Genomic DNA, 67,811 nt, shown 5'->3' with positions numbered 1-67,811 from the left:
CTTTTTTCTTTTCTTTTCTCTTTTTTTTTTTTTTTTTCTTTTCTTTTTTACTTTCTCAATTCAGTCAGAAACCATCCACGAGATCCTGTAAAATTCTAATCTGTTTCTCGTTTCTCACCGAGGATGTTCGGCAAAAACCAACTGGGAAATAAACATTAAACATACCCTACATTCTGCTAAATCGACTCTACATTTTTCTAAAATATCATTTTTACCTTTAAAAAGATTGAGAAGAAGAGTGTATCCGCCAAAAAAACTTTACAGAAATAGTCCTTGTGGCTGTCGTGTTGTTTGGTGTAGAGTCTCTTGATGTTTGCAGTCAGCTGAGCCGAGGTCCAGTTTTACTTATGAAGCCAATCTTTTGTAAGATAAGCTCTCTTATCTCTTAATAACTCGAGTCAACAGATCCCTTCAGCTGTGTCTCGCTGTGCAAACACAAACAGCATTCAGAAAATAAGCAATATTAAAGTAATCTAGTGCTGTTGGAACCCTAAAACAAAATACATTGAAGTAGGCCGCATAAGGATTTCAGTCCGTGTCTGTCTCAAAATTACTCGAAAATTAAAGCTTTTTGTTAATTAATCTCAGAATATGATTTCACTTAGTTCATAATTCATGTTTATTAGTCGGGCTTTGACATTGGGTTGATAAAACCCAGCGAATTATGTTCTACTATTTTTTTCCTCTTTTCTTCAAATAGTGAATTTATTTTCAAATACTATTTTAAGTATAGTGTTTGGCCTCCATCTGGAAGAAATATTGGAGAGAAAAAGACAAATCAATCCGAGAAGCTTTTGTTTTCTCAAACAATAAGAGCAATGGGAAATTAAACTCTATAGCGGCTTGTTCGTAATTAAGATCATTGTATAAACCGACTCAAAGACTATTCTCCCTAAAGACATGGATTTTCACCAGCACGCGATAATATTCAGTGCTACTGAAATTACATTGGGGATGTAAAGTCCTTTTAACTGTTAATTTATTATATTGGGGATGTAAAACGAAATTTAAAATCTAGATCCTTTCATAACTGAAAACAATAAAGTCTAAAACAACATTTAGGCTGATCCGGACTACTAACAGTATAATATGCATGGGGTGGCCTAACTTGCTTTCCGGAACTTGCTCACTAGTTTGTCTTACAGTATATATTTTTAGTTTGACTATGTATAATTTAATTCGTGTAATATAAAGTTTTAAAAAATGAACCCCGAAAAATGCTAATTAGACAAATAAACATATATTAATAATTCAATATAATAAAATATGTAATGATGAAAAGGTAAATTATACACCGTGAAAAGATGAAAAAACTTACTGACGTTTCGGACGCTAGTCCTTCGTCGGAGTACTCCGACGAAGGACTAGCGTCCGAAACGTCCGTAATTTTTTTCATCTTTTCACGGTGTATATTTACCTTTTCATCATTACTGTTTCATTAGAAACACCGACGCAGCTCGCACTAGTTTTCAGCAAGTTATATCTTCATAATAAAATATGTTTCTTTTTGGAGAGTAAAAAAATCGTTGCAGTATTTCGTTGCAATACTATTAACCATACAAGGTTGGATGAAAAACTGGATCGAGTTGGCAATGCAGTGCATTTTGGGCCTGCATTAGGGGACGAACCAGAAGCCATCTTAGATTTAATTATTCTCCCTAAAACAGCCCCACAATGCACTGCAATGCCAACTTGATCCACTTTTTCACTCAAACTCGAAATGGCTAATCAGCACAAGCACTGAAGACAGTCGTCACCAGCGTCTGCAGTGGTTCTCTAACGCCTTATAAAAGGTGAATTTAAGACAGACGAGGCGTAGGGTTTTTAATTAACCCTTGTCCTAGGATGCCTGAAGGTCTATCCTTTTAAGCTGCTCAAGCGTTGGTGTGTTGTCTTCACCAGCTTCTGCAGTGGTTCTCTTACGCCTTATACAAGGTGAAGACAGACGGGGCGTAGGGTTTTTAATTAACCCTTGTTCTAGGATGCTTGAAGGTCTATCCTTTTGCAAATGTACTGACCTGCCCAAGCGTTGGAGTGTTGTAGTTATAAGCGAAGAAAAGTGAAAATTGTACTGAATAGTGCCCAATTCCGAAATATGCTTCATTTGTCATGCCCAAGGGTTTCAATGTGATGCTTCGCGCATAACTCTCAGTGATTCTTGGCAGGAGAAAAGAAGAAATTTAGGGCGCTTTTCATTAATAAGTCGAACTGACAAGTACGAGCGTTCAGTTCTCAAATGGTACACGTCAGTTCTGAACTGGTTGACCGAGTTCTAAAAAATAATAAGAACTTTCACGTACCATTTGAGAACTGGCCCCTCAGACTGGTCGGTTCGACTTAATGAAAAGCGCCCTTAATTTCGTACGTAGCCTCGCACTGAAACCTTTGTGTGTTACAAACGAAGCATACCTCGGAAGTGAACTATTACGAAGTCAGCACCTTCTCCTTGGTCATTTTAGACCCTGGGTGTTGCTCCAGCTGTAACTGGTCGAGCCACTATACTTTCTGCACAACACTAGAAATCTAACCGCCAAATGAGCTAACCGCAGGCGGCAGTTATAACTGCAACAAATCGGTTAAAATATCCGTTCTATCTAATATTAGATCCTGTCAATTGCAATATGTAATTAATTCAATTTTCAACTAAATGTTTGGTTATAGATAGTTACTACGAGGCCCACAGTGATTTGTGAAAGTTGGTACAGTGTTCCTGCCCTCAAAAGAAAAGTTAATGAAATAAAACAAAAAGAACAACAATAAAATAATAATAAAATAAAGAGATTATTATATTGCTGGTCCCGCATATGAGGCAGCAGGCTTGTTATGTTTTGACGTCTGGCCTTGAAAGAGACGCCTGTTTTGCCACAGTTGAGCGAAATTAATTCTCGAAAAATTACTCGTATACGTATTACAATTTAAAGTGTTGGTAAAAACCTAAATTGTAAAAATAATCATAGTTCACTCATCGAATGGAAGAGCTAGTGAGTTATGTAGACGGCCTGAAAAGTATATCGATAACCTCACTTGCTTTTGGATAATATTTGCTTGTTTTATAGGCGTCTAATATAAAATTGAACTAGAGTATGGAGCGAAAAAAAAAAAAAAAAAAAAAGAAAGGACTTACATCGCTTGCCATATAAATTCTAACCGTACAACGCTTGCCATATAAATTTTAACGGTAAACGCCTGAATGCTGTCAGTAGTTTCGGTTGCACGGTCACCTATACTTTACCCGATAGACTTTTCAGCAGAGACTTGTCCTGCAGCACCTTCACGCGCAGGTTCGGAACACATTTTACAATGCCACAAAGAGTAACCCAGAAGAAAGACAGTGCTCGCTTCACATGGGTAGTGGGATCAGTTCCCAGTTGAATGCTATTCATACCTTGATCGATCCTTCAATGATCTCATGGTTTTCCTTCAGACTAAAAACTGCAAGGATTCCGTGACAGTTTTGGGAACACTTGCCCGTAGTACAGGCACCACGCAGGAGACAAAATAATACTCTTGAGCAACGTCTTTAGGATTTTAAGTTATTATTAACCCTAGTATTTATATTCTTTTATCAACCTATCGTTTTCCTTCAGACGCCATATCCTGCAGATCTGCACTTATGATATAGAATTCCAGCCAGCAATACTCTGGGAAGCCATGCTGTCATGAGCAAATACTTAAATTTTTTCTGTCATTTAATACATCCAAAGGCGAATAAATAGATTTTGTCGGCATTTGCCAAGTGCATTTTTGGCAGTTTGTTCTGGAAAAACATCCTTGTGTTAATATTTATTGGTAGTTGCCATAAAAAACATTGTTATAATAACCACATGTTAATTTTTTGAAAGGATAAATATTAAATGGGATTCAACAAATGCCAATTATGAGAAGAAATATGTTTGTAGTTCGTTTGCTAAGCTCTCCGGAAAACAAAACCATTTGCCGAAGCACAAAGCTTGTTTCCATAAAGATTTCTCTTTCTTTACCGCTTATTTTTCTGTTTTGTTTTCCTTTCCTGTTGCTTTTTGTTTCAGACAAGTTTCCTTTTCAATTTTCTCATTATTCAACCCCTGCACTTCATTGCTTTTACAACATTCTTACTGCAATGTTTTGGTTACTGAAGGCGTGAAAAATTAACCCATCAAAAAAGAAAAAAGGAACGGTAAAAATATGTATTGGCGCTTATGATAAAAATCAGACTTGATTTATAAAAAAAGTATGGTAAAAATAAGTAATGGCGCTTACGATAATAATTAGACTCGATTCATAAAAAGGAATAATGGGTGTCCACACAGACTGGAATTGGAGCCTCGAATCATGCGACAAATTATGGCAAACTAGGTTGAACCAAAACGTTTTGAATATTATATACAATACATCTAGATCTATTTGAATTATTATCATCTTAAATTTCAATCCGGACACGAATCTGGCGTTTACTCAGCACACAGTAGGCAGATTAAGATTCCCGTTTTTCCTTCCCGCAAACGGCAAACGTGACAACGTTTTCATCGTTTCTCTACATTTCACTTTACCTTTTGCAAACCTTCTCGACAAAGACAAGTATTTTTTTTTGTTTATCTACTACTTGGAGTTTTTTGCGATTCCTTTTCACTAATTTTAAAGACTTTTTTAATAGTCAATTGACGTTTCACGTTTGTCGTAAACGATAATATTAAACTCTCTAGTGTCTAGAGTTGTAAACACCCGATAGTCACCATCCTTCATCTTAATATAAGATACAATATGTTTCTTTAACACACTAGATGTGAAATTTGGCGCCATTTTAAATACATTTTACCGCTCCAAATTTATTCGTTGTAATTATTTGCCAAAATCGCCAGCAAAAGACTAATTCTACATCTGAGGTTTACCTGTTATCTTGTACTTTATAATAGAGGTGTCCCGATTTCACTTCGTAAAGATCTAGATTTACTAGTGGAGAAATATGACCATAATCTTTTTCCAACGAGACTGAATTTAAAGGGATCGAGCCTTAAATATTAGAAATATTTGAGTAGTAAGTGGTTACTTGGATATTATTCGTTCAGCGCATGGATTAATTTATGCAGATCAATGGTGGTTCGCGCAGCGGGAGGTAAATCCGACACTAGGAGTTTCGATTTTACTTTCAAATACAAATGGAAAGGAAAACAAAGGGAAATGGTTGTTATTTAAACTTGTTTTGAAAAAGGCATTTCAGGGATAGAGGGACAAACCAATGAACGAACGCACAAAATATGGATGGCAAGGCGAATAGACGAGCAAATGACCAAACGATGGTTAGACGGTCGAAGAATAGACGACATTTTGAAAGGGAGGACCTACATAGCACTCGGTTAATGTAATTTCGTCAGAAAATCGATTGTATTGTATTGTCCTTCTATCTATCGTATAGAGCAGTTTTCGTATGACTGTGAAAAGCTCAGTGCCGTAAGCGTGACGTGCCTGGACCGTGATACTTTCTAGAACTTTAATTGGCTGATTTTTTTCACGAGCAATATGAATGGTCTTAAAGTGCCGTGATCTTGGCGTGACCGTGTCCGCGCCGTGTTTATGCCGTGTTCCGGGTATTTGATTGGATGGAGAGTAAATTCTCGTGCAATGTGATTTGTCTAGCGTATCCTTGGCTGTGTCACGACCGTCTTCGTGCCGTGAACTTTTCGCAGTCAACATCAACTGCTTGCTACGTAGGCTCTCCCAATTTTGAAACGAAAGAACGAATGACAGACGGATAGATTGATAAAGCAACGAACTATAACAAATGAATGGAGGGACAAGCAAACGAATGGATGAATGGACGAACGATTAAAAGTATTGACGGCCGAACGAATTAACGACCACAATAGACACCGACATTGGAACGAAAACAAAAAATGAATAAATGAATGGATTGATGGAGGGATGGTCGTGTGAATGAATAAATCCGGCGTTGAATCAATTGATCTCTAAACCATTTTATAAAGTATATAAAATAAATTCGAGATTCAAAAATGATACTTGGTGTACTGAGAGATTGCAGTTTTTACATGGAAATACAAAAAAAAAAAAAAAAAAAAGAAGAAGAAGAAGAAGAAGAAGAAGAAGAAGAAGAAGAAGAAGAAGAAGAAGAAGAAGAAGAAGAAGAAGAAGAAAGATAATAGAATATATAAGGACAGAAGCTCATTCACATCAGTTGAGCCGCTCTTTCAATAGTCAGTTAATTAGTTCTTAAAATACCAGAGAGAGAGACAATATATTGGACATTAAACCACGATAAGCTAGCAAAAAAAACCATTGAGACTATACATTAACAAAAACCTTCTCCATTCAATAGACTCTCGGGAAAAAGACCGCTTTCTTAGTTAAACCCGAGACGGATAAGTTGAACTCCTCAGGGCAAGATAAAGCACTAGCGAGGAAATTACGGCAATAGTTATAGTGTTTGAAACTGATAAGGACCAACCGATGAGACAAGCTATATGTCCAACAAACAGGCTAAGTATGCATCGTAAAAAAGATCGCTTTTTAAGTTAATTAAACTCGAAAGGGACAAGAAGAACGTCTTAGGGCACGATAAAACACCAATGAGGTAAAGTAAAGAAAATTATAGTGTTTGAAACAAGGACCAACCAAAGGAGAAAAAACTATGCGTATTACATATTATGAGACTCAGTAAGAAGTGGGGGAAAAGACCGCTTTTCATCTCGAGAGAGACATGATGAATGCCCCAGGATACGATAAATCACCAACGAAAAGAAGGAAATTCTAAGGGTACACATGGGTTCATAAATTCATTTTGCCGACTGAAAAAAAAAGGTCTTGGTGTCTTTCGTCAACCAATATGAAACTTTCTTTGCTCTTTTGTTCTGATGGAAAGGGATGCACCCCACCAAAGAGCGTTTGAAAAAAGACCCAACGTATGTGACTATTAACAATTATAAAATAACTGTTATAAATGTCGCGCTCTGATTGGTTTGGAGCGCGTGCTTTATGAGAGCACACAGCACGCTCGTGCACTTCCAGTTTCGTCATTCCTTTAATTTGTATTTTATAAAAGAATTAAAAAACTTGCTTGCTGTGCTGTGTGGAGTTATAAAGCTCTTGGGGATTGACAGAACACTCGAGAAGTGTCTAGAAGCATTCCGCCACGTGTCGTGCTTCTCCTAACACTTCTTGAGTTTGAATTTCGGTCGCTGGTCGCAGGTCGAGGGTAAATGGTGCAGGTGCAGGTAAATGGTGCGGGTGCACATGCAAGTAACACTGTTTAGTGTTAAAAAGATAAATAAAAAGATAAAAAATAAATAAAACATATCTATTTGACCCGTTCTATTCCATATTTTGATACATTCGATTTTGACCATTGTTAATCGATCTTTTGATCCATCCAATTTTGACCCGTGTTATTCGATCTTTTGATCTGTTCGATTTTGACCCGTGTTATTCGATATTTAGATCTATTCGATTTTGACCCGTGTTATTCGATATTTAGATCTATTCGATTTTGACCCGTGTTATTCGATATTTAGATCTATTCGATTTTGACCAGTGTTATTCGATCATTTGATCTATTCGATTTTGACTCGTTCTATTCGATCTTTCCTTCTATTCGATTTTGACCCGTGTTATTCGATCTTTTGATCTATTCGATTTTGACCCGTGTTATTCGATATTTAGATCTATTCGATTTTGACCCGTGTTATTCGATCTTTTGATCTATTCGATTTTGACCCGTTCTATTCGATCTTTTGATCTATTCGATTTTGACCCGTGTTATTCGATCTTTCCTTCTATTCGATTTTGACCCGTTCTATTCGATCATTTGATCTATTCGATTTTGACTCGTGTTATTCGATCTTTCCTTCTATTCGATTTTGACCCGTGTTATTCGATCTTTTGATCTATTCGATTTTGACCAGTGTTATTCGATCATTTGATCTATTGGATTTTGACCCGTGTTATTCGATCTTTCCTTCTATTCGATTTTGACCCGTGTTATTCGATCTTTTAATGTATTGGATTTTGACCCGTGTTATTCGATCTTTTAATGTATTGGATTTTGACCCGTGTTATTCGATCTTTTGATCTATTCGATTTTGACCCGTTCTATTCGATCATTTGATCTATTCGATTTTGACCCGTTCTATTCGATCATTTGATCTATTCGATTTTGACTCGTGTTATTCGATCTTTCCTTCTATTCGATTTTGAACCGTGTTATTCGATCTTTTGATCTATTCGATTTTGACCCGTTCTATTCGATCATTTGATCTATTCGATTTTGACTCGTGTTATTCGATCTTTCCTTCTATTCGATTTTGACCCGTGTTATTCGATCTTTTGATCTATTCGATTTTGACCCGTGTTATTCGATATTTAGATCAATTCGATTTTGACCCGTGTTATTCGATCATTTGTTCTATTCGATTTTGACCCGTTCTATTCGATCTTTTGATCTATTCGATTTTGACCCGTGTTATTCGATATTTTGATCTATTCGATTTTGACCCGTGTTATTCGATATTTTGATCTATTCGTTTTTGACCCGTGTTATTCGATCTTTTGATCTATTCGATTTTGACCCGTTTTATTCGATCTTTTGATCTATTCGATTTTGACCCGTGTTATTCGATCTTTCCTTCTATTCAATTTTGACCCGTGTTATTCGATCTTTTAATGTATTGGATTTTGACCTGTGTTATTCGATCTTTTAATGTATTGGATTTTGACCCGTGTTATTCGATCTTTTAATGTATTGGATTTTGACCCGTGTTATTCGATCTTTTAATGTATTGGATTTTGACCCGTGTTATTCGATCTTTTAATGTATTGGATTTTGACCCGTGTTGTTCGATCTTTTAATGTATTGGATTTTGACCCGTGTTATTCGATCATTTGATCTATTCGATTTTGACCCGTTCTATTCGATCATTTGATCTATTCGATTTTGACCCGTGTTATTCGATCTTTCCTTCTATTCGATTTTGACCCGTGTTATTCGATCTTTTAATGTATTGGATTTTGACCCGTGTTATTCGATCTTTTAATGTATTGGATTTTGACCCGTTCTATTCGATCTTTTGATCTATTCGATTTTGACCCGATCTATTCGATCATTTGATCTATTCGATTTTGACCCGTTCTATTCGATCATTTGATCTATTCGATTTTGACTCGTGTTATTCGATCTTTACATCTATTCGATTTTGAACCGTGTTATTCGATCTTTTAATGTATTGGATTTTGACCCGTGTTATTCGGTCTTTTGATCTATTCGATTTTGACTCGTGTTATTCGATCTTTTGATCTATTCGATTTTGACCCGTGTTATTCGATCTTTTGATCTATTCGATTTTGACCCGTTCTATTCGATCATTTGATCTATTCGATTTTGACTCGTGTTATTCGATCTTTCCTTCTATTCGATTTTGACCCGTGTTATTCGATCTTTTGATCTATTCGATTTTGACCAGTGTTATTCGATCTTTCCTTCTATTCGATTTTGACCCGTGTTATTCGATCTTTCCTTCTATTCGATTTTGACCCGTGTTATTCGATCTTTTAATGTATTGGATTTTGACCCGTGTTATTCGATCTTTTAATGTATTGGATTTTGACCCGTGTTATTCGATCTTTTGATCTATTCGATTTTGACCCGTTCTATTCGATCATTTGATCTATTCGATTTTGACCCGTTCTATTCGATCATTTGATCTATTCGATTTTGACTCGTGTTATTCGATCTTTCCTTCTATTCGATTTTGAACCGTGTTATTCGATCTTTTGATCTATTCGATTTTGACCCGTTCTATTCGATCATTTGATCTATTCGATTTTGACTCGTGTTATTCGATCTTTTCTTCTATTCGATTTTGACCCGTGTTATTCGATCTTTTGATCTATTCGATTTTGACCCGTGTTATTCGATATTTAGATCAATTCGATTTTGACCCGTGTTATTCGATCATTTGTTCTATTCGATTTTGACCCGTTCTATTCGATCTTTTGATCTATTCGATTTTGACCCGTGTTATTCGATATTTAGATCTATTCGATTTTGACCCGTGTTATTCGATATTTAGATCTATTCGATTTTGACCCGTGTTATTCGATCTTTTGATCTATTGGATTTTGACCCGTTTTATTCGATCATTTGATCTATTCGATTTTGACCCGTGTTATTCGATCTTTCCTTCTATTCAATTTTGACCCGTGTTATTCGATCTTTTAATGTACTGGATTTTGACCTGTGTTATTCGATCTTTTAATGTATTGGATTTTGACCCGTGTTATTCGATCTTTTAATGTATTGGATTTTGACCCGTGTTATTCGATCTTTTAATGTATTGGATTTTGACCCGTGTTATTCGATCTTTTAATGTATTGGATTTTGACCCGTGTTGTTCGATCTTTTAATGTATTGGATTTTGACCCGTGTTATTCGATCATTTGATCTATTCGATTTTGACCCGTTATATTCGATCATTTGATCTATTCGATTTTGACCCGTGTTATTCGATCTTTCCTTCTATTCGATTTTGACCCGTGTTATTCGATCTTTTAATGTATTGGATTTTGACCCGTGTTATTCGAACTTTTAATGTATTGGATTTTGACCCGTTCTATTCGATCTTTTGATCTATTCGATTTTGACCCGATCTATTCGATCATTTGATCTATTCGATTTTGACCCGTTCTATTCGATCATTTGATCTATTCGATTTTGACTCGTGTTATTCGATCTTTCCTTCTATTCGATTTTGAACCGTGTTATTCGATCTTTTAATGTATTGGATTTTGACCCGTGTTATTCGATCTTTTGATCTATTCGATTTTGACTCGTGTTATTCGATCTTTTGATCTATTCGATTTTGACCCGTGTTATTCGATCTTTTGATCTATTCGATTTTGACCCGTTCTATTCGATCATTTGATCTATTCGATTTTGACCCGTGTTATTCGATCTTTCCTTCTATTCGATTTTGACCCGTGTTATTCGATCTTTTAATGTATTGGATTTTGACCCGTGTTATTCGATCTTTTAATGTATTGGATTTTGACCCGTGTTATTCGATCTTTTGATCTATTCGATTTTGACCCGTGTTATTCGATCATTTGATCTATTCGATTTTGACCCGTTCTATTCGATCATTTGATCTATTCGATTTTGACCCGTGATATTCGATCTTTCCTTCTATTCGATTTTGACCCGTGTTATTCGATATTTTAATGTATTGGATTTTGACCCGTGTTATTCGATCATTTGATGTATTCGATTTTGACACGAATTATTCGATCTTTTAATGTATTGTATTTTGACCCGTTCTATTCGATCATTTGATCTATTCGATTTTAACCCGTGTTATTCGATCTTTTAATGTATTGGATTTTGACGGGTGTTATTCGATCTTTTGATCTATTCGATATTGACCTGTGTTATTCGATCTTTTGATCTATTCGATTTTGACCCGTGTTATTCGATTTTTCCTTTTATTCGATTTTGACCCGTTGTATTCGATCTTTACTTCTATTCGATTTTGACCCGTGTTATTCGATCTTTTAATGTATTGGATTTTGACCCGTGTTATTCGATCTTTTAATCTATTGGATTTTGACCCGTGTTGTTCGATCTTTTAATGTATTGGATTTTGACCCGTGTTATTCGATCTTTTAATGTATTGGATTTTGACCCGTGTTATTCGATCTTTTAATGTATTGGATTTTGACCCGTGTTATTCGATCTTTTAATGTATTGGATTTTGACCCGTGTTATTCGATCTTTTAATGTATTGTATGTTGACTCGTGTTATTCGATCTTTTAATGTATTGGATTTTGACCCGTGTTATTCGATCTTTTAATGTATTGGATTTTGACCCGTGTTATTCGATCTTTTAATGTATTGGATTTTGACCCGTGTTATTCGATCTTTTAATGTATTGGATTTTGACCCGTGTTATTCGATCATTTGATCTATTCGATTTTGACCAGTGTTATTCGATCTTTCCTTCTATTCGATTTTGACCCGTGTTATTCGATCATTTGATCTATTCGATTTTGACCAGTGTTATTCTAACTTGGTTTTTTTTTTTTATGTTACCCTTTTTATTTCTTTGAATTTTTATTTTTGTATCGCTTTCTTTTAATTCACAAATCTAATAAATATTCTACAATCTCAAAATAAATGTTCTTTATGACCTTTATTGTTTTTCAAATTAATTTTTTTTCTTAAATTCATTAGGATTTATTTATTATTATATTGTACGGTATTTGTATAAAAAATTAATGACCTACAATAAGACTATTATATAGCTCCACAACTACCATTCCACTTGCAGGATCCTTTATATAAAGAGGCACTCTTTTACCACTAATAAGGATTGGTCATCATAAACTTGTCGAATTACTTACGACCCCATATCTCTCAAAATTGTCTAACTACAATATTCTTGCAAAACTTTCATAAGTCGTAGGTTCTGTATTTTGCCAGTGAATTTTTGAAAATGGAGTATTATTATTTAATTGACAGATAAATGTGTGTGTGTGTGTCAGGGGTGTGTGTGGGTGTGTGTGTGTGTGTGCGCGCGCCCGCGCGTGCGTGTGTGTGTGTAGGGATATACATTTGTATAACTGTAGTCACCCTATTCAATTTTATACTTTTAAGCTTCACTATCTGCAACTGCGAAGATCAGTACCGGATTTTCCCAAGGTTGATATAGCAAAAATAGTCTCAAAGGGAATAGACAGCAATGAAATTCGTTGATATACTCTTATCATCGCAAGCATATATAGTAAAAGAATATATTCTTTGTCGTTGTCATTTGCCATTAGCCTATTTTCAGCTCCATCCAGGCTTGCAGACAACGTTAGTAATACGATGATGCCAAAAGGGACGTTTTTATGATAGCAATAATGATTTCACAAAACGGGAACTTTTGCAAAGTATTCATTTATGATGATCTCATCCTCATGTTAAGGCCCATCTCGAGCTTTTTTGTTATTTTCGTTTTGTTTTAGTCGTGCATTAACCGTTCACAAAATATTCGTGCTTTTTATTGCTTTTTATTGTTGCAATTTTTCATTATCCCAACCCCCTAGATTTTTGCTGCTTTTGTTATAAATTTGAAGCAGGTTTATCGTGACTTTTTCTTTTTTATATGAGTGAAGCGCTCGTGGCTAACAGGATTTAGATATTGATAATATGATAAGATATTTGGATAGATTGATAAAGATTTACATAGATTTCATTGAGTCTGTTCTCTCTTTTCGTTTAAAAATATCAGACATTTTCGGTCTGGGGGAAGCATCCATTAGTTTGTTGAATCCGCTCATGAAGGTATTCTTCAAGTCACGTCCAATGTTGGAGTGCCCTGCTGATGGCATACTAATAAAAGAACCAATACACTTAACCATGGATTTTAAAACACAAAGCAAACAAACAAACAAACAATAAAACGAACAGACAAACAAACAAAAAAAAACAACAAACAACACAAACGAACCTAAACAAACAAAAAAACAACAAATGAAAATAAAAAGCGTTTGTTTTAGGAGGGAAGCACTTTGACAACACTTAGTCCAACAACACTGTGGTCCTCGTTCCATGATCGAATCGAAATTTAGAAGTTGATTAAAATAGAGGGGGAAAAAACACACAATTGGTGATGGTCTGGTAAAATTATAGGCAGTATTAGAGGCGAGAGTAACAAGAAAATCAGGACTACAGGAAGTAGGAATAGTAGTAAGAAAATAAGGAAGACTGGAGTGGGGTGGGGTGTAGGGGGGGGGGGAGGGCAGAGAAAATAATGGGAGCAGGAGGGTCAGGGGGGAGCAAGTGAAGCTGAGCAATTTTGAATGTGAGTTGGAATAGCATGGATATTAGTGATAATTCAATCCACTAAACTTACTGTGCATAGGTTTTTTCCTCTAGTTTTGTTTCACATTCTTGAAGAAGTAAATTTACAGTTTCCTTGAAGAGGCAAAAAATGGAACAGGTCTCATTACGTATCCCTGGCAAGACATTTAAATAAACCCATATTTTCTTATAATTTACCAACTTCCCTCCCTTTCTCTACCCCAGCTCTGCCCTCTCCTGTCCTGCCCTGTTTAGCCCTGCTCTGCCGTTTCCTACTCTACTCCGCCCTTCCGTGCCCTGTTCCCCTACTCTGCCTTGTTCTGCCCTACTCAAATCTGCCCTGCCCTGTTCTGCTCTGCCCTGTTTAGCCCTGCTCTGCTCTGCTGTTCCCTACTCTACTCCGCCCTTCCCTGCCCTGTTCCCCTACTCTGCCTTGTTCTGCCCTGCTCAAATCTGCCCTGCCCTGCCCTGCTTTGCTCTTTTCTCTGCACTCTTCTCTTCTTCTCTCCTCTCCCTTGGATTTTTGTGCCTAAATACTTTGACATTTTTATATGTTGTGCAACTTACTTCATATTCAGGAGCTAGTTCCAAAACATCATCTTGGACTAAGCGTAGTCCAGGCATAATGTGATCGTTAAAAATTTCAATGGGGATAACTTTACGTTAGGTCAAAGAATTATTAACAAAATAATTAATATTTTTACACTCAAAATGAGGTGTATTAGAAAGGCGTGACTAAACGAAGCAATTTTCTCTGCAACTTGCCTCGCAACGGCGTTGCGACGCAAGTTGCAAGAGTGTTCACACGTTTCAACGAAGGTGACGCAATCGTTGAAAAAAGTAGAAACGAATTCTACATTTCAAAGAATCGCGCTTTAAGTTACACGCTGTTGCACAGAGAAAAAAAATGCGCTTTAGGTTACATGCTATTGCAATAAAAAAACAAAAAAAAAAAAAAAAAAAAAAAGAAAAAAGATTTCAAGTCAAAAGCGGCACACTTTTGGCTTATTTTGACTTCCGTGCATGAGAGTTTAGACTTTTCGGGGGAAAACTTTTGAACGAAGCAAATCCCTAATATTTGGACGTTGTGGAGATCGCCCAAATAAAAAAATAAAATAATTTAATTTCAACGAGCTACTTCATCGATACGGCGGCCATCTTGCCAGGGGGCAAAAAAGCATTCTTTTAAAGGTAAAGGTGATCGATGTGCCGTCTTAATTTATCTATCGACGTCATTGATGTAATAAAGCTTGGTTTGCCCCCTAGACGCCCCATAATGCCTTGCGATTAAAGATGGCCGCCGTATCGTTGAAGTAGTCCATTGTTCTTTTGTCAACGACTCTGTTATGTAAAAGAAGCCAGAGGAAACTCGGGTAGAAGCAGAAAAAAAACACATCGGATGGATTTCAAGGATACAACAACATGTGAGAGATGCGTAAGCCTCAAGGAGTTCCAGTGCGATCTCTCGACGCAGCATTTCATTTTCACAGTCATTGTTGATGGAAGCCATGGCTGTTAATCTTGGAAGAATGACTGTAACGACAAAAGAAGGCATTTGATGTTTGACAGATCTATAAACCTCAACGAGCACGGTGACCTTTTATTTCATACACTTCCAGAACCACTTTGCGTAGTTTTATTTTTTTTTATCTTTTGTAGTTTTTAAAATTATTTTTTGTTGCTTTGTTAAGGTAATTTTCATATATCTACTACAATCCTCATAGACCCTTGCACCGAGTCCAGAGAGGAATTGTTCTGGGGGATAAAACATTTTTTTTTTGGATAAGAAATTGAAACGGCCTATTGTTTTGTTCCCCAGAACAATTCCTCTAGGAAATCAATGCAAGGGGTCTATTCTATTCTATTCGTCTAGATCTACTAACTTACCTTTATCTCTAAAAAGCGGCTCTGCATGAGGTCCAACTTTACCAAACGTCTTAATCATGGTTCGTTGCAGATCGTGTTGATTTCTGTACTGTGGGTCTTCTATGAATGACTTGAACTGCATATAAACCTTATCGAGTATCTATTATTATAGACAAGCAATATTAGGACTGTTTTTTAATGATTTTTCGTTTTTCTTTTTAGTTTCAATCGTGTTTTCCAAGTGCAATCTTTTTATTGATTTTCTTGACAATTTTGCACTATTTTTTTCATATGAAACGATATGGATGCTCCGTGCCGTGCCGCGGCAAAATGCAATTAATAGACCGATCCCGGCTATATGCTCGAGTTTCCACCAATGCAAAAAATGGGTACTTTTTCCAATACAGAATATAGAATGTCCGACCAACAAACTCGAATTCATAAATTTTAAAAATAGTTATCAATTTTCAGCTATCGTAGTCAGTTTCATGCTGTATTTAGAAAAAATATATTAGCTTGTCCGACGTAGCAACAGTAATTAGGAAGGTAGAAAAATAAATGTGGGATCGGTGCATTCCGAGCGAGCGGTTATTAGTTCAGTTCCTGAACATTTTTGTTTTAAGACATTATTTCTGTCTTTTTTACGAGAAACATGAAGTATCAGTTTAATAATAACATAATAACCATAGTGCAGTTTTCGTATGACTGTGAAAAGTTCACGGCACGAACACGGTCGTGACAGAGCAAGGGATACGCCAGACAAATCACATTGCACGAGAATTTACTCTCCATCCAATCAAATACCCTAAACAAGGCATAAACACGGCGCGGACACGGTTACGCCAAGATCACGGCACTTTTAGACCAATCATATTCCGCGTGAAAAAGATCAGCCAATTAAAGTTCGGGAAAGTATCACGGTCACGGCACGTCACGCTTACGGCACTGAGCTTTTCACAGTCATACGAAGACTGCACTAACATGATACATACGACTTTATCGGTAACGCTCTCTAGGATAGAACCGAAGGCAGGGATCGATGCTGTTCGAACTGACCTGCAATGAAATAATTATTATATTAATATTACAAATTCTTAACTGGTCATCTTAACGTTTGAAAACTTACATATGTGAGTCAGAAGCTAACGTAACCAGAGCTGGTATAACATGTCTGCTTATGGTGTCTACATCAACACCTTTAATAAGAACCTGGAAAAAAATATGTTAATGCGGTTACCATGGCAATACTATATGAATATTATATAATGAATATAACATAAACTCTTCGGTGGAGCATCAGAGCAGGAGGACCTGATATACTACTGTCATCCCTACCTTACTTACTATAAAAAGCTCTCCAGCCGAACATCGTATGACGGGGTCTTAATATACTGTCCCTTACTCTACCATCCACCCCTCCCTTCAAAAAAGAGACTCTGTCCTACTAACCATAAAAAAGCTTCCCAGCGGAGAATCGTAAGACGAGGCCTTGTTATACAGTCCCTTACTCTACCATCCACCCCTCCCGTCAAAAGAGACTCTGTCCTACTAACCATAAAAAGCTCTCCAGCCGAGCATCGTATGACGGGGTCTTGATATACTGTCCCTTACTCTACCATCCACCCCTCCCGTCAAAAAAAGAAAAGAGACTGTCCTACTCACAGTAAAAAGCTCTCCAGCCGAGCATCGTATAACATGGTCTTGTTGTACAGTCCCTTACTCTACCATCCACCCCTCCCCTCAAAAAAGAAAAGACACTGTCCTACTCACCATAAAAAGCTCTCCAGCCGAGCATCGTATGACGGGGTCTTGATATACTACTATTTCCCATAGGACAGAAATTAACAGTTGATGATACGTCGAGTGAGCACTGGAACAAATAATAAGAGAGCAACAGGCAATTTTCATTTCTTCTCTCAAAGATTTTCTTAGAAGCACTGACAATAAATTGCAGCAAATACAAGAGGGCCGAGGGTTATATTAGAGAGCTTACGAATCGACGACCGTTTGCACGACGACGACGCCGTTTATGAGAACACCGTTACTACGCATGCGCAGCAGGAAGTGACGTCATGTGGACCGTCGTCTTCAGACCGACGACGACCTCTAAAGCAGTAATTTGACGTCGTCCTACACCTCAAGGTATGTGATGTATTTTACTTATATATTTTCGAGTCTTTTTAATCAAAAATCTTTGAAAACCATGTAGCATTTGTAAAATTTCGCTTTTTATTCCTTTTATAGTCTAATGTGAAGGTTTTCATATTTCTTTGCCTAGTTTTACAAGCCAGAAGATTATCCAGTCATCATGGCAGCCAACAACACAAAGTAGGTTTGGTTTTATCGAGATAAATTTGAGATAATTACGATAACAGTCATTGATTAGACTGAAAAGAAGAACTTTTGAATATATAAGAGTGAATATCTCATTCAACTTTTTTAAATTGGCTTATAAATGCCGGGCTAGAATGCAGCAATCAGTTTTTTTAGTTTTCGCCTTTGAATTGAAATACGTTTTATCTTACATTGCATTTACATTGCTTCTTCTTCATATTCCTTAATAAATGTTATTGGTGCTTCAGGTAATGAGATAAGTAACTTCTTTTACTGAAATACAGCTGGCCCTACTTATTAAAAGTTGAACTTTTCAATGAATGTACAGTCAGTTTGAAAAATAATTTGTTATTTATATTTAAGCTTACAAGTTTAAACTTATGAGCAATACAACCCCGTTCACATCAAAACGGTGTTTAGTTAAACTGTGTTTTATTAAAAGATTGAGAAGCTAGTATAACGGCCTGCAATAAAATCAAACGATCTAAAATATGCTCAGAGCAAGATGTCGGATAGTTTACATGCATTAAGCTTATTTCACCAAAAAGGTTGTTCAGTGTTTGTAGATATTTCTAAAAACCTGATTAGCTAAACCACTTTAAGACATGTGCCTTGTTTGGTGTAAGCCGGTGTAAAAATATTTTTATCATTGAGATAAATAGAAATAATTAGTCAAAGGGAAAACATAACAACAACATAACACACACAGACACACAAAAAATAACAAACAAACAAATCTTCCTCCAAAAACAAAAAACAAATCAAACAAAGACTAAAGAAAATTGTGCACTGAAACTTTTCTGTTGATTCCATTATAATTTGTAATACTTTTTTTTTTGAATAGGATTTCACAAATGAAATGGTCAAGTGATCACGATGTTTTTCTAGGAAGAGAGATGATGCTTTTTGAGTTGTGGAAGTTCAAAGCAGGGAGCCGGGAACGAGGAAACTGCCTAGACAGAATCGCAGAGAGTCTAAACAGTCGCCAAGAGAAACCTACATTTACTGTTTCTCAGAAGGCCATTCGGGACAGGATGAAAATTATGGAAAGGGAGTTTAAGAAGAAAGAAAGGACCGAAAAAAGCGCATCTGGGATTTCTCCAGAAAAAACCGAGCTGGATGAAATTATGGAAAACTACATTCAGTTAAGAGACGAGCAGGAGGAGTTGGCCGAGAAATCATCAGAGGAAGATAAAAAGAAGATGGAGAAAAATAAGGAGTTGGCAGAGGAAATGAGAAACAAGGCAATGGAACGCCTCTCGCAACAAAAGAAAGATGGCAGTGACACACCAAAAAAGAGAAGGAAACAAAATGATGCCATGGAATATCTAAAAGAATCCACTGAGAAAGAATTCGAGTTAAGAAAGGCAGAGTTGGAAATAAAGAAGCAGCAGGAAGAAAGAGCGAAAGTTGAACAACAAAGAATGTTTGAGCAACAGCAGGAAATGGTAAGGCAGGTCCAAGATCAAATGAAAACCCAGCAACAACAGTTTCAAATGTTCATGCAAATGTTCATGAATCAGCAAAATACCCAAGCTCAGGTATTTCATGAGCTGTTGAAAAAAGACAAGTAAAGTATACATGCCTTTTCATTGATGATTCAGTTACGATTTGTTCGATTTCGATTTTTTAAATTTACAATCAAGTAATTGAATTGCATTTTTGAATGAAATGGAACATCTTAATTGTCAATTGGTAAAAAATTAATTTTGACAAAATTATTTGCCTTAAATTGATTGACTTAAAATGACATTTGTTTTTATAATAAGTTATTACTGATTATAGCCACATTTTATATTCAGCTGGAAATTTTGTTTGCCAGATATCAATAAAAACCATAGACTACTGGTCTTCACTGTTCTTATTCACTTGGCTATCAAGGGTAAAACATTACTTAATCAATTAGATGAAATAATCATGTAGGGCAGGCGGATCGATACCAAAGTACTGTGAAGTAATAGATCCATACAAAATTGAGCGTGCATTTTGCATTAGGGTACATCCTATGTACATCTTGCCAACTGCGCTTAGACCTATTTTAAGGTTGTTCTTAAAATCCAAAAATTTAAAGTAGTTTATTATGTCCCCAAAAATCCATTCTACTGAGACTCTAGCAGAGCTCATAGATTTGTTGTAATCTCGTTGATTTTGTGTAAGTACTGCACCTCTATAAGGAGTTTGTAGCTGTGGTCGTAAAGGATAAGCAAGGTCTCCATATATGCACATCGTTGAGCCAGTAATTGGGTTATAAGAGAATCTTTGGAGATCTTGCAGTAAACCAGAAGAGGCTAGCATACCACTATCGTGACGTTTGCCTTCTACTGGACCAAAAAGGTTGCCGACTAATCCATTCGGTAGAGCAACAGATTGAAATTTGATTGAATGCACACGTTTGTGTCCATTGTATATAATTTGCTGGTTCCTACCAGGACGACACACTGGACGAACCGTTCCATCTACAAACCCCCAACAGTTGTCCAAAGCTGCACCTGACTGATGAACTGCATCAGCATACAAAACAATATTTGCCGGGGAGAGAAGAGTATGATTGTACTTTGTAAGTAGATGATGCCAGCGGTTATAGATCCAGTCAATCATGTGATTAGTAATGAAACAAAGTTCAGGAACTGGTCTAGCAAAGTGAGGAACCAAATCTCCATATCGGCAAGGGTAAGCAAAACGTTTCAGATAAATACATAGAGCAGGAATTGATCCAACTACCAAGCCATTGTATGTTACAATTTCATCTGGTAATTGGAGCTCCTCAGCAAGTTTATAGATGTCTTGCCTGAAGAATCGAAATTGGGCCTTGCATTCATCATCTGTTAACAAGTCTAGCTCAAAACGGTCATAGTTCCAATAGGGAAAATCTGGGTTTTTTGAAGTATAGGCATCGTAAAGTAAAACAAACTCTCTGTTCTTAATAAATCCTTTTCGGTAAGCATGTAAAATACAAAGTCTCGTCTCTCTGAAGTTCGGCATGTAAACAAGGAAACAAAGGATAGAGTGTTTCAAAAGAAAACTGTTAAATTTTACGAGTCAAACATAAAAACAAAGAAACAACAGTTACAAGTCTCAAAAAACCGATGAAAATTAAATTGAAACCTTTTGGCGGGAAATTAATGTAGACGCGCACGCGCGTTTTCGGCATGCCGTCGTGCTACCTTCGTAAGCTAAATTTTATTACGACGCCACTTACGACGCCAACCTAGTTGGTGACGTCACTAGAAGTCGTCGTCGTGCAAACGGTCGTCGATTCGTAAGCTCTCTATTTCCAAAGGCGGCGCCGTCTGATTGTTACTTCCAAGGCTGTTGCCAATTATGTCTTCTAGCCCACACATTTTTCAAAAATGTTTTACATGAAAAACTAGAAATACCTCAGCATTTTTGTCCAAGATTGAAGATCTGGAAGTGACAAATATAAATTCACTTTTGCTTCTTACCTGAGCTCCTGGTAAATTACTAATGGACCGTGTAATGGAAGAGAATTCAGGGCAAGTGCGACAATGGATTCACGTAAAATTACAGCCAACTGTTTCTTATTATCCTCCTGCAAGGTAGGTGGAAATATATAAGAAATGTTATGAACAACAATACCCAGGGCTGTATACACCTATTTTTTAAAATGTTGTCTTCGCCAAAGGCAAAAGGCGATAGGTCATTCCGACATGGAAATGGTTTCGTTGAATACAGAAAACATTAAATTCGTCTTCAACACTAAGGTCCATGTTCTTGACGAGAATAAGAAGTAGAAACAGAAGTGATTCCAGCTATTCTTGGATCTCTAAATGACCTATCTCCTGTCGCTTTTCGCCGATTGCTTATCGTCTTTGGCGATGGCAACGTTTTATTTGAAATAGGTGTTTAGTATGTGAAACGTTTTTTTCAACCATACACGTGCAGGAGAGTTAGAATTTACCTCTTCGAAGGGGGCAAGTACTCCAACGACCAGCACAGGAATACATGCACTAGACAACATGCTGTCACGCTTTGATTCGTCTTGTTGTTCTGTAAAAGGGTTGTAACGTTAATTTCAAGATAAAAAAATAAAAAGAAGATTATTAAATAAGCTAACTGTTCGATTACTTATTTACCTTTGGAAGCATTGATATTATCTAAGCGGTCAATGCAGCATGGTTTAATCTGAAACAAGGAAAATGGTCTCTTGTTTCAAATTGACTAATTTTCCTCTCAATATTATACGATAACCTGTGACAGCTGCAGCACAAGCAGCAGCATAAGCAACAACAACAAAAATAGCAAAAAATAAAACATTAAGGCAAGAGCCACAACAGCAACAGCAATAAAGGCAACAGCAACAGCCACAGCCACAACCGGACAGCAACAGCCATAAAGGCAACAGGCACAACAGCAACAGCAACAGACACAACCGGACAGCACAGCCATAAAGGCAACAGGCACAACATCAACAGCAACAACCACAACCGGACAGCAACAGCAATAAAGGCAACAGGCACAACAGCAACAGCAACAACCACAACCGGACAGCAACAGCCATAAAGGCAACAGGCACAACATCAACAGCAACAGCAATAAAGGCAACAGACACAACAGCAACAGCAATAAAGGCAACAGCCACAACCGGACAGCAACAGCCATAAAGGCAACAGGCACAACAGCAACAGCAACAGCAATAAAGGCAACAGGCACAACAGCAACAGCAACAGCAATAAAGGCAACAGGCATAACAGCAACAGCAACAGCAACAGCAATATAGGCAGCAGACACAACAGCAACAGCAACAGCAATAAAGGCAAAAGGCACAACAGCAACAGCAATAAAGGCAACAGGCACAACAGCAACAGCAACAGCAATAAAGGCAACAGGCATAACAGCAACAGCAATAAAGGCAACAGGTACAACAGCAACAGCAACAGCAATAAAGGCAACAGGCATAACAGCAACAGCAACAGTAATAAAGGCAACAGCCACGACAGTGACAGCAATAAAAACAATAATAGCCAGAGGTCCAGCAGCAATAACAAAAATAACAATAACAGCAGCAGGAATAACAAAAACCCAGTGAAGATTCCAGTGAAGCACCAAAGGGACGGTATTGGAGGTGGGGCTGGGGCATTTAAAATGAAAAAAAACGAGTCATGAGTTTTATACCGAAATGGGCGTCACAAACGTTTCTCCACATTTTCCGGTTGTTTTAGTTGATTTGAGTATCGGTATGTTGCGCGCAAGTTCAATCGTGGAGCCGCTAGGTTCCCAAAATAGTGTAATTAAGGATGACCCAGTAGATTGATAATTACTTACTCTATTATGTGAAAAAGGAAGACCAAATGTGATGCACAAAGTACGGAACAACAGCATTAATTTACGTAGACAATCGACTAATGAACTGTGAACTCGTCCTAGTAAAGCAACATTCAGAACATGAACATTAATCTTTATAGTTCCATTCCAAAATGGTGCAAAAATGTCGATTTACTTAGAAATAAAATGGAAAATAAAAATAAATAAGTAAGATAATCGTCGAATGGAAGAAGAACTTACCAGCGATTTCACAAAGTTTAGGTAAACTGAAAACGAATAAATGAGCGACTTGAATACTGAGATTTGGTATAAGAATGGCAGAGGTCATATAATGATCATCAGCATAATTTTAGACTTGAATATAGAGTTTCTTCCATGCACTGCGATTGGTCGACCGACCAGTGATTCTGAGATGATAATCACTGCTCAAGCGGTGATTATGAGTGTTTCCAAAGTTTGACAGAGTGGAAGTAATACTAAAACGTTTTTTTATCCTGAATTTCGTCTATGATATGCAAGTCTAAAATTATACTAAAACAATTACAATTCACTTCAGGCTCAGTGATTATGGTGAATATTTACGTTGTCGCTCGAAGACTCGTGGCTGGGTAAGTATTCACCGATAATTACTTCGACTTCGGCGAATAATTGTTAAATAACGACTGCGACAAAGATGGTGGTGATGAAGATAGGTGATAACGAAAATTAAAAAAAAAAAAATGGTTGTGATGATAATGAATTACAAAAAGGAAGTCTTAAAACCATATCCAAGATACCAACATACACAATTAAAGGAGCTCATTACCACTTAGATTGTATCCATAGTAACGCATCCCAAGATTTGAAATTCTCAGATGCCACGAGCTTATCAAATCGACGCACAAGAAAAGCCAATAGCTGATCACTGCCGACGATTACAGCCACATTTGTCAGAGGGGAGGTGGACGGTAGAAAGCGTTCGTTTTCGACTGCAAAAAGTGAAGAAAGAAGGAGATATGCTGAGAGTTAAAAGGTCTCTCCACTTTTTATCTCAGCCTAAGTTGATCTAAAATGGCCCTTTTGACACGGCAGCCATGTTGGTTTGAACAATAGATTCCTACATGCGTATTCTCGATTTCAAGTGCTCACGAATAAATTTATACGGGTTAAACCAAGGTTTTATTCTAATGAACATGGAAAAAACATGGCGGCCGTGTGATAAAGGTCCATACGAGTCAATCGTAGAGCTTTTAAGTTAAGAACGGTCCTGTTGCTCACAAATCCCGCTTTAATCTAGACACATGTTCTCAATTATCTAAACTCCCTATGAAAAATTTGAAGGACAACCAATCCTGTCATGAAGAAAATGTAACTAAAATCTTCATAGAAATGCTTTTCGTTTCCGTCCTGTATTTTTTTTTCTTTTCTTCTTGCGAATGACGTCACACTTAACAACTTTATGGCTTTTACCCTAAGCCCTACTTCACCCAACCCTCCAAAAATACCACACACTTTCGAGGCTCCTCCAGGGTCTTTCATGTGACACAAACACTAGCAGTAAAAGTTTATACTAGTTTACCTTCAACATCGTATTTCTGGACATCTTCTAACTTCTTTGCAAAATTGGCTAGAGAGAGATAAGCAAAGACACTTATTTTTAGTAGTGATTTAACAGAAACGTAATGAATAAAACACGAATAATATGTTTAACTTACAAACAACAATCGGATGGCGCTAAGCATTAAAAAATACTCTCTTCTGCCACAAAGAAAGCGAAGTAAACCGTATATCTAAACCACTGTAGTAAATTTGATAATAAAGTTGTAATCAGGGAATGGCCAAACGTTCTCGGCCAATCACAAGCGAGATGAGTGAGTAAAATACATAACATCAATGGACTCACCTTTTCGTAAAACATTGGCAAACAGTGCGGGTATTATCGACGTGAAAACATCCATGAACCGACATATCCGTGTTCCTATCGTGTGTAATGCCCTATGGACCTCGTCTTCATTGTCAGGAGTCGGGGACGTCTCCAGTAGATTAGCAAAGTCCTTTAATTGATTTTATATTATTAGATATTAGACAGCTTCCCATATCTAGAACCCTGACAAATTGTAGTTGTCTGCGGTTGCATTTGTATTTTTATATTTATATGTAATCAAATATTGAAAAAAATACTAAATTTGTTAGACAGAAGTCGACTGAAGTAACAGAAACAAAAATGTAGAGCAGATTTTGTATGGATGTCTAAAAGAAAATTAGCAACAATAGTGCCGCGCCGTGGCCGTGACGGCATCTCCTGCTGTGATTGGTCATCACCTCTAATGTCAAAATGCCTTGAATTGATGACACGGAAACTACTTGAATATTTAACTCATTAAGGTGAATTCATTTTGGTCTCAAGCAGACGCGTATATATAATACTTACGTCTAGTGCTGATTCAATCCTATTCATGATTGAAGTCGCTAGATGCGATTCCAACTTGTCTAAATCCATTGCCCAGTCAGCTAACGACGGTAGGAGAACATTCTGTGCTGCTTGACAGACTTTTTCTGCTGTATCTTCAAGTGTCAACAAAAACAACTCATGCGCCTGGGGGAAATAATATAATATATCAAAGGTCTTATAAACCCCTTACAGTACGTCGGAATGCAGCTCAATTTGGAGGACATAACATTAGGTTCCCCATTCTCAGGAGATTGAAATTCTTTTGTTTTGTCCCCAAATTGAGCTGCTTTGACGTCACATGCAAGGGGTCTATATAATTTATCGTTACTAGAAAAGATAAGGTACGACTTCAGATGTAAGCATGTAATTGGTTACGATGATTACAAACCTTTGGTTTCATTTCATTCCAAGATCGATGTAGTAGATGATTTTTTTCGAAGAGAGTGAGAAAAAACAAAGCAAAACCAACAAAAAAAAAGAAAAGGAAAAAAACCCTCGAAGCACAGGAGAAAACAACAAGGAACTCCACTTTCATGTGATGATGATTGGTATTGATGGGCTGCAAGCATTCCCAAGAGTCAAAAGACAAAAAACATGACGGCCATTGTGGAGTCGTTAACGAATGGATGCTAATGAGAATTATCTTGTTAAATGGCCCAAACACGGCCGCTATGACGTAACGTGCAATCGAAGAATAAGCATCGAACAAATGACAACTGCAATGCAACGCAGCACTTCATAAGAGCAATTTCTTAATAAAAACAAATTTATATTTCGTCCTTTCCATGTCCAATCTTTTCATACAGGTTTGGATATTTAGAAAAACTTGAAAGCGACTAGTTCGGGAGACCCTACGTAGCAAGCAGTTGATGTAATGTATTCATAACAATACAATAAGAACGACAATAGTATACAATATATATTATGAACACACTTCATCAACTGAGTGCTATGTAGATTCTCTCTGGTCGCTCTTCATTTTAGTGTCCAGGCCTACCTGTTCGTATTTGTCCGGGGTTTTCATATCGGCTAGGACTAGTCCCAGACTCTTTGTAATTGCTTCTCGCACTTCTTCACTTCGATCGTCTGTCAGCATTTGCTTCATCATTGACCAGATCAGCGATGAACGAATTGTATCCTGTTTTTTGAAAATAGGAAATTAGGGGCCGTTCATTTTACGTTAATTTTTTCATTTTAAAATTCCACCAGCCCCACATGCCCGTAAAAAAATGAACGGTACCTTATCTGATTATGATTAATTCCTCCTAAATATGCACGCCGAACCCCAAATCTCACTTAATAATCTTCTCTAAAGTACGAGAGACTGGTAACGAACTTGCGGTGCATAGGATTGGGGATTAGATTCAATGCAAATATTACCCATTATTTGGCAGGGCTGTAGTCTCACCACTATTATTTGGCATATCTACGGCTCCAATGCTACTCGCAACAATCTTACCGGTAGATAAGACGATAGGCTCCCACAAGCCTCGGCTACTAATAGTCTTCTTTCGTGAAACTTGTGTGTAATCTGAAGGACAATAGTCAAAGATCGATGCAAATCAATTACATCAGATTCTGACATTCATGGGCATCAAAAATAAGTTGCGCAGCACTTTGGGAAGCACGGGTGGCGTGCGCTTCTTATCCGTCGTCTCTCACCAACGCGACCCGAGTTCGAGCCCTGCCGTGCTCGGTTTCGTATGTGAGTAGAGTTGTTTGTTGGTTCTTTCCTGTGCTTCGAGGGCTTTTCTCCGTGTTCTCCGGTTTTCCTCCCTCCGCAAAAATCAACTTCTAAATTCCAATTCGATCTTGGGCTTTCACACCTAGCATGGATCTCATGGTTCCGTTCGTGATTGTCCCACTTTGTGATTACAGAGAAAACTGGTAGATTTTTAACTTTGATGCTGCAATAGCTTTTGTGGTTGCTGCTGCAGGGCGCATCTAACTATTGCTGCTACATTATGTTACTCGCTGTTGTTGCCTGTTTGTTTACATCTTTACAACTGCTGTCATTAATTATTTGCTAATTACTGTTTCTTTTCTTTGAAAAGCTGCTGACATTGTTTTCATTGTTGCCGTTTGTTGTTGTTGGGAGGGAGTGAATGGGGTAAGGAGGATAATGGAAATTAGGGAAGGAAAGAAAAATAGTAACATAGGGATGAAAGAAGAAAGGGACGGGAAAGAAGAAGAGGAAGAGAAGGATAGAAAAGGACAGTCAAACAAACACACTTGCATACTATTAACATTTACCTGTTCCCACCACTGAGGGAGTAGTTCAGCTTCAACACGCGAAGGTTCGACGACTTGTGCAAAGGCTGCACATCCGTTCATGATCATCTGTCTATCAGACAATAACATGATAGGAGTAGTTTAGAGCAAGCTCTTGTTAATTCATGACCACCATCTTCGATGACGATAACAAGCATTCCTCATTACCTTCTCTTGTTAGATCAACTAACATGGTGGTTGTTTCACTGTTATTCATGTCTCAAGGGATTGTGAGTCACATGGTTGCACACAATGTATAATAGGTATGGTATAAAACCATAGAATAACCATTGCTTAAGTTCATAGTCTAAGAATCGTTTCCAGTGCGCATGCGATTTTATCCCGAATTTCTAATCTTTTTTTTTTTTTTTTTTTTTTGACCTTTTATTCTTAATTAAACCAAAGAAGGTAAGAAATTCGGGTTAAAATTGCATGCGCACTAAAAACGATTCTTAAACTATGAACTGGCTTATTACTAGAGATATCAAGCGCGCAATGGGTCACTGGGCAACCTTGTTTATATGAAAGTACCAAGATTCCGCGTCCTTTATCTTATTCCATGCATACCGCTGTTAAGGCTCATTCGTACAGGTTTAGCATCAGCTATTCACATCTCATTAACTATGTTCACATATACCACTAGAAATATGTGAAATGTAAGAAAAACTGATATAGTTCAATTCAAGTTGCGCATTCTTTACATTACAGTCGACTTTTGCGAATGGTTTTTTCTTGGACGAAGCTAAACCTGTACAAATATAAAAATAAGCCTGCAGAGTCATTGCAGTAACTATCCAATGCGGAATAATTTGATTTTTCTTGTCTCGCAAGAAAAAAATAAAAATAAAAAAAATGGTGAGACGTGTTGAGTTTAGTCTATCATCATCGATTCAATAGGGTATATTACTTTATGTGGGACTATATCTATTACCTCTGTTCCTCATCTGGTCTCTTGATGAGGTTAAATAGCATGTGCATAAGATTGTCTCGTTCTTTGATGTCTGGATGATGGATTGCGGTACAAAGAATAACTGGAATCAATTCCTACAACCACAACGAAAACATATTGTATTGTATTGTAACAGAAACTCAATTAGAAAAACAACGACAACAACAACAAAGGAACTAAGTAAAAAAATAAAAAGCAAAGCCAAAATCGTTAGCAAAGAAAAACCAAAGGACCTTTGTCACGCAGTATTGCAGCCATGCTTATTCCCACGATAATTAAAGCCGTTTTTCTGCCCGTGCAAACAAATCCTTCAGTGCTTGAATGCGAAGCTATAGGCGGGCAACAATCTGTCGTTCCACTCAACAAGGCTGCCGCATGAAAAAAGTACTTTTCCAACAATAAGCAACAAGTACAACTATTAAATGGAAAAGGCTCGGGTAACACGCTTTCCAAAGAAATTTGGGAGTTCCAGTATGACTTATGAGCATGACCTGGTGCTTGAAACATTAAACTAGCAGTCATACTTCTACCCCCTGGAAAGGATGCTAGTGTAGGTTGTCTATCAAGTGGTTTACACCTGCTTTGCAGCGTCCGCAACTTACTGACCACTTCTCAACAGGATAGTGGAAACAAGAAACATTGAAGAAACGCTGCACTCACCTCTCTCTTATTTAACAGGACATTTGGTACGATATGAGGAAGACACCTTGCTAGGATTAGAACCACATCATCACTTGTCTCTGACAGCTTGGACACCTGGACAAGTACAAAACATTAATAACCAGAACGTTTTGCTAATCCAAAGCATACAGATCTATGTGTTCCTTGATTGCAGACTCATTTCCTCAGGGCTTGCATTAGGTCATTTCAGCAGCCGTCAAAATATCCACAACACAAAAAGTAAAGTAAAAGGAAAAGAAGAAAAAAAAAAAATGCAGAATTTCAGCAATACAAAGACTTTATAATTCCACGGATTTTTCATTTTTCAAACAAATGTGAGGGAACGAAATGATTGCAACGACGTCAACTCTTTTTTGAATGTTCATTAGCAATAAAAAGAACACTGCCAGTACAAAAACTTGTCGATAAAGAACACATATAAGAACAATTTTACTATAGAGCAGTTTTTGCATGACATTGAAAAGTGACACGGCAAGCGATACGCCAGAGAACGCCAGACCAATAGCATTGCTCGATAATTTACTCTATCCAATAAAAGGCAAATGTCAAACAAATCACTTTGAGCGAGAAAAAATGTTAATCGATGTATTATGATCATCCGGGTGGATGTAGTCCTGAGAAGGACTGTTTGATGTGACTGACGTTTCGACAACCTGAGCGGAAGTCATCTTCAGAGTCAAGTGAAGAATAAAGTCAGATTAGTCATATTTATATTGCCACGATAGCAATAGCCTAATTACCTGGATTTGCGTAATTGGCGGGGAAAAAAGCCTATTAAAATTTTAGAAAACATCACGATCACGGCACGGCAAGTTTACGATACGGAGCTTTTCAGTCATGCGAAAACTGCTGTATGGCAGTGTGGATAAAGAGAAGGGTCACAAACCTCACTGGCCAGTCTGTTATCAAGTGCGATGTGCGCTGACGAGAAGAGAGCTTCCCTGAACGCTGGCGACGTCATTCTGGAGAAAAAAAGAAAATAAAGACTGTAGGTTTACATTCTTTTCAGTAGAAATAACGATTTTCCTTGCAATCTTTTTGTCATTGGTACCTCGTTTGCTGTGTTATCAACGGATTTTGAAGAACAAAAAAACAAAAAAAACCAGGAAGTGTAATTGTTAGTTATTTGCACTTGAAAAAAGGAAAGAAAAGTTTCGCACTGTCTTTGTACGAGTAAAGTGCATAATATATATCTTATATCGACGCATTTGAAAAAAAAAGGTTTTGTTTTCTTGGCTGAACGTTGTCAGGGCACGACTAACTCACAGATTGAACTTGGAATTTATCAAAGAATGGAATACCTGAGATCCCGGAGAAAAAAATCTTGAAACAAGGGAGAAACCTAACAAACGCTACTGAAGAAATAAAAAACGCACGCGCATGCTGCGTGCAGTTATTAAGCACGGGGGGATTGATCTGCCAATCCCCAAGCGCTTTATAACTTCACACAGAACAGCATGCAAGCTTTTTATTTCTTTAATAAAATATAAATTACCATAGCGAAATCGAAATAGCGCTAGCGTGCTTTGTGCTGTTATAAAGCACGCGCTCCCAACCAATCAAAGCGCGAGAGTTAGAGCACTTATTTTATAATAATGTATCGAGCATCCAAGTGTGAGTGCACTACCGCTATACCACCTTTGGTTTCCTGGCCTTCATCAGTGGAGAGGTTGTTTCAGAGTTCTATGAGACAATGTTCGCTTCCCATTACCTTTGTCCATGAGATGCAGTTGTGTTAACTGTTGTAGCCGTCACAGGTTCTGAAACCTTGTCTTCTTCTTTAAGTGAAGGCTCTTCCTCTTTCACCTCCTCATATGTAAAATAAACATACAGTCTTTGAGTTCAGCAAAATTGCATTTTAGAGATTGTGGTGTAAATATCTTTCAATCTCGGTCCTGTAGCCAACTTATCTGACCTGTTCAAACCAGGACCCAAATAACTCATTTATATACTTTTCCTGTATTCACCATATTTTGAAAGTACTTTCCAACACGAGTGAAATGAATCCTGGGATGTATAAACATTTTGGAAATGCATTTTGATAATTTTGGTTCACTCAAAAATGCTTGCCCTCTGCCCTGCGAGACATCCTAACCAGCTGATCTGAGAAAAAGTGTTAGCCAATCGGAATAGAGAAAATTTGCGAAACTGAGGTTTCACTTTTCCTCTTGCAATTTTGGATTTCCAGGCCACCAAATGAAAAAAGAAAACGTGGCTAATACGCACTTGATAACAGTGACACAGTAATTAATGAGTTTTATATTTTTATTCCAATAACGGGCATCTTTTAAGAATTTTTTGCTGATGATTTTTTGCGCGCTTCGTGACACCTCAGTTTTGTAGTGACGTCATTTGTCACTCTTCCAGATCAGCTGGAAAAACACATGAGCACAAAATACCTTCACATGCTCATCCTCAATAGTATTTTCTTTACTCATAGTTTCACTTTCGTCATTAGCCTCGTCTTTCTCCTTTTGCTTGATCTCTTCTTTACCCACAGGTGGTTCAATATCTGGCTCAAAAACAATGCTTGGTATTTGCTGTTCACCAACATAACTATTCTCCATATCAACTGCACCATCTGGCTGGTCAGTAGAAGGATGTTGAGGAGTAATGGTCCTGTCTTCTGATGCCTCTGATTTGATAGTGTTGAAGGAAGTGTTTCCAGGAGATCTAAACTGCTGATGTTCACTAAAGTAAAAAAGAAAGGCCAACGTGCTTATCAATACTTGCTGATACAGAAAATAAGATTATTCTACCGTGTCACTTACACTTCTCAATCGCACGAGCGGAATCGTCTTCACAATAAAGCATGTACGTTTGGTGGATGTTTGTTTTTGTTTGTCTTTTTCTTTTCTTTTTTTTTTCTGGTTTGTTTTGTGGTTGCTGTTGTCATTTTTTCTTCCATTTTTGTTGTTATTGTCGTTGTTGTTTTGTGTCTGATTAACCAACTGACTAGTTGACTGACTGACTCATTGAATGACTGACTGAACGATGGACGGGCGAACGAACTGATGGACTGACTAGTTGACTAGTCAATGACTAACTAGTTGACTGATTAAATGACTGACTACAGAGTAGTTGACTGACTTACTGTCTAAGTAAAAATATGTTTATTTTTCTCATTTGGTCCATTGACATATTTACCTTTGGATCTTCTCCATATTTTCCTGTAGAGTTTGATTTTCAAATTTCAGCTCTCCAACTTCTTCCCTTAGATTCTTGCACTCTGACTGTAGTTTTACAACTTCATCTTCTAACCTGACCTTCTCTTCTTTTACTGACTGCAATACCAGCATCACTTCAGGCACAGTATGATGTCCGTAATCCCGATATAGATGCAAGATGTTTGGTGGTTTGGGGATGTTAAGACCAACATCATCCCAGTCATCAAAATCCTTTAGAAAATGACATTAAGAATTAGGAACACTTTATCACACGATACAAATATGTGGACATATTTTATTAGAGTGAGCTAGGAAATATCCAATCAAATAAGGGGGGAAAAAGGAAACAATGTATAAATTTATTTTTATTTCCAATTTTATCAAATTAAAGAAAAGAACACAGGCGATAGTGGAACAAAATATGAAACTCAGTTCCATAGCAATTAGTGGCAAGGCAATCCGTCAGTCAGTTAGTCAATCAGCCAGCCATCTAGGTAACAAAGCAGGCAGGCAGACAGGCAGGCAGGCAGGCAGGCAGGCAGGCAGGCAGGCAGGCAGGCAGGCAGGCAGGCAGGCAGGCAGGCAGGCAGGCAGGCAGGCAGGCAGGCAGGCAGGCAGGCAGGCAGGCAGGCAGGCAGGCAGGCAGGCAGGCAGGCAGGCAGGCAGGCAGGCAGGCAGGCAGGCAGGCAGGCAGGCAGGCAGGCAGGCAGGCAGGCAGGCAGGCAGGCACTCAGCCAGCCAGCCAGTTGGTCAACCAGTCAGTCGGTCAGTCAGTCGGTCAGTCAGTCAGCCGGTCGGGCCGGCGGTCCGCCCGCCTGCCCGCCTGCCTGCCTGCCTGCCTGCCTGCCCGCTTGCTCGCCCGCCTGCCTGTCAGTCAGTCAGTCAGTCCGTCTGTCCATTCTTCTGTCCGTCTGTCCATCCTTCCATCCATCCGTCCGTCCTTCCATCTGTCCGTCCGTCCTTCCATCTGTTGGTCTGTCTGTCCGTCCATCTATACGTATGTCCATCAGTCAGTTGGTCAATCAGTAAGTCAGTCACTACCTTTGCGCCCCACATGCTTGCTAGTAATCTAACCTGTCAAACCATTACCATACCAACCTGGTCAGTATTTTCATCAGAGAAGGTAATCGATGTTAGCCTGTAGTTGTTCACCAGTAGATATTCATTGACAAGGAAGTTCAGTGCTCTTATTTCATGTGGCTTGATTGGATCCTACAGAGAAAAAGAATCATAAACAAAATTAAATGACATGGCATCTGGTGATCTGGACCCTAAAAAAATACTATATGAACCAGCCAAATGCATAATGAGGTTGGATGTAATTAGGGTAGCATACATCAGTTGAAGAAGGTTCTTTTGTATCAGTAGATCCTGGTCCTTTTCTTGAAGGAGATGAACAGTCAGTCCCTGATGGTAATAAAACAATTTAATATTGACTGAGAATCTACACATTAACCTGTTTGGCATGGCAACCCAACATCAAATATAACAAAAGGTTGAGAAATCAAGGCATTTTGCATAAAGCACTGACTTTTTAAATGTTTTAAAAATAAAATAATAAAAAATTCTTGTGAGAGCTTAAATTGAGAAAATGTGTTGTGTCTGGAGTTACATCTAGTTGGCATATAAACATGTAATAACAAAATAATAATAAAATGTACTCGTATAGCATTTTAAAGAATTGCATTGTTACTACCCTATGAGATAGCTACCATGAAATCCCTCCATTGCTGGCAAACCCCAACGTACCTGCAACTTCTGTCAGTGATCCACGCAGTGCTTTGATGGTTTCATGAGCCTTCCTCAACTCAAATTCAAGTACTGAGCGATAAAAAATAAAATAAACTTTACTCTCTATTTTACACCTCTGATTCATATGTAAAGATAATATCAACAATATTATTTTTTTAAGAAAATTTATTTATCAAGGCTACAGCAATTAAGGTTGAAGTAAAGTGTTTTTATCATTAATGGATCCATTGACTGACTGTAGAGCTAGAAATAACAGCTACTTAATGGTTGGCATGATAAATGGCCACAATAGACTACTTCAACAATATTGCAGCCATCTTGAATTGCAAGGCATTGTGGGGCATCCAGGGGGCAGAAAAAGCTTTGATATTAACAGCTCACCACAAGAGAATAAAACAAAAGATGAATTAAGACGGCACATTGATCATCTTTACCCAAAAAAGAAAGACAAACACAAAAAACTCTATATATTTTGTCATCTTTGTTTTCCTTCGCACCCTGGCAAGATGGCTGCTGTATGAACAATGAAGTCCATTGCTAATGGCATCAGCAACTGTTCTTCATTCTGCACTAGCTAATAAACCCCATTTGTGGGCAAATCATATAGAGAGAATAATATCTAAGCCAGCATGTTAGCTTGCATGTTTTCTATTATACTTCAATATAAACAAATTCAGCTGAGTTGACCTTCAGAACGAACTCAAGGTCAATCAATCAGAATTGAGGATTCAACATTATATTCGGTTAGCATTTCCCGTGATTCTGCAGAGAGAACCTATGAAATATGAAATCTCCATTCTCTAAATCGATATAGTATGAGGAATTTACATCGTACTTAGCCCCTGCTAGAAAATGCTAACCAAAAATAGGTGACCATTATCCCTTTTGGAGAACACGGTCAACTCAGCTGAATTTTATGTTTTAAATCATTTTATTCAAAAAAAAAAAAAAAAATACAACTTTTGAAATTTAATAAGACATCAGAATATTAAGAGGAAAAGTTGTGGGGAAATCAACTTTACTTTTTGAAAGTTCTTAAAAAACTGTATACCATTGATATGTATTATTATATTAATTTATATTTATATATTGGTTTCTGTAAATTAATATACAGACAAAATCATTACCTGTTCTTTTTGAAAATACATTATGATTATTTTTTAATAATTTAATAAGCATGTTTTTCGAGAAATGAGTAAATATAAGCTTAGCTGTGTGAATATGTGTACCCTCAATATGAACAAATTGTACAACCTGCGATACGTTCATCTGTATTGTCGTGTCCACCATCATCAGAAAACCGGGCGAAATCGTCCAAAGAATCAATAGTGTTGATGCTGGAAGTGCGTGCTGAAAATACAATAGAGCTAAATTAAAATAACAAAATCAAATCACAAACCAATTAAAATTACTTAGTACTACTAATTTGTTATGTCGACAGTTCGATCAAAATAGAAAAATAGACCTAAATTTAAGCCTATTTTGAGTATAAAGTGCGCAATATCTGGGGGTTTTCATCGATATTGAAAAAAAACTCAGGAAATTGTTGATAACGAAAGTAATATTTTGCTAACGAGAATATAATTCAGAATGGATTAAAAATACACGTTTAGAGATGGAATAAAGATAACATATATTGAAAAAAACTGTACACAGTAAGCCTTCTACGACCAAAGTTATAAAATCATACGACGAAGGTCATCTTTACAACTTGCAGTTTAGCTTTCGTACTACAAGGAATATGTCTGCGAGTCGAGAATCTAAGGTATAAAAGGTGCTAAAGTACTGCAAATGAGCAATTCTACTCACGCATTGAGCCAGGAGATGGAGCTCGAAGCGGAAACTGTCTTTCAAAGTTCCCAGGATTGGAGAAAAAATCTCGTAACTTTGGGATCTCGATGCCACATTCTACCAGCTCAGTGTGTAGTTCTAGTGCAGTTAGATATAACTGGTGCTTGAGGAGAATTTCTGCGATGGGATCAATGTCTTTGGAGTCCAAAGGAAGAACTGGTTGTTTGACTTCTTCTTCTGGATCCGCCATCTTGTGACTGGTGGAGATGGACTCCAGGCCCAGGGCTACACTGCACACAGGGAGCCCAACATCTATATGTGCATCAAGCGCTACTGCTGGGGTCAAAAAGTGGGATGTGATTGTAAAAATAGCACAGAACTCTTGATGCATGATATAAGACGCTTGAAGAAATATACCTATTTGGAAGAACGCTGTCGTTCCGACATCTGATCTCAACGATCTTAGACTGAAAAATGTTTTTGAACTCATGTTTTCTAGCTAAAATATGGAAAATCACATTTCAAACGTTCAAAGGCCATGCTTCATATGAAATCCTAAGAGGACTACGTTATTTGGCTGCGAATAATATATTACATTTTGGAGCGTGTTACTCTAGATTTCTGTCTCAAATTTCAGATCTCCGACCGACGTGTTTTGAAATAGGTGTGTGTAACCAGGTTTTGTTTTGTGCTTGTCTGTGTGTGGGTTTTTTTTCTCTACGAAGACAGACAGATCCCTTTAATTTGATTCGGTAAGAATTCGTTTTAGATGAGAAAACGTCGAAAATCAAAAATTGCCGGGTATTTAAGGAAGCTCTGGGTAGTTTTGGTCTGGCACACCTAGCCGCATTGAAACCGCTACAACTCCGTCTTGAATACCTCGATCTGCAAGCGCTTTTCACAAATGTCAGTGGTCGCAGTTTTGATCTGAGGATTGAAAGGAACCGCGAAGGCCTAAATGTGATTGGTTGATAAGAATGTAGTCATGGCAACGGTGATATCTTCACATGTGACGAATATGATATCTTCACTGAGTAGCTGTGTACGAGGTTTTAGACACCGGATAAATCCTGATATTTCATCGATATCTATATAATGACAGAAAATATTATGGAAATTGTGGGATATTCTATGGTATGCCATTCAAAACCATTACATATTTTTACACTTTTTTTTACTATTGCATATGCCTCTATACATCTCTTTTTCATATTTCTTTTTAGTTTCTCTTTTTCTTACTCCAGTTCTAGACATATCACTTCATTCTTTTTCTTCGGGCTCTCTTAACATGGTCCTATCACGTGACTTCTTTATTCTGTTCGTTTTTGTAATTACTTGTTTTTTCTTAGAAATGTTAAACAAACGTCAGTTCCACCATTGGCAAAACTTCATATTCTGGCGGCTTTTCTCCATCTTCTGCTGTTTCCTTCCTCATCTTTTGCTCAATCCTTAGAACCGCAGCACCTGCTCTCATTTGGTGAACAGATTCTTCAAATTCTTCAACGGCATCCACTCGAATTAAATATTCTGATCTTGCTGTCAAACAAACTCATCAGCTGGTCCAGTTGGTGTCCTTTTTTGAATTCTCTTTCATTCTCTTTGGCACGATTTTTTCCGAGGACTACCTTTCTTCAAACCGTAACGATTGTGAAACTCCCTTTGTAATGTGCTTCGTAAGTTGGGATGTCTATCTATGTTTACAAACGGGTTCAAAACCATCCAGGAAAGATGATTTATTTTCACTCCATGGTATCATCGACAAAGTTTCATGTTCTCGCGGTATTTCTTCACCTATCTGTCTCCGGAATTCTTCTTTATCCATCGAGCCGCAGCATTTGCCCTCCTTATGCGCTCAAATTCTTTAATGTTATCCATTTGTTATCCATTTTCTTTTCTCGCCCAATTTCTCTGATCGCTTTGGCAAGCTTCAAGGCTTTTAGCCCCGGTGGTACTTTGCGATCACCATCTGATGGATCGTCCTCATCTGTTCGACTGTCAGCATTTACATTGTAGGGATTCGGTATGACTGCACGTCCAGGCATTGCACCTTTAAAAACCGTTGGAGCAATAGCTCGATAACCTCTTCCACGTCCAGATGACTTGAAGGTTTTTTTTCTTTTCTGACATAAGAAAGATGGATGTTCGCAGGTAGCTCCTCTTCTGGATAATTCTCGATCACTAGCTTTTATTCCATTCCCGGGTGATTTGTTGTTGATTTCAGAATAACTTTGATCACAGGGGGTTGCTTTCAGACGAGAAGACTTGTCAACCTCATTGGGGATTTCAGGATCAACTTTCTTACCATCTGCATCCTCGTTATCTGTGTCAATGTCTATCGATTTAGTTTTATTAGCACCTTTTTCATTTTCTTTTGCATTTGCTATTTCAGGGTTATTGTTCTCATTCGTTTCCGTCTTTCCTGTATGTTCAATTTTAGGATGATCGTCATCATTTCCCAGATTTGCAAAGAAGGAGATTACATCTTGTTGTTGTTGGCTTTCAATTGATTGATCTTGCGTGTTGTATTTGGTAAACACTTTATTATCCTTCTCCTTCTTCTCCTCTTTCTTCTCCACCTTCTCCTTTCCCTCCTCCTTCTCCTCCCCCCGATCTTTCTCCTCCTCGTTTCCTTTCTCTTCTACTCGCTGCTCGTTTTTTTTTTTTGGTTATTAGCGTATTATTTTGTTCTTTGCTCTTTTTTAGCTCTTTTTCAGGCTCTTTTTTGTTGGCTTGGATGCGGTTTTCTCTCAGGTTTCGTGCCTTGACTATATTTGTTTTTGTTTTCTTTGAAACCTTTCACGAAAATTGATTTATCAGCATCTTTACCCGGCGGTATCTTTGATGTTTCATGCTGTCGCAGTATTTCTCCAACTATCACTGTTCCGTTCTTATTTCCTTGCTCCATCCTTCGAGCCGCAGCATCTGCAGCTGCAGCCCTCCTTTTGCGCTCAAATTCTTCAATGTTATTCACTTGATCTGTCCTTCCTGTCGAGCCAAACCTCTGCTGGTTGGTGTTCGTTTTGTATTCTCTTTCTTTTTCTTCTTGAGGAGAAAGATAGAGCGCGTCTTCGTCTTTAAGATTACTTCCAAGGTCTGCGTCTTCCTTCGTCATCACGCTGTAACGATTGTGAAACTCCCTTCGAAATGCATCGTAAGTTGGGGTGTCTATGTTTACAAACCGGATGTCCTTCAGTTGGTTGTCACTTGGTGCTTTGGCGCTGAACATCTCTGCAGCAGCAAATATCATCTCTGCGCAAACGTGTTTTGGTACGCCGTATATACCAGAACTTATTCCGGGAAGGGCAATGGAACTAGAACGGATTTAAATGAATATCGTGAGTAATAAATAGTTGTCAAGATTTTGTTTTTGCGCATTATACCATCAGTTTAGTATTCAATAATATAATTTCGAATGTTTCTTTGACCATGGTGCTTTGATATAGAGGTTATTAGTGAACATTTAACGTCAGAAAAACGGTCGAAAACTAATATTAATTGTTTGTAATTACTGATTAAGCAATGATACTAACCTACAATAACACTGTAAACTAAGCTTTTTATTGATGTCTATAAATCATCGCATAAACGAAATGCACGTGGACAAAACTAATGCAAGATGCAAAGTAGCTGAAGTATGCCAACAGGTGCAAAGAGTATGGAACTTTCGTCCTAAACAATACTTACGAAATTTTGTACTCGCTTGCTTGTGCAAAACTGTTCATACATGCTTCGAAAATATAATGTCGACTACGTTCTTCACCATGAACTCTCCATTGTGGACCAACGGCATGGAAGATACGCTTGTAAGGAAGATTTCCTGGGCCAGTATGTGCAACCCGACCTACTGGAAAACGTCCATGTGTCCTAACTAATGCATCTGATTCCTGTTGGATTTGTCGACCACCTTGCTTTACTATGGCCCCTGCAACCCCCTCCATGATCAAGGCGCTCATTGGTTGAATTAACAATGACATCAACGCGTACGTTAGTAATATCACCTTGATGGACAGACACCACTACTCCATTGTCTAATGTTTTACTCAGAGGTAGCATGGCAGCTCGTGCATAAGTGTCGGGCATCGGCATGTTTGGGATGCCCTTGTCTTTCACATATATAGGGGTAGTTCTGTCATCATTTACTACATAAAACTTTTCCGTTATTTCTGCCATCTTCTTATCGGCGAATTGGAAATCATTTTCTTGGAAATTCTGAAAACGAAAGGTGCATAGATATAATATAGATTGGTTATAGTTAGATGAGGAGGACGTTCCTGTCTACTAACCTATACTATGGATGAACCAATTGTACTATAAATATTGCAAGGCAACGTACTTGGAACTAGAAATTTTTTTGAGAGGCATCCAAATAGATAGTGTAGTCTTTTGTTGTATTTCAACGTCATTTGCAAAAGATAAACCCATTTACATTTATTATAGTACACTCAACAAAATTACTCGACTCTGATTGGTCGAGAGGAGTACAATTATAGCGTTAATTGTACTCCGTAGGAGTACCGAATTAAGTCGCTATGGCAACACGGCCAAACCATGGCAAAACAATTATTTTCTATCATTTCGTACTTAAAAACATATAAATAAAATTTTAAAGCCGTAAGAAGTTAAGACCTAAAGGCTCGTGCAATTACAAGAACTTTCAAAACATTACTCGTGTCTATTAATTTCCAAATTGTACTCGAGATCGTGCGATTTCCTATACAAACCGATGATGTTAAAAACTAGCTTTTCTAGGTGAAAAACAGATTGAAAGTAAATGGACAGTGTTACTGTAAAGTGGTCTAACGTTACTTTGAATGGATCTGTGATATTTAGAATTAAAAATTAAAAATTTTAAAGAGTAAAGCTAAACGACCAAACAATCACTTACAAACAAACACATGGGGTCAGTTAATATCATTTTATAATACACTCAACAAAATTACTTGATACAGATTGGACAAGATGAGTACAATTAATTCCCAAATTGTACTGTATCGAGTTCCAATTAAGTTCTCAATTTTGCTGACTGTTTTGTAAAATAAAGTCGCACACTCTTCTTATCTCGTACAATTCGAATTTTTAGATACTCGTGATGTTTTGAAAGTTTTCTTATTGAACTCGCCTAAAGCTAAAGGCTCGCCCAATTTTGAAAACTTTCAAAGCATCACTCGTACCTATACCATTGTACACGAGATCGTGCGATTTCCTATACAAATAATATCATCGACACGCAATTTACCTTGAGGTCTAAAGAAACACGAGGTAAGGTAGCTGGTTCGTAGCATTCTTCTTCTTTAGTAGGACTGGGGTTATCCTCAACACTGTCACCATGCTTCCATTCATCATCAGCACCCAATTTGTTCATAGTTTCTGTCTCGCCTACAACTTTAGCACGGTGTTCATTTCTACCCAGCAATACTACTCTATGTCAGAAGTTTTATCCACATCTTCTCCGGTACCATACAACATCGATATCCCTTTTTTACTTTTTACATCCTCGTCTTCCTTTAACGAATCCCCTTCTAAAGCTTGTTCAAAATCATCGATGGACATTTCTGCTTCAGCTAAAACTGTTTTTGTTATAGTATTATTTTTGAAAAACTCTTCAATTTGTTCCTTAGCGTTGTCGATCTCTTGTTTAACACCAGTCATTAATAACTTGCTCTCCGTTGGTCCTACTGTAATTTTTAAAAGCATCGACTTTTGAATGGAGTCCTTCAATTCTCTCCATTTCTCAGAGTCCATTAGTTCTTTTTGAACGGTATCCAAAGGAATGCTTTCCTTCGTTGTTGCATCTTTCAGAATGAGGTTCACCGCCTCCTTCAAGTTATTCCGATCTACTGCCGTCACTACAAGATCCCCTTCGGTTAGGTTGCTATCTCGACTAACAACTGCGTAAATCTCATTGTTCTTTAGCATGGTAGAAAGAAATGCCATCCCACTCTTTGAAGCAAGAATGTCAACCATTGATTCATCAAGTCTCAATTCACTTTCTTTCATTGCTGCTAAAACTTGCCAGACTGCTAAGTTACCTTCATTAACTACGTCTTCTTGTCCTCTCATTTGGATTGCATTGTCCCCAGAATTTATCATTATTTCAAGGTCCTTGTATTTTGATTTTAAATCTTCAACAAATCCACACAAACTCATCAACTCCATCTGTGCGTTGGAAAGTTCGATTTTCTGTGCAACTTTGCTTTTTTCCAACATAATTTGTTTCTCTACCTGAGAAACTGAGCTATGTAGCTGCTTCGATAGTGCACATACATGGGTTTTCTTTCCTCTAAACATAATCGAATCTTGCTTTTTACTGAAGTCAAATACATGGAAAATCTGAATTTGAGTTTTCAAAGCAGCGCATTTTTCTGTTACGTCCTCACTCATCTGTTCCCAAATTTCTTGAGAAATGGTTATCTTGTCTGTCACAAACTAATTGATGTAGGCTACAACAGCTTCACAGGACCTCTCCCATGTCTTCTTATCCATTTTAGGTTCAGCCCAAACAAGAACAATCTCCCCTGAACCTTCCTGCCATGTGTACTTCACTTGAGTTTCCTGCAGAAGCTGGTCAAATTCTGTATGGAACAATTCCTTGATAAACGGTATGGTTTGTGGATCGACTTGAACAATTTTTTCCCTCTTTTCACCTCTAGGGTGCTTAAACGATGTTTCACCAAGGAAAGGGTAGTAACACTTGATTTCTAGATGGACACCATCTATCATATGAGCTTGCTTCAATATGGCATCAGTAACTGAAAGTTAACACCATAGAACTTTTAGTCAAAACAAATCAACGAACATAGTAAGACCCTTCCCTTTAAAGCCCCAGACTTTCCCCACTTCCATTAAGGAACACACTTTCCCTAAGTCAAACATAGCACGATGATTATTTTTACCTTTGTGGTCCTCAAAAGAAAGCAACACTCTCCCCTCGTCAATCATATCGATACGTTCCACATCTCCACCTCCATTTCGTTTATTTCTGAAGTAGTACAAAATCGTGTCTTGGGTTGTATTTACAGTAAATCCTGATATTTCAATGGTATCACATACTTTGACTTGCTCTATGTTAAAGAAGCAATCGTCCAAGGAACTTGTTTTGCATATCCTCTGTAGTTCAGGAAAATCTAATAATTGAAGATAATTACTTATTGATGATATGATATTATTTTTATTAAATTGAGGATATGATATTTTATAGGTTGAAGGGGAGGAACCGGAGAGTAGGTTCAAAAAATTCTTCCCCATCTAAAATTCGAGCACTGATATGCGAGAGGTATTCAAAGGAATATACCTAGGGAAAGCCAAAGTGTCGGTCAGAGTGGCGATCGGATCGGGGAGGGACAATGTGCTCGTACAAAGTCTGTTCACTCATGCGCACTAAAGCTCACTCCCTTCACCTCTTGTGGGTTAGCACACAGTGCAAGACAACGATGCCAATAATTATGCAAATATCCAGAGCACTCGACAAAATGCGGCGGAAATGATAGAATTTTGCTCACCTAATGGCTCAGTAAAACGAACCACACGACTGGAATTATCACCGAAAAGTATACTCTCAACTTCTTTTCCGCTCACTACCTCCAGGAACGATACGAGTCCGTCTCTTATTGTCCTATCGCTTATACCCATCACATGGAATCTTTTCTGGTCTTTTGGAAGTTCTTTTGGGATTGGCTTCAGAGTCGTGATAAGGCTAGCGCCATCAAGCTGTAAGCCTTCTTTCTTGACAACTCCTTCGGCATCTGTTAAGTATAATATTATAAAATAGCTCCATGTCTTGTATCGATGGTCTACAGCACAAGCAAAAACATCCAGTTCGTGCTATAGGTATTTGATGATTATAAATATATAATCTTTAATAAAATAAAGCTATTTAAAACAGTTGTTGTGCGGAAAATGCCTAACAAGGTCATTCCATGAAAATGCCGTTGAAAATGCCGTTAATGTAATTACTTTTTCCAATCTGGTTTAGTTGACTTTTTTTCTAAGCGCAGGGTTTCGTAGTGGCAAGGGAAAAGCATCAAACATGAGCATGTCTGTAATAATAATAATAATAATAATAGTTTATTTATCCACATAACGCCTAGGAGCATTTCACATACTCGTTTAAAATGCGCACGTGCACTAATCTATTAAGAAATAACCTAAATTAAAGTGATATAAGATATAATATATATATGTATATATGCAATAAATATAAAATATGAAATGATAAATATCTATTTACAATGGGAAGTTAATAAAGGAAATAAGAAAAGAAAAAAAAATTATATCCAATATATGATAAATAAAAATTTATCTAACGATATATAAAAGGTATGAAGTCTAATTTACGTATGATATTCTTAAAGCTATTTACGTTAACAGCATTTCTCGCATTAGATGGTAAATTGTTCCAAAGATGACTAGCTATGGATACAAAAGAATTAAGACGCCATTTACTGTTAAATGAATATTGCTCAAGTTTAGTACCAGAGCCTCTTAAATTATACTTAACTGTACGAAATTTGAAAAAGTCATTAATATATCTAGGGCCATTCCCTTTGATGCATTTAAAAAGTAAGACTAAAACTTGGAAATATCTCCTATGTTCTACGGTACGCATATTAATTGATTTAAGAATGCTGTCATAAGAATTAGGTTTAGATAGGCCTAATAAAGTTCTAAGAATATAATAATTGGCTTCTTCTAATTTTTTTGAGAGTGACTTAGATATTCCCACCAGCACAGGGCTACAATACTCAAGATGAGGCAAAATAAAAGCCCTATATAATTGAATCATAACATGCGCTGGAACTAAACGTCTTATTCTACGTAAAGCGTTTGTCTTAGCATAAGCCTTATTAAGCTGGACATTTAAATGTTCCTCAAAAGTTAATTTTGAGTCAATGGTAACGCCAAGTATCTTTAAAGAGTCCTTGATTTTCACAGGATTATCACCCAATAGAAGATTGTACTTGTAAGTGTTCGTTCCGATGACGAGAGCTTGAGTCTTTACAGTGTTGATTGACAGATGGTTACTAGTAACCCACTCCTTGATGGAGTTAAGTTCCTTGTTGATAGTATAGTTTAGTACCATAGGAGAGTAGTCAGCATAGTATTCAGTAGTGTCATCAGCATACATACGTAGAGATACTGTAGAGATGAAGTCATTCAAGTAATTAATTGTAATTAATTGTATGCAAATTAGCTTTTAGGGCAAACGTACCTTTTCTGAAAGGTCGTCGAATACACGACTTTCATAACTGGAGAGAAAACCCTTTTAAATCATTGGTCTTGTTGATTTAGATAAGGCGTGTGAGTTTCTACTTAAATCAATAAATCCTTTACAAGATGTGAGCATTTGAAGTTTTGAAAATGCACCAAAACGAGGCCACCAAGGCTTCCAGTGATAAACACATGCAAAACTCTCTATTTTCGTTCTTTCAGTCAAATTGTACAAAATTTTCTGGAAATAGTTTTCGTGAAGTATTTTCTCAGAAAGCATTAATAGTTTCTGGTAAAAAGGCTTCATTTTCTCTATCTGAAAAAACTGAGTAATGAAACTAGTCGTCTATATACCTATTAGTTAACTTTTTATATAAATTTCCCATTTCAAACCATGTGATGTTTATATAATGTTCTCTAAAAAATTGTTCCTTTATCTTTCTGATATTTATTCGTTCATATTCATGCACATATATGAAAACATTTGAAAGAAACATATTTCAGCATGTATAATATCACATGGTTCGGGGTAATTTACATACGAAGCTATTTAGAATACTTGCCTTTATTAGAACAGAATATTATATCAGCGAAACCTTCATCGTAGTTGAACTGAATGTCAGTAATGTCCCCACCACCAGATCGTCGAGTGTTCTCGAAAAAATTCAGAAGTGCATCTTGCGTGGTGTTTGTCAAGAATCCCGTCACTCTTACGAAATATTTTGGTTCTTCGAAGTCTTCCTGATCCTCAAAGCTTGGACTTTCAGCCATTTTAAATTTGAATTTCTCACAAGCCCTGTGATTCACTCGACCTTTTGATCAAGAAAATATTACAATCATAAAAATATATAATTAGTCTTATAAACGAGAATATATAGATACTTATGAAACAAAATCTTAATCCATGACTCATGCCAGAAATATATCCATCGCTAAAATATATACAAGACCAGTCAAGTGCGTCTTGCTTTATCATGTTAAAAATAACTGAGTACGTAAAAATACGATCGGCAGATCGTACTGAACCACTGAAGTAAGTAGGCATCACTTATTTCTAAACTTACTGAAACTATTTTACTTGAGCTTGAAAGATATTCACACTAAATTATGTTGTGTAGTGACGACTCTAATTTCAGGTGTCTTCCCAGAATATTTTGCTGTTTGTGAATAATTCCAAGAACAGATGACTGTCACACAACTCCCTTAATTCAACAAATAACAAGTAACGGCAGTAACTACACCTTTTGCTGTTCATTAACAGAAAATGTACATTCATTTGTGCCAATAGTTGTATCAATAACGTGTAATGTACTTTCATCAACACCACAAGTAACATCATTAGCGCGGATCAACTTTCAATAACGACAATTGAATATGCGTGTACATTCATAGGCATCAATGGACAATCAATAGCGCGTTTGTACATTCATATGCGCGGAATGTATTTTCTTGTGCGCGAAATTCAACTTCAATAACACCAAATGACAAACAATTGCATTTATGGACAATCATTTACCGAAAAGTGAAAATTCATTAGTGCTATTAGCATAATCATTGACAATCTATAACGCGCTTGGACAATCATGAGGGTCAACGTTATATTCTATAGCGTGGTTCGACAAACATTTGCATGATTCGAATAAACAATAAGAGAAATAAAACAATCATTAGCGTTTTTAATTTAATCACTTTAATACACATAAAAAACTCAGGAAACTGCCTCCATAATAGCGGCTGCGTAGGAGAATAGCAATTAGCTCACTTAAAGCAGCAATTAAAGCCGACATCAGCCGTCCAGAGATCCAACAACATACGAACTATTGGGCTGAGGCAAGACGACAAGGGATTGCTCTAGGCCTCTACAGAAAGCAGTTGCTAATGGAAGGGTTCCAGATAAATGTGGCAACCATCACTATCGCTAAATGTGATCAGTGGTTCAGATATATGCAAACGTATTTGCCACGATGTGTAAATGGCGAAGAAATTGAAGGCTAAAATAGTTTTTAAAAAAATCGCTAATGATTGTTTTATTTCTTTTATTGTTCATTCGAATCATGCAAATGTTTGTCGAACCACGCTATAGAATATAACGTTGACCCTCATGATTGTCCAAGCGCGTTATAGATTGTCAATGATCATGCTAATAGCACTAATGAATTTTCACTTTTCGGTAAATGATTGTCCATAAATGCAATTGTTTGTCATTTGGTGTTATTGAAGTTGAATTTCGCGCACAAGAAAATACATTCCGCGCATATGAATGTACAAACGCGCTATTGATTGTCCATTGATGCCTATGAATGTACACGCATATTCAATTGTCGTTATTGAAAGTTGATCCGCGCTAATGATGTTACTTGTGGTGTTGATGAAAGTACATTACACGTTATTGATACAACTATTGGCACAAATGAATGTACATTTTCTCTTAATGAACAGCCAAAGGTGTAAAGCGCAAAGCTAGCCATAATTGTATTCATGGGGAAGGAAGAATTGCCAAAATTCGACTGAAGACTATAGTGGGTCAAGCTATGAATAAGTTAAACAAAATTGTATGGCAACTCAATTCATTAGCTGGGAAGACAGTTCATTATTAGTTTGATTATTCTATTAGTTTGGAAAAAAACGTGATGAAGTCTTCAATAGATCTCTAACATGCGACATCAAAGCAGCTCGATGTGGGGGACAACAAAAAAAAAAAAAAGTGCTGCAAGGAGTATTAACTATGAAATGACTCAGTTTCCGCTATAATTCCAAATTACTGAAGGCTGGATGGACATGTAAGAGTATGTTAACAAATTCGGATGCCATCAGGAACTTGTAATGAAGAGCTCATGGGTTTAGGTGGTTCTGTTGCGGGTGGATGTTACGGAATACTTTACCCCAGTCTTGGGAAATATTTCTCAAGTTAACTGGAGACCTTCAGGGGTAGTATGTTTTTTTAAGACTCTCTCTTCGCAACACATTCAACAAAACCCATTAAAAAAATAGTATAGTAGTAATAAATTATGCGTTCGGTGTGTATATAATGAAGTAGAGAGAATAAGAGAAAAATATCAAATGCCCTTGGCAGGATTCGAACCCACGTCTTCGGTATTCTAGTCCGATGCGTTAACCACTACACTACAAGGACCAACCACGCTGGTAACGCAGCCAGAATATGAAACGTAGGGTATTCGTGAGGATCCCAGAGCGATATTTTTTCTCTATAGGTAAGTTGAACACCGTAAATATGTACGCAAAGAATAGACATAGTATAGTAGTAATAAATTATGCGTTCGGTGTGTATATAATGAAGTAGAGAGAATAAGAGAAAAATATCAAATGCCCTTGGCAGGATTCGAACCCACGAGTCTTCGGTATTCTAGTCCGATGTGTTAACCACTACACTACAAGGACCAACCACGCTGGTAACGCAGCCAGAATATGAAACGTAGGGTATTCGTGAGGATCCCAGAGCGATATTTTTTCTCTATAGGTAAGTTGAACACCGTAAATATGTACGCAAAGAATAGACATAGTATAGTAGTAATAAATTATGCGTTCGGTGTGTATATAATGAAGTAGAGAGAATAAGAGAAAAATATCAAATGCCCTTGGCAGGATTCGAACCCACGTCTTCGGTATTCTAGTCCGATGTGTTAACCACTACACTACAAGGACCAACCACGCTGGTAACGCAGCCAGAATATGAAACGTAGGGTATTCGTGAGGATCCCAGAGCGATATTTTTTCTCTATAGGTAAGTTGAACACCGTAAATATGTACGCAAAGAATAGACATAGTATAGTAGTAATAAATTATGCGTTCGGTGTGTATATAATGAAGTAGAGAGAATAAGAGAAAAATATCAAATGCCCTTGGCAGGATTCGAACCCACGTCTTCGGTATTCTAGTCCGATGTGTTAACCACTACACTACAAGGACCAACCACGCTGGTAACGCAGCCAGAATATGAAATGTAGGGTATTCGTGAGGATCCCAGAGCGATATTTTTTCTCTATAGGTAAGTTGAACACCGTAAATATGTACGCAAAGAATAGACATAGTATAGTAGTAATAAATTATGCGTTCGGTGTGTATATAATGAAGTAGAGAGAATAAGAGAAAAATATCAAATGCCCTTGGCAGGATTCGAACCCACGTCTTCGGTATTCTAGTCCGATGTGTTAACCACTACACTACAAGGACCAACCACGCTGGTAACGCAGCCAGAATATGAAACGTAGGGTATTCGTGAGGATCCCAGAGCGATATTTTTTCTCTATAGGTAAGTTGAACACCGTAAATATGTACGCAAAGAATAGACATAGTATAGTAGTAATAAATTATGCGTTCGGTGTGTATATAATGAAGTAGAGAGAATAAGAGAAAAATATCAAATGCCCTTGGCAGGATTCGAACCCACGTCTTCGGTATTCTAGTCCGATGTGTTAACCACTACACTACAAGGACCAACCACGCTGGTAACGCAGCCAGAATATGAAATGTAGGGTATTCGTGAGGATCCCAGAGCGATATTTTTTCTCTATAGGTAAGTTGAACACCGTAAATATGTACGCAAAGAATAGACATAGTATAGTAGTAATAAATTATGCGTTCGGTGTGTATATAATGAAGTAGAGAGAATAAGAGAAAAATATCAAATGCCCTTGGCAGGATTCGAACCCACGTCTTCGGTATTCTAGTCCGATGTGTTAACCACTACAACTTACCTATAGTTCAACTTACCTATAGAGAAAAAATATCGCTCTGGGATCCTCACGAATACCCTACATTTCATATTCTGGCTGCGTTACCAGCGTGGTTGGTCCTTGTAGTGTAGTGGTTAACACATCGGACTAGAATACCGAAGACGTGGGTTCGAATCCTGCCAAGGGCATTTGATATTTTTCTCTTATTCTCTCTACTTCGTTAAAAAAATATATCGTTTTAAAGCTCTCATGATAAAGATTTCGAAAATAATATTATTTAAAAGCGATTTTCTAATTTCAAACAATTACGGAGCCTTAAAACAAAATTGGGTACGTTCCATAGAGGTGCATTAATGGACATGGCGCTAGCGCGTATAGCCAAAAAAAATTGCACGTTGTGAATAAGCAAAATAGTAAACTACGAAAGTGCGCGAACGATTTTTCATATTTTGAGTATTTCGTCTTTTATGCGGTAAAACGTCAACTGACACTGAAATTTCTGACGTCCCAACTTTAAGATTGAATAGCTTTTAAAGAGGCAAAAAGTCAAAAATCGTCACAGTTTTGTAGTTTGCGTTTTGCTTATTCATACTACTGGTTTTCTTACCAAAGGGTAATGTAATAAAGTTAGCTAAAAAAGTTACTTTTGGGAAATCCCCTGTAAGATATAGTCAGCGGTAACATAGTTCGCCATGCGCAAGAACGTAGCTAGAACGTAGCAAGAACGTAACAAGAACGTAGCAAGGACGTTAGAAGATCTAAAGTCATTACTGTAGGCCAAACTTGAGGTAAATTCCGGTTTTTTCTTACGTTCAGATTTGCAAGTCTTATGTTAAGAATATAACTTTCTCGTTGTAGAACCGTACAATAGCGTATAAACCATACAAAGGTCATAAACTGTACAAAGTCTTCAATGACGAGATGTCGTGAGAGTCGTTACGAATTAAATGAAAACTGAGTTACGCGTGTCTAAGTCTGGTCCCTACATCCCCAGCTCATCCAATAAACGATTTATTAACATTCAACAGTAATAACTCAATAAAGTCAAATACCTTACGACAAAAAGCCCACGGTGCGGTGAGCTAAAACCCTTCTAAATAAATGGTGCGCAGCCCTTGTGCGCTGATTAGTCTTGCCGTGTAGCTACAGGACGCGTTGCATCATAGGGCTAATTTAGGAGGGAAAAACCTACATAGCAATCAGTTGATGTAATGTCTTCAGAAAATGTATTGTATTCTATTGTCGTTCTATCTATTGTGTGACTCATTGTATTTTTATGAACACATTACATCAATTGCTTGATACGTAGTCTCTCCCAATTTTGGAGACGCTTTGATACTTGTACTTGTTTTTTCTCTTGTTGATAGTGAACAGCACAGTAAGGGCGTAGCCAGGCGGGAGGGGGACAAATCAAATCGAGGGAAACTTTTGGATATGCCCCTGCAAAGTGTTAGGAAAGTTTAATTGTCCTGTTAATTTTCAAACTTCTTTGGTTTCTTAATAAAAAAATTATAAATTTAAATAAAAAAAATAAAAAATAAAAAAAGCCTTATAACCCTCTTTTACTCCGAAGAAGGACTAGCGTCCGAAACGTCAGTAAGTTTTTTCTTTTTTTTTTTTTTCTTCTTTTTTTTTTTTTTTGCGGTGTAAAATTTAAACTTTCAGCTTACACTAGTTTTTAGCTAGTTATCTCTTCTTAGCCCTATAACGCAACGAATTTCAAGAATTCGGGAAAGTTAATAGCCTACGTTTTTGTTGCAATGAGTTGCAAATGTGTGCATATTAAGGAAATCACTACAAGTTTAAATAAGTCTTCTGCACCTGCTACAAATGAAATACTTAATCCTTCTGTAATTTTAACACGTTTATATGGCTTTACGATATAGGTTTTCTATTTACTTTTTTAATTGGGAAAGAGGAGATGTTATTGTTCTTAAGGAGGCACCTACCGCACATATTTGATAAAAAAAGAACAGTAACTATATACAAACACTAACAAAATGTCAATAATATGCAGTGGCTTTCAGCTTCGTTACTCAGAATTAAAGAGACATAAGCTAGGTCGCTCTGTAGTGGTTATTCAATATGTGATGGCAACATAAGTAGAAGAGAAAAAAACGAATCTTTTATAACACAGGCTTTGCACAATCACGTGATGGCAGCCATGACATGGAGCATAACAAGAGTCTTTTTCTCCTGGGAAACTGAATTATTTCTAATGTAAATCAGATTAGACCAGAATTAATTGTTCATGCCCCCTTTTGATGGCTGCCATCACGTGGTGGTACAAAGCCTCTAAAGTAACACTTATTATGAACTTATTATAAAACCTTTTAAATTTTAATAACCAGCCACACCCCAATCCCATATTGTAATGCGGTTGTTATCCTCAATAATGTCCCGGTACAGTTCTATATTTCAAAAATAAAGACCTGTCCCGGCGACATTCAAATCAAACCAATATAAAATCCAAATCCATTGTTCCTAAATCACGGATCTGTGCAATTATCAACAGTGGCATCACGTCGGGGCTGGTTATTAAACAAATGAACAATTCTTATGAGAAAGACCCATAAAACATTATTACTTTATATAATGAACTTTGTTTTTGAACTCAATCTATCCTACTAGATGAAGCCGTGCGGTTTTCGATTATTTCATTGAATTATAGATACAAGAAAGCAATCTGCGGCTGGCCAAGGCGCCCTATAATCCAGAGAAAGACGCTTTGCGTGCGTTATTTTCGAATATACTTCTAGTGTGAAATGGCCAAAACTATACTTTTTAGATTAAATGACTGGCTCTGAATTTTTGTAAAATCCACTTTAAAAGCATGCACGTTATGACCAAAATGCACATATTTTAATATAACTGTTCTCGCTGTTGCCGTTGATTGTAAAAAGTGGATGTGCTAACCAGTTGCTTTAGAGGAACAAGACAGGCCCAGGATATTTGACAAAGACTATCACTCACATAACATATATATATATACAAACTACATGTTTTCCACTGATTTTGAAAAACATCCTTTGAAAGATACGATGATAATTTATAATTATGCTTGTTGGCCTTTGACTTGTTTACTCAATTCCCTTGGCCTTTAGCTGTTTCTTTACTCGGTCGAAATACTCTGGATCTGGATAACCACTTCTATTCAAAGCGGAAAGAAAATGGTTAGAGGTACAAGGAAGCTTTAGGGTAGCGGAGCTGTGGTTAAAACAATGACAAGAATTAGTAGTCCTCATTAGGTTCTAATGTGTCCAGATAATTGGCAAGTTTAATTTTTTAATAAAAAATGTACATGGATGATTTAAGCATGAAAAGCAGTGTATTTCCTCCATTGAAGGCTGAAAACTGACATTAATGACATTCATACAGCTGGTCAGGAGAGAGCTCACTAAAAACATAGCTTCACTTGAATGGTTTCCAGGAACTTTTCAAAGCCAATAGTAAATAGCTAGGGGAGGAATTCGAGGGATCCAAGTAAGGCACTCTTGGACCTACCTCCATGATAAAACAACAACAACACATACATACAACAAACAACAAATAAACTACTTGATACTCACACTTTGGGTCCACCATTGACATTAGTCTTGTGTTCTATGTCCTCGTTGAATATGATTTGATTATCCTTGTCATTGATCGTAGATTTACCCACAGTGAAGAGAATACTAGCATCAAATGCATTCTTGAGAAGATCTAACACTTCCCTGCCTTCTTCGTTATCTGGAAGAAATGTCCTCCTAGAAAGTTTGTCGTAAGGAGTGCCAGGGTTCGGATGAAAGAGGCCCTGATTGAGAAAGTTAATAGTATCATATGTACAAGAAAGGAAAAAAAAAAAAAAAAAAAAAAAGAGGAAAAGGAAAAGAAAGTGCACGAGGAAAAAGAAGAAAGCTTAAGTGGAAAATATTGTAATTGTAAACCCTTCAAGGATACCAACCTGTGTTCCCTCAGGAAATTCATAGTCGACATATATTGTAGCACAGCTCTCGTGACCCACCAAACCTTTTTCTATGATACCAGACTTCATTTGACCATTTGGAGGCTGTAGCGCAATTCTAGGGACAACTTCGTGGCAAGTTGGACAAAAACTATTAAGCTCAGCGTTTTGTAGGTTATCGATACAGTTTCTACAGACTGCGTGACCAGAATCACAAATCCTTAAAAGTTGAGCTGAATCAAGTGTAGACAAGCAAACTCCACATTCTTGTTTTTCGTTTGATATGACAGAAGTAGTTTCTCTATCTAAAAGATAAGGAAAATATATTAACTTTATTCTCTCGTTTTCATGCGTTTTGACGAAGCACGATTTCGGATATCACTCAATTCAATCAGGACATATATTTTTTTCGTCATCATTAACAATGCTAAAATATCTCCTTTATTCTTAGCGCGTATGAAAAACCTTCCCCTCCCCCATTTAAAAAAGCACAAATACACAAAGAGACAGACAGGCAGAAAAAAGTATACAAAAACACACGCACAAACGGACAAACAAACGAACAAACTGACGAATTGAACAAATAAACAAACTATCAAATTAACACAGAACAGAGCTTAACAGAGGACAACATAAAAAAGGCAATATGGTTGTTTATCATTACCCGAGTTGACTGCTTTTTTCACTGTATCTGCAGCAACGTTATCATGAGATAGGTCTTCCACTGATGATATTTTTTGGGGATGATCATTGTCTTTGATAATACTCTCAGTATTATGGGCTTCTTGGTGGACACTAGAGCTACTAGCCCCACCTTCAAGTTCCGTAGCATTATTTTCAGCACTTTGGTCTTTGTTGTTCGCCACTGCAGATCCAACCGTTTTCCCCGTTGCTTTTGTATGCGAGTCTGATACAGGATTTACCTCGTGGAGTGTAGTGCTCCCGATGCTGGAGTTATCGAGGTCACCACCAGATGGCTGGGCGAGGTCACGTCCTTGCTCAATGGCAGGGCTTGAAGACGAAGTATCAGAAAATCCATCTCTTTCTGAATTAAGAAGTTCGATGCTCTCACTTGACTCGTCGCTGCTTCCTGACGTCTTTTCAGGTCTTATTGAGCTGTCATGATCTACACTGGGCATATCCAAAAACACAAAAGAATTCATGGAATCTGGTTCAGCACTAAAATTTGAAACGTTGTTAAGATCAATCGCTTCTGCAGACTGGGTGTTGCTATCCTCTTCTGCTTTTTTATTAGAACTTTCGCCATCACCATCACGCTCCAAAGGTTTTTTAGGATCGGCCGCTTCTGCAGACACATCTTTGCTGTTGTTTTTTGCTTCTAGGTCAGGACTTTGACTTTGACTACCAAGCTTGACGTTAGGATCCAAAGGGTTATTTGGTTCAATTGCTTCTTCAGATACTACACTGCTTTCGTCCTTTGAGTTTTTATGAGAATTTTGATCACCACCATTTTCCTCGACGTTGGAATCCGTTTGTGTCTTAGGTTCAGTTGCTTCTGCAGATGCAACACTTCTTTCGTCCTTCGAATCTTTATGAGAATTTCGATCACTACCATAGTCCTCGACGTTGGAATCCACTTGTTCCTTAGGATCGTCTGCTTTCGTAGACGATGCAACACTGCTTTCGTCCTTTGAATCTTTTTGAGAATTCTGATCATCAGCACTATCCTCGACGTTAGAATCCAAGAGATTCTTAAGTTCAGTTGCTTTTGCGGATGCATCAATGATTTCTTCTTTTGCGCCTTTATGAATATTTTGATCATCACCATTTTCCTCGGCGTTGGGATACAAAGGTTTCGGTCCAGTTGCGTTTTCAGGCACAGCACTGATTTCCTGTTTTGCGTAATGATCTGAACTTTGGCCATCACCATCAGACTTCAATTTTGAATCCATTGGTTCCTTAGAATCAGTTGTTCCTCCAGATGTAGCACTGCTTTCCTCTTCCTTTTCAGCATGCATCCCACTGATCTTTTCCGTTTGATTGTTGTTCAGATGGTCATCTTTAGACTTGATTTCTTTCTTTTCCTGATCACAGACGTTTTCACTTTTATCCACGATGTCATGTTCGTTATTTTCTTTGTCCGACTTGGAGTCTTCCTTGGACGCATAAGACTCATTAGACTCAGACATATCAGTTTTTATTTCTTCTTTGACTTCTTCATTATTATTGTCACTTTTACCAGATGGCGGGTCCTCATATTTTTTGTTGAAGTTTGTCATGGTATCTCCATGTTTTGCTGATCCTCCGCCTTTTTTTTTTCTTCGGTCCTTTCATCAACTTTAAGTTTCTTAGGAGGAACGCCATCTGTTGTATCTTTGGGCTTGCTTTCTAGATGCTTCTTTCTGGCATTTACACTATCTTTTTCCTGACTTTATTTTCTTTCCTCGCTCCTTTCTCTAATCGTGTTGGCAAGCTTCAAGCCTTCCTCGCTTACTGTTAGCCCCGGCGGTTCTTTGCAATCACCTCCTGATGGATCGTCCTCATCGTCTGTTCGACTGTCATCATTTACATTGAAGGGATCATCTCTGACTGCACGTGCAGGCATTGTACCTGTAAGCGTTGAAGTAAAAGCTAGAGCACCTCTTCCACGTCCAGATGACTTGAAGGGTTTTTTTGTTTTCTGATATAAGACAGTTGGATGCTCGTAGGTGACTCCTTTTCCGGATAATTCTCTATAACTAGCTTTTATTTCATTCCCGTGAGGTTTGTTTTTGATTTCAGAATAACTTTGATCATTGGGCTTTTCTTTCAGACGTGAAGATTCGTCAGTCTCAATGGGGATTTCAGGATCATTTTTCTTAACATCTAAATCCTCGTTTTCTGTTTCATATATCGATTTAGTTTTATCCGCAACTTTTGGCTTTTCTTTTGCTTCTACTATTTCAGGGTCATTGTTCTCATTTGTTTCCGTCTTTACTGCATCTTCTCTTTTAGGTTTATCATCATTAATTCCCATCTTTGAAAACATGGCGATCACCTCGTTTTCTTTTTTGCCTTCAACTGTGGACTTTTTCATGTTATTTTTGGGACAAACTTTATTTCCATTCTCGCAATCTTCCTTCTCCTTCTCCTTCTCCTTCTCCTTCTCCTTCTCTTCCTCTTCCTCTTTCCCTTTCGCTTCTATTATCTTTCCAATATTCTTTTCTTTTTCTTCAAAACCACCCAGGAAAGATAATTTATTTTCACTCGATGGTATCATTGACGAAGTTTCATGCTCTCGCGGTATTTCTTCAGCTATTGCTGTCTCATTCTTCTTCATCCTTAGAGTTGCAGCAGCTGCTCTCTTTATGCGCTCAAATTCTTCAATGTTAACCAGTTGATCTGTCCTTCCCGTCGAACCAAACATCTGCTGGTCGGTGCTCCTTTGGTATTCTCTTTCTTTGTCTGCTTGAGGAAAAAGATCAACCACGTCTTCTTCTTTAAGATTACTTCCAAGGTGTGCGGGTTCCTTTGTCATCAAATTGTAACGATCGTGAAACTCCCTTCGAAATGCATCGTAAGTTGGGGTGTCTATGTTTACAAACCGGATGTCCCTCAGTTGGTTGTCACTTGATGCTTCGGCGCTGAATATCTCTGCGGCAGCAAACATCATCTCTGCGCAAGCTTGTTTTGGTACGCCGTATATACCAGAACTTATTCCGGAAAGGGCAATGGAACTAGAACGGAATTCCACGAATATCGTGAGTAATCAATAGTTGTCAAGACATTTTTGCGCATTATATTCGCAGTACCATGATTATAAGTACTAGCAAGTCCCATCAAGTTCTGTATTCAGTAATTGGAAATATTTTTTGACTACGGTATTTGGATATGGAAAAGGTATCTAAGTTAGCTAAGCGCTCATTATACAGGGGTGGTAATTCGTATTGAACCTCAAAATAACAGGAAAGCAAGAGGTCTAACCTTTGTGATTGTTGTGGAATTATACCAACCTATAACATCACCGTACCGTGAAATAAGTTATGTATTAACTGTCCATAAGATCGTGTTATTATTATAATTAAGAAAGCTTCCAAATAATTCCAAGTAAAACAATACGAACAGAGTACAAAACTCGGAGTTATTATACTTACGTCATTCTGTGTTTACTTGCTTGTACAAAACAGTTCATACACGCTTCAAAAATAAAATGTCGACTACGTTCTTCACCATGAACTCTCCATTGTGGACCAACGGCATGGTAGATTTGTTTGTAAGGAAGATTCCCTGGGCCAGTATGTGCAACCTGACCTACAGGAACACATCCGTATCTCCTAACTAATGCATCTGATTCCTGTTGTATTCGTTGACCACCTTGCTTTACTATGGCTCCTGCAACACCCCCTCCATGCGCAAGCCTCTCATTGGTTGAATTAACAATGACATCAGCGTGTACTTTAGTAATGTCGCCTTGATGGACAGACACCACTACTCCTTAGTCTAATGTTTTACTCAGAGGAAGCATGGCAGCTTGAACATAGGTATCTTTCATATATATAGGGGTAGGACTGTCATCATTTACTACAGAAAAATCTTCCGTCAATTCCGTCATCTTCTTATCGGCGAATTGGAGATTATTTCCTTGTAAAACCTGAAAGCGAAAGGTGCACAGATATGATATAGATTGGTTATAGTTAGATGAGGAGGACGTTCCTCTCTATTAACCTGTCTGCTATGGATGAACCAATTGCCCTACTTCACTATGACGTCACATCAAAACAATCTTCAACAATCTATTGTTTAAATGTAAAGGATCGTGGTCGTCGGACGGGATCAAATAAACGCAAATTCACCGAAAATTGTTCTAAAACCCGTATCAATCCACGAAGAGAAGTAGAATAGCCAGCAAACGCTCAGTACATATTTTTAGTACATATCAACACATATTATGTCTGAAAAGCAGGTTAGTCTTTTGTTGCTTTTAAACGTCATTTGCAAAACATTGACATTTAAAACCGATGATGTTAAAAACTAGCTTTTCTAGGCGACAAACAGATTGAAAGTAAATAGACAGTGTTACTGTGTAAAGTGGTCTAACGTTACTTTGAATCTGTGATAGTTAGAATTAAAAATTAAAAATTTTAAAGGGTGTAAAGCTAAACGACCAAACAATCACTAACAAACAAACACATGGGGTAATTAGTATCATTTTATAATACACTCGATTCTGATTCGACAAGAGAAAATTCGGAATATGTTATAGGGATACTCGTGATATTTTGAAAGTTTTCTAATTGCATGAACTCGCCTAAAGGCTCGTCCAACTTTGAAAACTTTCAAAACATCATTCACTTGTACCTATAAATTCCGAATTGTACTCGAGATCGTGCGATTTCCTGTAAAAATAATATCACCGACACGCAATTACCTTGAGGTCTAAAGAAACACGAGGTATAGTAGCTGCTTCGTAGCATTCTTCTTCTTTAGTAGAACTGGGGTTATCCTCAACACTGTCACCATGCTTCCATTCATCATGAGCACCTAAGTTGTTCATAGTTTCTGTTTCTGCTTCTTCTGCTTTGTAGCATTCTTCTTCTTTAGTAGAACCGGTGCTATCCTCAACACTGTCACCATGCTTCCATTCATCATCAGCACCTGATTTGTTCATAGCTTCTGTCTTGCCTACAACTTTAGCACGGTGTTCAGTTCCGCCCAGCAATACTACATCTATGTCAGAAGTTTTATCCACATCTTCTTCGGTACAATGATACAACATCGATATCCGCTTTCCACTATTCCCCTCCTCTTCTTCTCTTAAGGAATCCCCATCTAAATATTGTTCAATATTATCGATGGAAATTTCTGCTTCAGCTAAAACGTTTTTTGTTATAGTGTTATTTTTGAAAAAGTCTTCAATTTGTTCCTTAACTCTGTCGATTTCTTGTTTAATACCAACCAACAATAATTTGCTCTCTGTTGGTTCTTCCGTAAATTTTAAAAGCATCGACTTTTGAATGGAGTCCTTCAATTCTCTCCATTTCTCAGAGTCCATTAGTTCTTTTTGAACGGTATCCAAAGGAATGCTTTCCTTCGTTGTTGCATCTTTCAGAATGAGGTTCACCGCCTCCTTCAAGTTATTCCGATCTACTGCCGTCACTACAAGATCCCCTTCGGTTAGGTTGCTATCTCGACTAACAACTGCGTAAATCTCATTGTTCTTTAGCATGGTAGAAAGAAATGCCATCCCACTCTTTGAAGCAAGAATGTCAACCATTGATTCATCAAGTCTCAATTCACTTTCTTTCATTGCTGCTAAAACTTGCCAGACTGCTAAGTTACCTTCATTAACTACGTCTTCTTGTCCTCTCATTTGGATTGCATTGTCCCCAGAATTTATCATTATTTCAAGGTCCTTGTATTTTGATTTTAAATCTTCAACAAATCCACACAAACTCATCAACTCCATCTGTGCGTTGGAAAGTTCGATTTTCTGTGCAACTTTGCTTTTTTCCAACATAATTTGTTTCTCTACCTGAGAAACTGAGCTATGTAGCTGCTTCGATAGTGCACATACATGGGTTTTCTTTCCTCTAAACATAATCGAATCTTGCTTTTTACTGAAGTCAAATACATGGAAAATCTGAATTTGAGTTTTCAAAGCAGCGCATTTTTCTGTTACGTCCTCACTCATCTGTTCCCAAATTTCTTGAGAAATGGTTATCTTGTCTGTCACAAACTGATTGATGTAGGCTACAACAGCTTCATAGGAATTCTCCCATGTCTTCTTACCCATTTTAGGTTCAGCCCAAACAAGAACAATCTCCCCTGAGCCTTCCTGCCATGTGTACTTCACTTGAGTTTCCTGCAGAAGCTGGTCAAATTCTGTATGGAACAATTCCTTGATAAACGGTATGGTTTGTGGATCGACTTGAACAATTTTTTCCCTCTTTTCACCTCTAGGGTGCTTAAACGATGTTTCACCAAGGAAAGGGTAGTAACACTTGATTTCTAGATGGACACCATCTATCATATGAGCTTGCTTCAATATGGCATCAGTAACTGAAAGTTAACACCATAGAACTTTTAGTCAAAACAAATCAACGAACATAGTAAGACCCTTCCCTTTAAAGCCCCAGACTTTCCCCACTTCCATTAAGGAACACACTTTCCCTAAGTCAAACATAGCACGATGATTATTTTTACCTTTGTGGTCCTCAAAAGAAAGCAACACTCTCCCCTCGTCAATCATATCGATACGTTCCACATCTCCACCTCCATTTCGTTTATTTCTGAAGTAGTACAAAATCGTGTCTTGGGTTGTATTTTCAGTAAATCCTGATATTTCAATGGTATCACATACTTTGACTTGCTCTATGTTAAAGAAGCAATCGTCCAAGGAACTTGTTTTGCATATCCTCTGTAGTTCAGGAAAATCTAAGAATCGAAGATAATTACTTATTGATGTTATGATATTATTTTTATGTGAGGATATGATATTTTATAGGTTGAAGGGGAGGAACCGGAGAGTAGGTTCAAAAAATTCTTCCCCATCTAAAATTCGAGCACTGATATGCGAGAGGTATTCAAAGGAATATACCTAGGGAAAGACAAAGTGTCGGTCAGAGTGGAAATCGCATTGGGGAGGGACAATGTGCTAACCCCTGTGCCAGTACCTCGTACAAAGTCTGTTCACTCATGCCGCTAAAATTTACTCCCTTCACCTCTTGTGGGTTAGCACACAGTGCAAGACAACGATGCCAATAATTATGCAAATATCCAGAGCCATCGACAAAATGCGGCGGAAATGATAGAATTTTGCTCACCTACTGGCTCAGTAAAACTAACCACACAATTGGTATTATCACCGAAAAGTATACTCTCAACTTCTTTTCCGCTCACTACCTCCAGGAACGATACGAGTCCGTCTCTTATTGTCCTATCGCTTATACCCATCACATGGAATCTTTTCTGGTCTTTTGGAAGTTCTTTTGGGATTGGCTTCAGAGTCGTGATAAGGCTAGCGCCATCAAGCTGTAAGCCTTCTTTCTTGACAACTCCTTCGGCATCTGTTAAAGTATGATATTATAAAATAACTTCAATGTCTTGTATCGATGGTCTACATCACAAGCAAAAACATCCAGTTCGTGCTATAGGTATTTGATGATTATAAATATATGATCTTTAATTAATTAAAGCTATTTAAATCAGTTGCTGTGCGGAAAATGCCTAACACTGGAAAAATTAATCGGTTTTCAGGTAATGTAAATAATTTGAAAACTTTAAGTTACATACATTTTACAGACTCCATACTCATTCGATATTATGTAAATTTATCAAAAAGAATTGATTGGTTTTCAAGCTACAAGGTCATTCTATGAAAATGCCGTTGAGAAAAAAAACGACCCAGCATTATTTTGTTACAGCGGATCGGCAGAACAATTAAACTGACAAATTTAATGTAATTACTTTTTCCAATCTCATTTAGTTGACTTTTTTTCTAAGCGCAGAGTTCCGTAGTGGCAAGGGAAAAAGCATCAAACATGAGCATGTCTCGTAGTCTGTATGCAAATTAGATATTTGGGGCAAACATTAATTACCTTTGTATGTAAATTTCCCGTTTCAAACCATGTGATGTTTGTATAATGTTCTCTAGAGAATTGTTCCTTTATCTTTCTGATATTTATTCGTTCATACTCATGCACATATATGAAAACATTTGAGAGAAACATTTCTCCAGCATGTATAATATTACATGGTTCGGGGTAATTTTTAAGTCTATTAAGTTTGTTTACCCAAAAATACTTGCCTTTATTAAAACAGAATATTATATCAGCGAAACCTTCATCGTAGTTGAACTGAATGTCACCGGTAATGTCCCCACCACCAGATCGTCGAGTGTTCTCGAAAAAATTCAGAAGTGCATCTTGCGTGGTGTTTGTCGAGAATCCCGTCACTCTTACGAAATATTTTGGTTCTTCGAAGTCTTCCTGATCCTCAAAGCTTGGACTTTCAGCCATTCTTGATTTGAATTTCTCACAAGCCCTGTGATTCACTCGACCTTTTGATCAAGAAAATATTACAATCATAAAAATATATAATTAGTCTTATAAACGAGAATATATAGATACTTATGAAACAAAATCTTAATCCATGACTCATGCCAGAACTAAATCCATCGTTACAATAGAACGATTTCGCGTAAGCGCCTTTTTACATGCAAATGAGTTTGAGGGATAAAATAGCATGCAAATGAGACATACAATACTCTTCGATACACATGGATAAACACTGAAATAATTTTACCTAAAGACAGCTCGGTTCCATATAAATCAGTGCTTTTAATCATGGATTAGAAAAGATCAGGCTTTAAACATTCGGGAATAGAAAGCGATACATTCTTATTCAGAAAATCTTTTTTCCCCCTCAACTTGGCAAAATAGTCAAAGAAAGAAAACAAGTAAAACAAAACAAAAATATCTTAAATATTTTCAAATAGTCTGACACGTCTTTCTGCCAAAAGCGCTGCTAGTTCAATACAGACTGGCATAAACCACCTTGGATGTCTCCATATGTTTGAAATAGCCCGATATGTTTTCATGTCCTTGAAGACATGCTCAACTTTGACTCTCCTTCTTGACAGACAAGCATTAAATTTAAGAGCACGCCTTCTCACTCTCCTATTTAAGCCCCGCAATTGTGGCGCTCTTACTGGTGTAAGCAGGGGACCACCATCAGGATAAGCTTTATCGGCAAGTAATTTTGCCCCAGGGGGAAGACTCAACGGTTGACCAGGTCCTATCGGTGTCATCAGACGGTAGGAAGTTGCATCATGGGTGCTTCCAAGGAATCCAGTTTGTACAAAACGTAAATGGCCATCGTTGTCTATAATAAGCTGTGTATTGAAGCAGTGGTAATGACGATGTCCACTGTAGAAGGGCCTCTGGGGTTCTGTCAAAGGTCGGCGGATCTCGTGTGGGGTAGAATCAATGGCTCCCACTACATTTGGAAACTCGGGCCAATTTCCCATCAAATTGGCCCATTCAGCATTATTAGGCCACCTGATTTGATTCTGGAAATATTGCCACAGCCCAGGTATAATATAATGTTATAAATGATTCTCATGATACTAACTGGGTCAGCGTCAAATATCAGTGCAAGAGTACCGAGATGTGGATATTTCCTCAGCCATATGAGAACTAGCAAGATTTGATTTGTCAGATTTAACTGTTGTCGTCTGAGTCGTTGTCGTGGTTGTCCATAAGTATTGCGCTGAAATAGTGTTGGTGTCAAATCTTGAACAAGCTGCAAAAAGGATGCTGTAGTCTCACCAGTGTTTCGCCAAAACAACCAAGATTGTCCAGAAATTAGTGAAAATACATCTCGTCCTTGATACTGATAGCCGTGAAAGCCCGGCAGCAAACGCTGCTGTAAAGGGGGTTGCACATATTCAAATGAAGGTTGCAAGGCCACAAGAAGCAACACGAATGCTAAAATGTTAAACAACACAGCACGTATTTCTAATAAATCCATTCTGATCCCACACGAACAGTGTGGTTTTCATTTATTCAAGTGTTATTCGTGGCTTATGTTTTTGAAAGCAATTAATTCTACCACATTCTTGCATGCATTCCTTTTCACACTCACCTGCTCTGCGGCTAATTACTTGCCATCTTATGCTGCAAGCGTTTTCTAGTTCACTGCAAAACTATCAGCTAACGTCCTTCCTAACGACACAGACATGGCTAACAGCCAAACTTCAAGAGCTGGAGGTAATTTTTATACAAGTTCAATGTTTTCGCCGTTATTTTAATCAATAGTTAGCACCTCTATACAATTGTTGCACCTCCACCAGTTGTTTAATAATTATTTCTTTTACACATGTATCTCACTAGATGAAGGACAAGTTTCAAGAGTAAATATCGGCGACACTGAAAAGAAGTTCGTACTGGAATGTCACAATCTCTCTATGGGAAAGGGTTGGAAAGAAGTCCTCGCCTTAGCAAAACAACGGGTAATAGATGCAGGGCTCCCTCAACGAGTTGTTCAAATCTACATGGAGGCCCTAGAGCAACGCATCACAAATCGTATGAAAAATATCTTAAGAAAAGCCCTTGTTTCTTCTACGCCTTCTACTAGTTCCTCTACGTCTTCTAAGCCAATACATCATGATGTGCTGACTGAAGTTAAAGAGCAGCAGATGCGCTATGCGGTTAAAAGGACTCGGCCAGCACAGAGGCAGATGCCGCAAAGCAAGTTAAAAGCAGAATTTGTTTTCTCTTCGTCAGACAGCGACATAGATGGAACGGCTAAACCAACTAGCAAGAAGAGGAAGACTGATAGGGAAATAGCTCGTGAAGCACAGGAAGCACACAAAGAAATGTGCAGTAAGGCAATGGAAACTATGGATCGTGTAAACACATTGCTGAGTAATGTAGAAGACCAAATAAAGAAGGGACAGTAAATAAATTTAGTATTTCTGCTACAATACTTGTAATGTTTCTGATATTTAAGTCACTATATTAAAGTTCATTAACTTGGGAATGCAATGTTCTTTTTAATACTTTTGGTTATCGCAAGTTGTCGTATTTATCGAAGAAAATATGCCTCATTAGCATGCTATTTTACTACCTAAACTCATTTGCATGTAAAAAGGCGCTTACGCGAAATCGTTCTAATGTATGCAAGACCACGTCTTGCTTTATCATGTTAAAAATAACTGAGTACGTAAAAATACGATCGGCAGATCGTACTGAACCACTGAAGTAAGTAGGCATCACTTATTTCTAAACTTACTGAAACTATTTTACTTGAGCTTGAAAGATATTCACACTAAATTATGTTGTGTAGTGACGACTCTAATTTCAGGTGTCTTCCCAGAATATTTTGCTGTTTGTGAATAATTCCAAGAACAGATGACTGTCACACAACTCCCATAATTCAACAAATAACAAGTAACGGCAGTAACTAAAGCGCAAGGCTAGCCATAATTGTATTCATGGGGAAGGAAGAATTGCAAAAATTCGACTGAAGACTATAGTGGGTCAAGCTATGAATAAGTTAAACAAAATTGGATGGCAACTCAATCGGCAGGTCTAAAACGCAGACCAGAAACTGCAGACCAGAAACTGCAGACCGGAAACTGCAGACCGGAAACTGCAGACCGGAAACTGCAGACCGGAAACTGCAGACCGGAATCTGCAGACCGAAAACTGCAGACCGAAAACTGCAGACCGAAAACTGCAGACCGAAAACTGCAGACAGTAAACTGCAGACCGTAAACTGCAGACCGAAAACTGCAGACCGAAAACTGCAGACCGAAAACTGCAGACCGAATACTGCAGACCGAAAACTGCAGACCGAAGATCGAAGAATCCACAGATGTAACTATCGAGAATTGAAGAATTCAAACGAAACTTAGAACTATCTCAGAACGGAACGAAACAACGAATACGTAAATTCAAATATCGAATACTAAAGCGAATCCAAAAGAATCCAAACCGATAAAATGCAGACTGATAAATTAAATACTACACGGAGATTATAGAACTTAAAGAGTTCCGTAAAAACGATAAGCCAATTATACGTAACGTATTTCTTTAGTTTTTCATTATTTTTATTAGTTAAAACCAGATAGATTCACAACGAATATGTCGGTTAAATGTACAAAATGTTATTTAATTTATCAGTCTGCATTTTATCGGTTTGGATTCTTTTGGATTCGCTTTAGTATTCGATATTTGAATTTACGTATTCGTTGTTTCGTTCCGTTCTGAGATAGTTCTAAGTTTCGTTTGAATTCTTCAATTCTCGATAGTTACATCTGTGGATTCTTCGATCTTCGGTCTGCAGTTTTCGGTCTGCAGTATTCGGTCTGCAGTTTCTGGTCTGCAGTTTTCGGTCTGCAGTTTCTGGTCTGCAGTTTCTGGTCTGCAGTTTTCGGTCTGCAGTTTCTGGTCTGCAGTTTTCGGTCTGCAGATTCCGGTCTGCAGTTTTCGGTCTGCAGTTTCTGATCTGCATTTTAGATCTGCCGGCAACTCAATTCATTAGCTGGGAAGACAGTTCATTATTAGTTTGATTATCCTATTAGTTTGGAAAAAAACGTGATGAAGTCTCCAATAGACCCCTAACATGTGACATCAAAACAGCTCGATCTGGGGGACAAAAAAAAGTGCTGCAAGGAGTATTAACTATGAAATGACTCAGTTTCCGCTATAATTCCAAATTACTGAAGGCTGGATGGACATGTAAGAGTATGTTAACAAATTCGGATGCCATCAGGAACTTGTAAGGAAGAGCTCATGGGTTTGGGTGGTTCTGTTGCGGGTGGATGTTACGGAATACTTTACCCCCGTCTTGGGAAATATTTCTCAAGTTTACTGGAGACCTTCAGGGGTAGTATGTTTTTTTAAGACTCTCTCTTCGCAACACATTCAACAGAACCCTATAAAAAATATATCGTTTTAAATCTCTCATGATAAAGATTTCGAAAATAATATTATTTAAAAGCGATTTCCTAATTTCAAACAATTACGGAGCCTTAAAACAAAATTGGGCACGTTCCATAGAGGTGCATTAATGGACATGGCGCTAGCGCGTATAGCCAAAAAAAATTGCACGTTGTGAATAAGCAAAATAGTAAACTACGAAAGTGCGCGAGTGATTTTTCATGTTTTGAG

At 37.6% G+C, this 67,811-nt stretch overlaps 7 protein-coding genes and 1 pseudogene across 9 annotated transcripts; 1 reads left to right on the top strand and 7 right to left on the bottom strand.

The window, feature by feature from the left end:
• Positions 1-12,146: 12,146 nt before the first annotated feature.
• On the bottom strand, positions 12,147-36,620 carry LOC116300610 (RAB11-binding protein RELCH homolog). Of its 2 annotated transcripts, none has more exons than XM_089034543.1 (31): positions 36,370-36,620; positions 35,815-35,910; positions 34,558-34,629; positions 34,145-34,215; positions 33,907-34,020; positions 32,789-33,039; positions 32,041-32,332; positions 31,353-31,450; positions 30,528-30,603; positions 29,621-29,716; positions 28,943-29,055; positions 27,994-28,084; positions 27,200-27,271; positions 26,738-26,878; positions 25,720-25,884; positions 25,192-25,342; positions 24,868-24,915; positions 24,115-24,277; positions 23,550-23,575; positions 23,310-23,407; positions 22,121-22,169; positions 21,946-22,034; positions 21,470-21,576; positions 17,463-17,562; positions 16,819-16,901; positions 16,685-16,748; positions 15,714-15,852; positions 15,243-15,359; positions 14,394-14,482; positions 13,879-13,940; positions 12,147-13,355 (listed from the first exon to the last, which is right to left on the bottom strand). In XM_089034543.1, the coding sequence occupies exons 1-31, from the start codon at positions 36,599-36,601 to the stop codon at positions 13,205-13,207; spliced, it is 3,516 nt and encodes a 1,171-aa protein (XP_088890669.1). In that variant the 5' UTR covers positions 36,602-36,620; the 3' UTR covers positions 12,147-13,204. The 2 variants fall into 2 exon arrangements, with proteins under 2 accessions (XP_088890669.1, XP_088890670.1); XM_089034544.1 differs by having other exon boundaries at positions 31,353-31,447.
• On the top strand, positions 17,975-19,478 carry LOC148909233 (uncharacterized; annotated as a pseudogene).
• LOC148909232 (uncharacterized) lies at positions 19,841-21,008 on the bottom strand. Its single transcript, XM_089034554.1, has one exon. The coding sequence runs from the start codon at positions 21,006-21,008 to the stop codon at positions 19,929-19,931; it is 1,080 nt and encodes a 359-aa protein (XP_088890680.1). The 3' UTR covers positions 19,841-19,928.
• Positions 36,621-42,034: 5,414 nt separating the features above from the next.
• On the bottom strand, positions 42,035-44,264 carry LOC148909231 (uncharacterized). Its single transcript, XM_089034054.1, has 4 exons — positions 44,252-44,264; positions 43,851-44,093; positions 43,245-43,475; positions 42,035-43,100 (listed from the first exon to the last, which is right to left on the bottom strand). The coding sequence occupies exons 1-4, from the start codon at positions 44,262-44,264 to the stop codon at positions 42,778-42,780; spliced, it is 810 nt and encodes a 269-aa protein (XP_088890180.1). The 3' UTR covers positions 42,035-42,777.
• Positions 44,265-44,611: 347 nt separating this feature from the next.
• Positions 44,612-46,716, bottom strand: LOC148909230 (uncharacterized). Its single transcript, XM_089034555.1, has 3 exons — positions 46,623-46,716; positions 46,122-46,370; positions 44,612-45,486 (listed from the first exon to the last, which is right to left on the bottom strand). Exons 2-3 carry the CDS (start codon positions 46,327-46,329, stop codon positions 44,651-44,653), a joined length of 1,044 nt encoding a protein of 347 aa, XP_088890681.1. The 5' UTR covers positions 46,330-46,370; positions 46,623-46,716; the 3' UTR covers positions 44,612-44,650.
• Positions 46,717-53,258: 6,542 nt separating this feature from the next.
• On the bottom strand, positions 53,259-56,435 carry LOC116300624 (uncharacterized). 2 transcript variants are annotated; one of them, XM_089034545.1, is made up of 4 exons: positions 54,860-56,435; positions 54,196-54,500; positions 53,822-54,045; positions 53,259-53,402 (listed from the first exon to the last, which is right to left on the bottom strand). In XM_089034545.1, exons 1-4 carry the CDS (start codon positions 56,433-56,435, stop codon positions 53,333-53,335), a joined length of 2,175 nt encoding a protein of 724 aa, XP_088890671.1. In that variant the 3' UTR covers positions 53,259-53,332. The 2 variants fall into 2 exon arrangements, with proteins under 2 accessions (XP_088890671.1, XP_088890672.1); XM_089034546.1 differs by having other exon boundaries at positions 53,259-53,399.
• Positions 56,436-56,579: 144 nt separating this feature from the next.
• LOC116300625 (uncharacterized) lies at positions 56,580-59,702 on the bottom strand. Its single transcript, XM_089034553.1, has 3 exons — positions 59,564-59,702; positions 58,290-58,786; positions 56,580-57,872 (listed from the first exon to the last, which is right to left on the bottom strand). The coding sequence occupies exons 2-3, from the start codon at positions 58,325-58,327 to the stop codon at positions 56,588-56,590; spliced, it is 1,323 nt and encodes a 440-aa protein (XP_088890679.1). The 5' UTR covers positions 58,328-58,786; positions 59,564-59,702; the 3' UTR covers positions 56,580-56,587.
• Positions 58,631-62,443, bottom strand: LOC116300626 (protein mono-ADP-ribosyltransferase PARP14-like). The gene is made up of 5 exons (XM_089034053.1): positions 62,428-62,443; positions 61,959-62,201; positions 61,339-61,569; positions 59,564-61,194; positions 58,631-58,786 (listed from the first exon to the last, which is right to left on the bottom strand). The coding sequence occupies exons 1-5, from the start codon at positions 62,441-62,443 to the stop codon at positions 58,631-58,633; spliced, it is 2,277 nt and encodes a 758-aa protein (XP_088890179.1).
• Positions 62,444-67,811: the final 5,368 nt, after the last annotated feature.

Source organism: Actinia tenebrosa, unplaced genomic scaffold (assembly GCF_029948245.1).
Source record: "Actinia tenebrosa isolate PJP-AT-01 unplaced genomic scaffold, QUT_ActTen_1.0 PGA_scaffold2__45_contigs__length_23673736, whole genome shotgun sequence".
Classification (NCBI taxonomy): domain Eukaryota; kingdom Metazoa; phylum Cnidaria; class Anthozoa; order Actiniaria; family Actiniidae; genus Actinia; species Actinia tenebrosa.
Note: the sequence above shows the minus strand (reverse complement) of the source record. Positions and strands in the feature narration are given on the sequence as shown.

What these genes read in the sequence shown, in the direction of transcription:
- LOC116300625 (XM_089034553.1), bottom strand. Translation starts at nt 58,327, where the DNA reads ATGAACTGTTTTGTACAAGCAAGTAAACACAGAATGAC. An exon ending in GCAAGTAAACACAGAATGAC is followed by an intron (nt 57,873 to 58,289) that starts GTAAGTATAATA and finishes ATTCCGTTCTAG; the next exon opens with TTCCATTGCCCTTTCCGGAA.
- LOC148909231 (XM_089034054.1), bottom strand. An exon ending in TCGTTTTACTGAGCCATTAG is followed by an intron (nt 43,476 to 43,850) that starts GTGAGCAAAATT and finishes TTCAATTATTAG; the next exon opens with ATTTTCCTGAACTACAGAGG. An exon ending in TTCTTTTGAGGACCACAAAG is followed by an intron (nt 43,101 to 43,244) that starts GTAAAAATAATC and finishes GTTAACTTTCAG; the next exon opens with TTACTGATGCCATATTGAAG.
- LOC148909232 (XM_089034554.1), bottom strand. Translation starts at nt 21,008, where the DNA reads ATGCCGAACTTCAGAGAGACGAGACTTTGTATTTTACATGCTTACCGA.
- LOC116300610 (XM_089034543.1), bottom strand. Translation starts at nt 36,601, where the DNA reads ATGGCGGATCCAGAAGAAGAAGTCAAACAACCAGTTCTTCCTTTGGAC. An exon ending in AGACCAGATGAGGAACAGAG is followed by an intron (nt 28,085 to 28,942) that starts GTAATAGATATA and finishes ATTGTCTGATAG; the next exon opens with ACAGATGATCATGAACGGAT. An exon ending in GCCTATCGTCTTATCTACCG is followed by an intron (nt 26,879 to 27,199) that starts GTAAGATTGTTG and finishes TTCAAAAAACAG; the next exon opens with GATACAATTCGTTCATCGCT.
- LOC116300626 (XM_089034053.1), bottom strand. An exon ending in TAGTTTTACTGAGCCAGTAG is followed by an intron (nt 61,570 to 61,958) that starts GTGAGCAAAATT and finishes TTCGATTCTTAG; the next exon opens with ATTTTCCTGAACTACAGAGG. An exon ending in TTCTTTTGAGGACCACAAAG is followed by an intron (nt 61,195 to 61,338) that starts GTAAAAATAATC and finishes GTTAACTTTCAG; the next exon opens with TTACTGATGCCATATTGAAG.
- LOC116300624 (XM_089034545.1), bottom strand. Translation starts at nt 56,435, where the DNA reads ATGACAAACTTCAACAAAAAATATGAGGACCCGCCATCTGGTAAAAGT. An exon ending in AATTTCCTGAGGGAACACAG is followed by an intron (nt 54,046 to 54,195) that starts GTTGGTATCCTT and finishes TTTCTCAATCAG; the next exon opens with GGCCTCTTTCATCCGAACCC. An exon ending in GTCAATGGTGGACCCAAAGT is followed by an intron (nt 53,403 to 53,821) that starts GTGAGTATCAAG and finishes CGCTTTGAATAG; the next exon opens with AAGTGGTTATCCAGATCCAG.
- LOC148909230 (XM_089034555.1), bottom strand. Translation starts at nt 46,329, where the DNA reads ATGGCTGAAAGTCCAAGCTTTGAGGATCAGGAAGACTTCGAAGAACCA. An exon ending in AATATTCTGTTCTAATAAAG is followed by an intron (nt 45,487 to 46,121) that starts GCAAGTATTCTA and finishes TCATCTCTACAG; the next exon opens with TATCTCTACGTATGTATGCT.